Below are 72,089 nucleotides of genomic sequence, written 5' to 3' on the forward strand. Positions count from 1 at the left end.
CCCGCCCCATCCACCCCTGGGGCACGGCTTCGGCCCCGAGGTTCCCGCTCCCCGGACTGGCCCTCCCCCGCAGCAGCCCAACCCAGCGCGCACGGAGCCGCTCCCCGGCCGGCCCGCTGGGGGCAGGCGGGCTGCATGGTGGGAGCTGTAGTCCCCCCCCGCTCCCCAGCCCTTGCACCCCCCCAGCCGGCGGCACTACAACTCCCAGCCGCCGCCGGGCCGGGCCGGCCCCCGCCCGCCTTCCCCGGCTTCCCGCGCGCGCGCGCGCGTGGGGCAGCCCCGGCGGCCCAGGGGGCGGAGGAGGCGGGCGGGGTCGCTATGCGGCGCGGGAGGCGGCTGGCCGGGGCGCTGCTGGCTGCGCTGCCCCCAGGCGGAGCGAGGGCGAGCCGGGCCCGTCCGCACGTGCCGTTGCCCGCGCGCAGGCCGCTCGGCAGCCGCAGCGAGATGTCCGAGGAGGCGAAGAGGGTGGCCGCCTGGGCAGCTGTCGATAACCACGTGAAGGTGAGCGGGGGACCCTCGAAAGACACCCCCCCCCCAGTCTCTGCAAAGGGCGGCCCCCGGGGTTTGCAGCAGCTTCCATTCGTCTGGGCGGGCTGCATTAACCGCCACCCCCCGAGAGTTGTAAAAGTGGCCTCTGCCCCCCCCCCCGACCCCCAAGCAAAATGTTTTGCATCGTGCCTGTCCAAGTGAATATGCCAGTAATCATGCACTTTAACACGTGCCTGGGTGCAAAGAGGCTGGGGATTTTGCTGCCCTGGGGGTTCTGCCCTTGCAGCTTCCAAGCTTTTTTTTTTTTGTGGGGGGGAGATGGCATAGTTTGACCCAGCTCTGGCCACGTGCCTGTTGCACTTGTGCTTGCAGGGTTGCCGCCAAGCCTCACTGTCCGTGAAGGAGTCTTTTTTCCCCTTGCTTTTTAAGGGTATTAACAAAACCCTATCTAATATCTCGGGACCCACATGACTGCAGCTACACTGCATACAACAAAAACCCCTTTCAGTTTTGTGCCTTTTAGGAGGGACAGTTTTCCATTCCTTGCTTGGTACAGGTTGTCTGTTGCACAGGGCACAGCATATGCCTACTGCTCTCTATCAATGACGATTTTGGTTGATCTCTTTTTCAGTGAGCCATGCTAATATTTTTCATTTTCATAGCAGATTTCAAAATAAACTAAACTAACTGCCATACAAGTTGGGGCCAGATAACAAACTTCCAGTACTCTGATGGCCCTTGCTGAGCTGGATTGGCATTTCTAAGGTGGTCATTGCGCTACTATCTGAGCATGATACAGACTTTAATAACCAACAGTGCTGTGAATTAGTAAAGTATTATCCACATTCTACCGATAGGGAAATTGAGGCAGAGCAGTTAAGTGACCCATTGAAAATCACATAGGATCTCTAGATCTGTTTTTGGTACAAGCCTGTCTGGAACACACTGAGCCTCAATCAGTTTGAAAACAAAATCCTCTAGCTAATCAGAACTGCGGAGCGAAGGTCTATGCTGTCATAGAGTTGAGACTTCCGTGTACTAAGCATGCTTTTTATTCTGGTAAAATAGAACACTTAACTGTTGTCCTTTTAAAGTGAGAAAGGAATACAGTTAAGAATGTAAAAACAACTATTTGTTCTGTGTCCAGGAAAGCTCTCAAGGCTTTTGTGGCTTCCCTTGTAGCTGGTTAAAATACACGGTCTGACTTAGCTCGCAAAGTAAGACAGGTTGTGGCCTTGTTTAATTTTGTAGTAGTTGCTTCTTAAGTCTTTTGTAAACAGTAGTAAATAAACTGGTAGGATTCATTGCATGGGTGTTAGATGGTTTTGGCTATCGGGGAAAATCCCCTCTGTTCTTCCTTTCACTGATCTTTTCACATCCGCAGCAGAGAGCTCAGCATTTTAAGGGGTAGTTGTATTTTTGGACATTGCAGCTGCCAGTGTAGTTGTCACTGTTAATTAGTCTCCCAGCACTAAGCAACACACTTCCTCATTCCTATTATTATTTATTCATATTACAGTAGTGCCTAGAGGCCGGGCCCCCTGAGACAGGAGCCCAGTTGTGCTAAGCACTGAGTGTACACCTAGTGAAAGATGATCCTTGCCCTGCAGAACTTACAGTCATCATACGCCCTGATCCTACAGACACACACATGCTTAGCTTTGATTACTACTCATGCTAATAAAATCAAGCATGTGTATTTTGCAGGATCAGGGCCTTAGATTTGTCAGCTCTTTGTGGCAGAGATCTTATTTTTGTTTAGTGTTTGTACAGCACTCGCACAACAGAGTCCTGATCCGTAACTGGGACATGGTCTATGCTTAAAAATTAGATCAACATACCTGCCTCATTCAGGGCTGTGAAAAATGTCATGTCCTGAGTGCCATGGTTAGGCTGACCTAGTCCCTGGTGCAGACGTGGCCAGGCTGACAGAAGAATTCTTCCATCAACCTAGCTATTGCCTCTCAGAGAAGTAGATTAACTACATTGATGGAAAAACCCTTTCTGCCAATGTAGAAGTATCTACTCTATAGTGGCATAGCTGCAGCATAAAGGGCCATCTTCCTCCAAGACACTACCAGCTTCCTCCAGAACTCCACAACATTAACAATCTCTCCAGAACACCACACTTGACATCATGGATATCGCCTCCCTGTACACCAACATCCCTCACCGTGATGGCATCGCTGCCTGCTTTGATACCTACAAGATGAAGTGCAGCACTTGGAAAGCCACCCAAAACACTCTATACATGACACTAAATGTATCCATTTCATCCTTACCCTCCACAACTTCACATTTAAGAACAAAAGAAGGGCCATACTGGGTCAGGCTAATGGTCCATCTGTTGGATCATATTAAAGAAGTTCTGTATTAAAATCACAAATGAGTTTGATTCCCCATAGTTTAAATTCCAGGGTATTACTAATGAAGAGGTCTCTTGGTTTTTGGTACTGTTTCTCTCCCTCTATGTGTGAAACTTGCAAGCTGCTAATTGTGTTAGTACATTCTAAGACAGAGTCTGTTCTCAAAGCAATTCACAGAGAGAGAGACTCAAAGCAATACTCTAACAACAGAAACAGCAACCAGAGACTCCCCGCCCTTTTGTTGTATTAACAATTGTGATTAAAATAGAGATAGAGGATGTATGTGGATGGATGCTTGGTGTGGATAATAACTGAATGATCAGGGAGGTGCCAGCCTAAGAATCCAGTGTCCATCGGCTGAAGAAGGCGTCAAGTGGAAATAACCAGAGGACCCCCGGAGGGCAGACTGGAATCCACCCAACAGCCTCAAGAATGGGAGACCCAAAGAACAAGATAACATCTAGCAGCACGGAGCCGTCAGGAATGTGCTATCTGCTGATTGATTCAGCAACAGCATGATGAAGCAATTCCCATAGACTGGCATAGGAAGAAATTCCTATAAAAATGGACTCTAAAAAGTGAGAACTTTGGGGTCTGATTCTGCAAACCAACTTCCAGGAGCATCAGATGAGCGTCTGACATGGCCCTGCTCCCTCCTCATGTCCAGGCCACCTGGCCAGTGGCTTGGCATGAGCTGGTAACTATGATAACAACCTTGCAGAACCTGTGTGTGTGTGTTTGTATGAATGAATGTGGGAATAAATATGAGATTGAATGGAATGTTATAGCTATAACTAACTGCTTACTATGATTCTTTCTGTATTCACAATAAATGTGGTATTTTGCCTTTTTCCCTTTAATAAGATCCCGGGTTTTATTTTATTGGTATAACACATCTAGCCCATGGCTTTTGACAGTGGTGGGTGCCATTTGCTTCAGAAGGAATGAACTGAACAGGGCAATTATCAAGTGATCCATCCCCTGTTGTCCAGTCCCAGCTTCTGGCAGACAGAGATTTAGGGACACGCAGAGCATGAGTTGCATGTGTGACCATCTTGGCTAATAGCCACTGTTGAACCTGTCCTCCATGAACTTACCTAATTCACTTTGAACTCAGTTATACTTGTGGCTTCCACAACATCCTCTGACAACAAGTTCTACAGGTTGTGTGTTGTGTGAAGAAGTACATCCTTACGTTTTAAACCTGCTGTCTACTAATTTCACTGGGTGACCTCTCATTCTTGTGTTATGTGAAGGGTAAAATAACACTTCCCCATTCACTGTCTCCACCCCATTCACGATTTGATAGACCTATATTAATCAGTCTCCCCTTAGTAGTTCCAGTCTTTTTATCCTCTCCTTATATGGAAATAGTTCCATACCCCTCATCATTTCCATCCTCTGGATGGATGACCTAAACTTCTTTATAGATTTTCACCACAACTTCAACAACCACCACCCATCCATCCAACTCTCTCTAGAACACTCCCACACCAAGATCAACTCCAAGGACACCACGATTCGATTAAAAAGTGGAACCCTGCAATTTACTATATACAAAAACCCTACAATCACCACATTATCTGCACAGTTCCATCAACCACCCCAGACACATCAGAAAAAACGGTTATCTACAGTCAAGCACTCAGATACTGCAGTTTTTGCTCCGAAGAGGAAGTCCTGGATATACATTTAAACACACTTAAGGCTGCCTTCACTAAACAAGGAAACTCCACCAGAGAAGTACATTGCATCTTTGAAGTGGCCACCGAAATACCCCGGGAGAACCTGCTTCAGTACAGGAAAAAAAACCCTGCTGACCATGCTCTCTAGTTGGAATCCAGTGGTAGGTGACATAGGGGATCTCATCAAACATTTACAAACTGTGTTTGATGGGGACCACACTCTGAAAGAAATCATTCACAAACCCCCTCTTCTGGCCTTCAAACAACTCCTCAGTTTCACTAAGCACATCATCAGAAGCAAGTTCCCCACAGACCAAGACACAGCAACTCAAAGTAGCACCAGACCCTGCCAAAACACCCTACTGTCTGCTAACCCCCAGTTGCATTTGAAGTGGTCTAATTCAGCATATGTGAACCCTTATGCTTAATGATCTGCTCTATCTTATATTTAGCGGAGACATTCTGATTACCTTCTCCAGACCTGAAGAAGAGCTCTGTAAAGCTTGAAAGTTGTCCCTTCCACCAATAGAAGGGCAACAAAAATGATTAGGGGTCTAGAACACATGACTTATGAGGAGAGGCTGAGGGAGCTGGGATTGTTTAGCCTGCAGAAGAGAAGAATGAGGGAGGATTTGATAGCTGCTTTCAACTACCTGAAAGGGGGTTCCAAAGAGGATGGCTCTAGACTGTTCTCAATGGTAGCAGATGACAGAACGAGGAGTAATGGTCTCAAGTTGCAGTGGGGGAGGTTTAGATTGGATATTAGGAAAAACTTTTTCACTAAGAGGGTGGTGAAACACTGGAATACGTTACCTAGGGAGGTGGTAGAATCTCCTTCCTTAGAGGTTTTTAAGGTCAGGCTTGACAAAGCCCTGGCTGGGATGATTTAACTGGGAATTGGTCCTGCTTCGAGCAGGGGGTTGGACTAGATGACCTTCAGGGGTCCCTTCCAACCCTGATATTCTATGATTCTAAGTTGGTCCAGTAAAAGATGTTACTCTCTTTCGTCTCTCTCTCATGTCCTAGAACCAACAGGGCTACAACAACATTGCAAACAAACAGAGAAGACAGACAAAGGATGGAAGATAAAGTATTATCCCTGTTTTACAGTTGGGGAGTGAGACAAAAAAAGCTTTAATAAATCTCTTTGGGATTTGTACGCTTTATTTCCGCACATTCCCCCCCTTGTTTCAGACCTTTGTTGGAGAATGGGATCCTTTGTGATTTCCCAGTTTTTCCTTTCTTAGGTCTTGTCTAGACTAGGGGCTTGTCTACACTTGAAACACTACAGTGTAGACACTACCTACACCGACACAAGGGGTTCTCCGAGCAGTGTAGATAATCCACGTCCCCAAGAGGCAATCGGTAGGTCGATGGAAGAACACCAGGTGGTAGGTTGGTATAGCTGCGTCTCTCAGTGGTGTGGATTTTTCACACCCCTCAGAGACATAGCTACACCAGTGTAAGTTCCTAGTGTAGACCAGCCCTAGGATTTGGAAGATGTTAGTTAGCACATGCTAACAACCTCGTGTAGACAGAGCAGTGTGCCTTAACACCATGTTCAAATCCGACAGTTTAATGTTAAAGGCACACTGCCTTGTTTACACTAAGCAGTTAACATGTTAGTCTAGGACTTGGAAGGTGCTAGCTCTGTCTTCACTATTAACACTCTGCCCTACCCTTACTTGTTGTTTACCTTATCTGCCTACGTCATAGTAAAAACTACCAGTGCCTTGGCTCCACTGGGGTTTTACAGCAGTGCAGCTAATGCACATTAGTTATCCTGCTTTAAAAGCACACCTTCTGGGGGGGCAGTGAAGACGTATCCCTAGTCTAGACAAGAGCATGTATGTTTTTTCTTACCTAGATTGTTGTAGGCAGGCTGGAGCTCCCTGTCTGTCTCCTCCTTCTCCTGTTCTTGACCTTGATCTTCCCTGGGAGCAGTGAAGCTTCATTGTGTCTTGGCCTTACACGACCCACCCCCCAGCGGGAAGAACTTAGGAGAATGAGTCTCTTCCATTTTTATGGCGTCGCTGGCAACCCTGGGAACATAGAGATGTGATTCCTCTTCAGGAGGAGTCATGGCAGACAATCTCTGGTGGGTTTGTGGGGGTAGGCTGGGATAATGTGGGAGCTCCCAAACTTGGGCCAGATTTAAAGAGTTAAACTTTTTGTCAATGTCACTTAAGGGGCAAGTTAAGTCCTTAACCCTTCTGGGGGATTGATCTGCTTTACTCTTTTCCTTCTCAATCAAGCTTACACTGCAACAATGCTCCCACTCGCCAAAGCAAGCTAGCTCCATCCAGAGCTGTCCAACTCCAGTCAAAGCATCAGCCACAGGAGGCTGCTTGATGTGTAATTCAGTGATTTTGTCTACACTTGACAAAGTCTACACTTGTCTAAGGCTTGTCTACACTTGAAACGCTACAGCAGCACAGTTGCAGCTGCACTGCTGTAGTGATTCAGTGTAGATACTCGTTACAGTGATGGGAGGGGTTCTTCCATTTCTTGTTAATCCGCCTCCCGAGAGACGGTAGGTACGTTGACGGAAGAATTCTGCACTGAGGGTTAGGTCTTAGGTTGGCTTAGCTATGGCACTTATGGGTGTGGATTTTTCATACCTCTGAGCAACATAGCTGAGTTGATCTGACTTTTTAGTGTAGACCAGGCCTAAGAAACATTAAACTGCTCATTAGGTAATATGTAAGGGCCAAGTAGTGACACCTTGTGGATGAACTTATTTGGGGAGTGTGGCTAAATGCAGTAGAACCTCAGAGTTACAGATACCAGAGTTATGAAGTGATCAGTCATCCACACACTTCATTTGAAATTGGAAATACACAATCAGGCAGCAGCAGAAACCCCTCTCTCCCCCCCCAAAAAGCAAGTACAATACAGTACTGTGTTAAATGTAAACTACTAAAAAGTAAAGGGAAAGCAGCATTTTTCTTCTGCATAGTAAAGTTTCAAAGCTGTATTAAGTCAATGTTCAGTTGTAAGCTTTTGAAAGAACCACCATAACATTTTGTTCAGAGTTACGAACAGCCTCCATTCCCGAGGTGTTCGTAACTCTTAGCGTCTGTTATAGTAAAATCTTGAGCTAACGTTTTGTGATTCTTTTTCCGGTACTAGCACAGTTCCGCAAGTGAACTGAAGCTTTTTACTCTGGCTGAGGAAGTTGCTCCTATATGAACAGCACAGAAGTATGCATGGGATGCAGTTCGATCCCATCAACACTTAGATACCCAGGTGATAGGTAAATAGTGGATCCACAGTGCAGAGAATGCCATTGTAACATGCTAGTGCCTATCCACTCCACCTCCCCGTGTGTCTAAATGTATCCTACAGTAATGTGTAGATGAGACTGAATGGTCTTAAACATGCTCTGGAACCAGGCTACCATCCTGGAAAACCTGGGGCTATGCAGTTAAAACTCCTCTATGCTGAAAGACTAAAATCCTGTTTTAAATGCATCAGGGGGCTATTGTGGAGCAGGACTTGGACTCAGTTACACCATGTGTCTACAGAGCAGACAGGATCTGACTTCTGAGTGTGAGGGACGGGGTGGCCTGGTACTCTGCTTTAGGGTATATGCTCTTGCATTTCTTGCTTTGGGCAGCAGTACTGTTTACGAGCGATATTGTTCCCAGCAACAGTATTTCACTGTGTGGTTTCCTTGAAACACAACATCAAATGGTTTCAACTTCCTCCCCTGCTGTGGCAACCTCTGAAGGCTGCAACTGTTGTGCAGAGTAATAGGCAGGCAGAGAAGGTGCACTGTTAGTTGGTTTCTCTGGTGTGGGTGGGGGAGAAGAGGCACATCTGCTGGAGGCAAAGAACTGCTCTACACCAGAACCAGGGTTTGTAAACAGAGAGGCTAGTTTAAAGGAAGGGGCTGCATCAAAAATCCAGGGTTAAAAGGAAACACAGTAGGAGCGAGCCTTTAACCCAAGCCTCAGGAAGGTTTTCAATGCTGGTATTGTGGGAAGTGTTTCCCCGGCATTCTTAACCCCTCTGTAATCTACATTATTATATCCCTTCATCCAAAGGACTACCATGTTTTTGGAGCTGACCTTTCTCTACTCCTTTGAAGGATTAGTCAGGCTCCTGTATGCTCCAAATGGATCTGTCCTTCTAGTTTTTCCTAGACATTTGTCCCGTTTGCTCTTGCGAGTTTGTCGCCCGAGCCCTGCCACAAGAGCAAATGGGACAAATGCCCAGTTTTGGCAAAAAAGTCGGGACATCTGGGACAGAGTTTATAAAGGGGATTGTCTGAGCCAAAATGGGACATATGTTCACCCAGTATTGGAGCCCTCCATAGTGTGCTATGAAAACATGCTTCTCTCTTTTTCTGGTTTGCAGAATAACCAAGTCCTTGGAATTGGAAGCGGCTCTACAATTGTCCCTGCTGTCCATCGACTAGGTATGGTAATAACGTTGGTTCCATCCGAAGGAAAATCCTCTGTTCCAGCAGCCCCAGCTAATTGGAACGCTAGTGTGGAGAAGTGAAATGTAATTCCTGCCTGCCTGCCTGCTGGATAAACAGCTGACTTGCAGTTAAAAACCTTGGGTGTGTTGATTGGTCAGCACATTCGATCTGAGGCAGAAAGTAAAGCCTGTACTCGTGCCTCAGTTTCATTGTAAAGGTCGTCACCAAGAATTAATGAGTTTGTTGGTCTGCAGCTTTTATTAGAGTTGAGCTCTGCTCTGCTCTGCTCTTGCCAAACAGTCCAGTCTCCTGAATTGTGCTCAGGTTGGAGCTAAAGGTCTAATTCCAGCTCTGCCACTGATCCACAGTGTGGCTTAGGTTAAGGGACTGCCCCATTCTTCAGCAGTTGACTCATTTGTAAAATCGGGATAATGTTACTCACTCAGCTCTCAGATGTCGGGAAGGCTAATGTTTGAATGGTGCTTTGAAGATGTGGCATTAAATCCTGCTGTAATTCATATGTCCTGCAACTCTACTGGGTGAAAGTCAGGGCAGAGTTTGTTCCATAAAGTGCTGTGTGTAGGCGAACTATTATTGTAATGTGACCCTTTAGCAAGTGGGCACAAGACTAATTATATACCTGTGTCTTGCCAAGATGCAGTGTGTGGTACCAGCAGTGTTTTAGGGGTTAACAAAGGGCAGGAGGCCAGGGCTCATTTTCAGCCTTAGGTCAGATATGCTCATCAAGCGCCCTAGAATCTTTTTGAGTCAGTCAGCTCAGGTCTGCCCCTTGTTTTTGAAGGGAGGGACTTGCAACACGCTTAATTCTAGAATGCAGTTAGTCTTGGCAACAAAAAGTGGACAATCAGCTATCTCTTATTGGCCTCCCGTATAAAACAGAACAGCTCCCTTTGGGGAGCTGGGACTGGTGGACAAGCTCTGTTTGTGGGGTTTTTTTTTTGTTAGCTCAGCAGCATAAGGTCCCATCTGTTCCAAATGAGAGTTTGGGATGTTCCGCCCATCAGGACTCTGAATACTCCTTGGCGCTATCTATTGACTATAACTTCAGTGGATTATGCACCTGAGCAAGTGCTGTTTGCAGGATCGAGACCTAAGTGGAGACCTAACAGCACAACTGGTAATAGAAGATGGGAGAGAGCAAAAGTCACTGTTAAGATTGTGGAGATGCGCACTTGTGTACATTGTTTGCAACTTGTTGATTCCAGGGTGGAGTTTATGTTAGTTTTTAATACTTATGAGGTATTTTAGGACTTGGAAGCTCTGCTTCCTGGTATGGTGGCTCAGTGTCAGAGCTGCTCTGATTCTAACCAAATCTTTGAGCCATGAATACATTTATAAAGCACTATTGGCCTTCAAGACTGCTGAGCTTGGGCTTATGTCTGAGCAGTGGCGTGCCAAAAGCAGGGCTTTCTGAATGATCAGAACAGGTGAGGAGTTTGCCTGCATCACCTGTTGCCATTAGGTAGCACTTACCCATGTTTACGCAGTCAGGCTGTTGGATTTGCCTAAATTTGAAACGTAGCATTTTGTGAACAAAATTTATTAGGGAATTATCTTAATACGTCCATAATAACATCTATTATCTTAATAATAGATGTTCATCTTTTCAGGTTACACGGAGGGAGGAAACATTTAATTCTTTTAATGGAAATGCTGGATTTTGCTCCATTAGTCATTCCCCTACCATATATTTAAATGCTTTTTATTACACGTGATATGAGGCCCTGAGGCAGCACAATCTTTCAGACAGCTGCTATTATTCACCTAAAGCTCTCTTGTTTACAAGGAGTGCAGTAAAATGTGTGTAATATAGGATTTAATTCCCTAGGTGATGAATTATTCTTTACTGACTGGGCACAATTCTTGCTTGCTCTACTGCTCCGATATGAGATGGGTCATTAGCCTTTTCATCATAGGCTGACCCAGAGAAGTTGTTTAAACATGATTGTCACCAGAAGCTACAGTTTATCCAGCACAGGATGACACTTGTTTGTAGTTTGTGCCTGACTCTTCTTTGCAAATACAGGTAAGCCCAAGTAACTGGAATGTTTCAAAGAGGCTGTTTGAACTAAAGTTTCTTAAAGTGAAGCTTGTTGCACTTTCCTCCAGCTCTATTGTTTGTTGAGCAAACTAATGTTTCTGCTTCTTCCTACAGCTGAGAGAGTTAAACGGGAGAATCTGAATATTGTCTGCATCCCAACATCTTTTCAGGTAAAAAATATTGTCCCCGCCGGTGCCCTTTCTTATGGGTAAGACACTTGGGGTTACATTCTATCAGTCTATCGAAACTCTAGGGCAATTTCTGAATTACTGTAAATCTGCTCAAAACCCCAGTTAGTTAAAGGAGAACGTTGCGAGATTTCAGCACAGATTCATGGCCGTGACTTCAAGTGGGGTGATGGATAGTCATTGCACTGAGCTGAGATTCACAACAAACCCATGCAATTTTTGAGAAGCTTATGGTGTTGAGTTTCAGACAACATGCATGATATGTGAGTTACCATATGGCTCAGTCCATGGCTCCAACTCAGGGGCGAGCAAACTTTTTGGCCTGAGGGCCACATCGGGTTTCCAAAATTGTATGGAGGGCCGGTTATGGGAGGCTGTACCTCCCCAAACAGCCAGGCATGGCTATTCAACCCCCCCTGCTTCTTGCCCCCTGATGGCTCCCCTGGGACTCCTGCTCCATCCACCACCCCCTGCTCCCTGTCCCCTGACCACCCCCAGACCTCCCGCCCGACTGCTTCCTGCCGCCCCATCCAACTCCTCCTGTCATTCCTGACTGCCCCCATGGGACCCCTGCCCCATCCAACCACCCATTCTCCCTGTCCCCTGACTGCCCCCAGAACCCCTGCCCCTGGCGGCCCCATCCAATCCGCCCTCCTTTCTGACTGCCCCCCCAGGACCCCTGCCCCCACTCAACCCCCCTGTTTCCCGCCCCCTATCCACACCTCCGCCCCCTGACCAACCCCATGGAACTCCCCTGCCCTCTATCCAACCCCCTCCTCCATCTTACTGCACTGCCTGGAGCACCAGTGGCTGGCAGCGCTACGGCCGAGCCGCCCGGCTGGAGCCAGCCACACCACCACGCAGCACAAAGCACCGGGTCCAGCCGGGCTCTGCAGCTGTGCTGCACGGCAAGAGCTCACAGCCCCGCTGCCCAGAGCATTGTGCCAGCGGCACAGTGAGCTGAGGCTGCGGGGGGCGGCTAGCCTCCTGGGCCAGGAGCTCAGGGGCCGGGCAGCAGGGTCCCGTGGGCCGGATGTGGCCCGCGGGCCATAGTTTGCCCACCTCTGCTCCAGCTGTATAGAAAAACTATCAATTGTGTTGAATTAGGGGCTTGATCCAAAACCCATTGGAAAGACTCCCTCTGAATTTACTGGGCTTTGTATCAGGCTCTGGAAGCGGTAAAATTTGAGCGGCATGCTGCACTGGTGGGATCACATGCACAAGAGGATATGGAAGCACATGTAGCTGGCTTGCACATGGAACTCCTGAAAAGAAATCGGCTTAATCTGCCCCTTGCTGTGCAACCTTTTACAGGAACTAGCTTTATACCCGCTGAGCTGTAGAGCTGTGAGCTGTTTTTGGAGAGAGGAAGAAAGGTCTTGGGGAAGCACTGGGACTGGGTGTCAGGAGAACTAGGTTCTGTTCCTGACTCTGCCACGGAGTTTCTGTGTGACATTAGGCAAATCATGTTAGTTGCTCTGTGCCTCCCTTTCCTTAATAATGAAATGGCAATACACAGGCACATTCTCTTCCACGCTGTGCTTCCCCTTCCCCTTTAGAGCATGACACGAGAGCGATGTCATCAGGCAAGTTCGTGAGACAGGAAGGGCAACAGACCATTGGCAGAGGCAGTGTGGCCCAGTGGATAGGTCACTGGACTGGAAGTCAGGAGACTCAAGTTCTATTCCTGGTTCTGCCACTGACCTGCGCTGAGACCTTACGCAAGTCACTGCACCTCTGTTTCCCTTCCCACCCTCTGTCTGTCTTGTCTGTATCGCAAGCTTTTTCAGGCAGGGGCACTCTCTTGGTATGTGTGTGTTCAGTGTGACACAGAGACCCATTGGTGCCAACTAGCAAAGGGTTCAGTGTTTGTTATGAGAAACTCCTGTCTCAGATCTGATAAACTCATTATACGTAATACACTCTTTTCATGGTATTTATCCATAAAATGTAGCACGTGAGGTCTCTACTGAAAGCGTGGAATTTACCAATACTCATCATCGTTGCAAGATGTGTGCCCCGAGAAGTGTCACATTCAGCGCCTAGCAAGAGTGGGGACACAATCGTGCTACTGTAATATAGATAATTAATAATAATGTTAATTGAAAGAGTGAAATATAAACTCTATACACAAAATGCTGCCAAATACACAAAGTAATTACTTTTTTCTTTTTAAAAAAAAATCTTCTGTACTCTTTCGTTTGGAGTGATCTAGGGTGTTATATGCAACCATATATTTGAAAAAAAATTCAGACGGAAGTGACTTTATTTATTAATTGATATTGTCTCTTTAATTTCCCTAAAATGGTAACACTGACGCTTGTCCCATCTATATATGATCTAACTAGAAACATGGGTAAATTTCTTTTGACCTCAACCATATTAGTTCTTCACGCTGATAATTAATTGAAAATGAATGTGTTCAGCCTTCTTCAGTGCACCGGTGTGAAGTGTGGCTGTAAGAGGCTGCGCTGTGGTTTTAGGTGGAATATTACAGTTGGGAAAATTGGCCTTTCATTGGTAAGGAGCAAGATCTTTCTGAATTGTAGGAGAGACACGCTGTAATTCTCTGTGTTCATTCCAGTATTGGTGATTGAACTTTTCTTACTGCTTTCTGCTTACCGATGTGAACCGTGTTGCACAGTTGTAGCTGAATCGAATGCAGACCCTGCTCATGGGAGAAAGCATGCTGTGTCACACGACTGCCTGGGGGAAATGGGAAGGGGACAGTAAGGCATACAGTAGCTGGCCTTACCATGTGGGTTGCACTGAGACCAGATACTACTTTTCCTAGTCTTAGGTGAAAACTAGTTACACTAATGTAGTTCTACCACTTGGCACAATATTCTAAGTTCAACTCACTTGTCTTTTATCATAGGCTTTTCTTTTTCACTGTTACTCGGATGCTAATATGCATATGTTAAGGAGGTCTAGCCAATAGAGCCCTGGACTGGGAGCCAGGAGATGTGGGTTCTAGTCTCAGCTCTGATACTGACCTACTGTGTGACCTTGAGCAAGTCACTTCACCCCATTGTGCCTCAGTTTCCCCTCCCACACTTTGTCTCTTTCGACTACAAGCTCTTCAGGGCAGAGTGTGTCTCTTTCTGTGTGTATGTACAGTGCCTAATGTAACGGGGCCCCAAATTCAGTTGGGGGACTCTAGGCACTACTTTAAATGTTGTGCCATCATATTTTAATACAAAACTCTCCTTTCTGCTTCCTGGCTATGGATAGCTAAGGAGTTAGTACAGGAGTTATCTAGCATAGAGAAGTAGGGAGGGAGAAGCTGACTTCTGTTTCCCCTCCCGTGTACCTTCAAGATGAAGAGATTGCTTTGGGGAGTTATAAGGGTAAATGCCAGGAGAAAGTCCTGCAGGATGGGATTCATGCCTGGTGTGTATCCATTGACTCCAGGAGAGTTGTTATAGGAGCGAATTTGGCCCTATGTGTGTAGTTAAATTCAGATCTGTTATGAAATGATTATGACCATTCACCCCAATGGAGTTTGATTTACACAGTAGAATTAACAATAAAAAATGTTCGACAGGTTCCTGGACACTAGGTTTGTACCGAGGAGCCTGTTCAGGCCAGTGATCTGAGACCTTGAGACATGGGGACAGATTTTCCCTAGCTGCCTGGCACCTTATGCAAAGTTAGCACTAAACACCACCAGATCAGTGTGGCAGCATCTTACTTCCGCTTCCCCTGGGTGCACGTAACTGCATGAGGTGTAAGGGAGAGGAGAATCCGTGTCAGTGAGCCTTATTCAAACCCACCCCACCCCACCACTGGTGTAAATCCTTTGAAGTCAGTGGAGCCAAACCTGTGTGTATGAGATTGGAAACCGGCCCTGTGTATCTGTGTCCCTTTCCTCTTGAGTTGTGCATGTACTGATCATCTGGGTAGCCACCCGGGGGGTTATAACCTAGCAACAGGGCTGTTTCTTGGCAACAAACTGTAGGTTTCCATCTAATACTGAGAAGAGCTCTGGGTTCCGCCTAATTAAAGCAGTTGTAGAGCCAAAGCAGGCTGTGTGTCAGTGAGATTCCAAGTGCTGGGCAGTTCCATGTGTGTCTTGCTACACTTAGGGAACCTTCTTCATGTACCTATAGGGAACGTCTCATTCTAATCCTTGATGTATGTGCAGGAGCCATATCGTTACTGCTGCTTTATCTCTTGGTCATGAGAACTCTGCACTTGCTTATGACTCCGTGAACTCAGCCTCCCCGTCCCATCGGCGCGAGTAACCCCCAAATGCTGTCGTGTCCTGAGACCTGCCTGCATGGCAGATGCAGAGATCCGGGTCCTCAGCTGGTGTAGCTCCACTGACTGAAGTGGAACTCCACTGCCTCTTTCACTTCCCCAGGATCTGGCCTAGAATGTTTAAAGGGAAACCGCACTGTAATATTAGAGATTTTAGTAAACAGAGTAAAATCAAGGAGCTCTTTAAAGATGTGTCTTCGCCTCGGTACAAAAGAACAAAAATTAAATAGTAGGACGTGTCAGCAGTAGGGGGGCGGATACATCCCTGGTGTTGCCATTGTTTTATACAATACTCAAAAGTGTGCCAGGAGCTTTTGACTGGAGCGAAGTTATATTAGGGATGAATTTGGCTCAGGTAATGTAACTTGCTATAACACCTCCCTGGATGAGGGTTGAAACTGGCACCTTTGGATCTATAAGCAAGAACCTCTTCTGCTTGAATTAAAGGGATGCAGCAGACTCCTAAACATCTATACAGTTTAGCCAGCACAGGGGATAGAAATCCACTCTTCGTTGGGGGAGTTAGACTCATCATTGCAAAGCATGACAGAATCAGGAGACTTCCTCAGTCTTTGTCAGGGAAGTTGGTTCTCTCCCCGCCACCCCCCAATTTCTCTTTTAAAAGAAAAAATGATTTTTCATGCAGCAACAAAAAGCATTTTCCAACCGTTAACCCTCCCTGCACTTCTGTGGGGTGAATGGTGAATATTACTACCCCCATTGCACAGAGGGGGGTGAACTGAAGTACAGAGAGAGAAAGCAACTCGTCCAAGGTAACACAGTGGGTTAGTTTGTGGAAGAGACAAATGTAGAACCCAGGAGGCTAGTGTTTCCCCGATCTTGTAGGATTTAAGTAACTCCCACTGAAGTCAATGGGAACTGATTGTGCCCTGCAGGAGGAGGAACCAGGAACCCTAACATACAGCCCCGCCACTGCAATTCAAAGCAGCGGTAATACCCTTTGTTACAGAATGCCAGTCTCTAACTAGCAAAGGAGACTTCTCCTTGTTACTTGGTTCTCCTGCTGCAGGACAAGATGCCTTTGGAAGCTGAGACTGGAGAGCCCAAGACATCTCTTTGGTCAGACTTTGGAGTTGGGACACCGACAAAAGGAGTTTGAGCTGTTTGTGCAGCTTTTAGAGAATCTTTTAATTATCAACAAAATGTTTGTGTTGTTTTCATTGTGTAGGCACGTCAGTTGATCCTCCAGAATGGTCTAAGCCTAAGTGACCTGGACAGGCACCCGGAGGTAAGGGAACTGTAGAAATGAAATCGCTTCTGGCAGGTGTGTTGAGATAACGCCCTCACCTTTTGGCTCTCGGGACCCGGGTTTGGACTGTGAGCTAGGGCACAGGTGGAAATGAGCCTGCTGTGTTTTAGTCCTAGTTTGCTCACAGTGCAGAACCACAACCCAGCTGAGGGTCTGTGTTCAGGAGAGAGCCAGGGATGGACTAAAAGAAGGTGTGCAGGTTAGAGTGGAGATCTAGTACCTGAGCTGTAAGAAGCTTGTTCTGGCCGATTTGTTTGACCCCTCGATTTCATGAGCACTAAATCCACTCCCTAATCCTGAACAAACACAAAATGAAGTAAACTAGAAGGGCCAGACATTGCATGATGGAATTTGGCCAGGACTCAGGGCGCTAACAGCCACTCCCTGGGTAAAGGTTCAGTGGCACCGTTCGCAGCCCAGCCTCCCTGCTCCACGCTGCGTATCAGTTCAGCACTGATCTGGAGTGAACAGTGCTAGCTGCTGGAGTCACCCCCACACTATTTCCCTGTATTTTCCCTGGGAGTTTCCCATTCACACACTGTCCCTACTTGTCTAAGAAGACTAGACCAGATCAGCAGCTTGACGGGGTGTGTAGGTTATAGCTGGACTTGCTGGCTGCTTGCTGTTTATCTGTGGCTGTGTATCTCTGTGTAATTGTTTTCAAGAGACGATTATATTGAGTCATCTGGCCTTGAGTCTATCCAGAGCTAGTTTTCGATGTACTCATCAAGCCTTCTAGAAATCAGTGATTGTTTCCAACAGTATTTTGGGTTCAGGCTGGTGTTGACTAGACTCTCCATGTAGCATCGGACCTCCTGCTGGCATTAGGATACTTTTCTGTGCAGTAAAACGTGGACAGCTCTTAGCGGATGCATGAGTTGTGGGGCTGAGTGCAGCTGTGCAAACAGCAGGTGCCTGCTTCATGCCGCCTTTCATGACCAACACATTTGTTTCCCAAGGTTTCCAAGCCATGTTTTCTTTTCCCACAGCTTGATGTCGCCATTGACGGAGCTGACGAAGTGGATTCTGACCTCAGTCTTATCAAAGGTGGCGGGTAAGCAATGCCGCCTTGTGTCTGCTTACAGCTGCAGTGCTGCAGCCAGGCTTAAACAAATAGATTAATCTACTGGTGTTGTTAGAAATGTTTCTCTTATGGTAGTATAGCTCAACTGAAATCAGGGCCCCACTGTGTGTAGTTCTGTCTAAAAACTTAGTGAGAGACAATCCCTGACCCGAAGAGTTTATAATCCAATATCCAAAATGGAGTAGGGGGTGGGAGTAGGAGCAGCATCGGCATCTAGTGATAGAAGCAGTGATTGCTTTGGGTTGTGGCTTTGCTAAGGTTCTTAATCCTTTCACGCAGATCAGTCAGGAGCAGATTTGTGTTTTTGGGATTCCATGTGAATTCAGTGCTTCGAAGGGTGCCAGGCTGACAACCCTGGGTATCCACACAGTAGGTATAGTAATATTGGCCTGTCCACCACTGTGCCTCACGCTAGGCCTGATTGGACCACCTGTAGAGGTTGAAAGAGTGCAGTCTTCTATGTCATGGGTGTCTGTGCTAAGTCCCCCAGAGACTCTGTTTGTTAGTGTGCTTGGCTGATTGCCATCTCCCCAGTGGCCATGGCTATCAGTCTGGTACCTTTCACAAGCACTAACTTACATTAGGTTTATGGGAAGGGGGAGGGGGTGAAACAATCTCCAGAATGAGTGGGGAGAATGTGAGGGATGCTGTCATCCCGTGGGCCCACCCAGCATGACAAGGCCAGTTTAATATGTTTACTTCTTAATTTTCTTCACAGAGGGTGCTTGACACAGGAAAAGATAGTAGCAGGCTATGCAAAATGCTTCGTCGTCGTTGCTGACTACAGGTAAAATATGTACTGCACTTCATTCCCACAAGGTGGAGACAGAGGGCCAAATTCAGCCATAGCTAAATATGTGAGTTCATAATGAGCGAGCGCATTATTTTGCTTCCAACGCCGTCAGTGGGCGCTTGGCCCTTGATGTCAATGGGAGCAGAACCAGGTCTAAGTAAGCCCAGCTCTGCTGACACCTCATTAATTGAATTTGACTTTTGTTTTTTAATTTGCAAAATCCCAGAGTTCCCAAATTGCAGAAAGTGCTCGCTTCAGAATTTATCTGGACCTGTGCCTTTGGGAGTGGGTATGCCCAGCTGCCTTGCCAGCTTTCCAACTTGACTGGGCATCATCATCTGTTCTTGGGCTAACTTCCCCCTCTGCTTACATCTGTAGGATAATAGAAAATTAACCTGCAGTCTTTCTGCACAAGTGGCTGGGTGGTAACTGGATGAACTCCTGTGGCCTGTGCTACACAGGAGGTCAAGCTAGATGATCTAATGATCCCATCTGACTTTAAGACATATGAATCTGTCTCAAAAAAGGCTTAAGGAGGATTTGAATGGAGCACGAGGCTTTCTGCTGCTCCTCTGAATTTCCCCCTAAAGGACTTGGATGTTGTGCCCTTTGGGGCTTTATATGTGAGTGTATTAATAATAATAATTATAATTATTATTATTTATTATAATATTTTAGATGCTGTAATGTTAATATTAATCCTGTTTAAAACCAATTACCTGTAGAAAAAATTCTAAGAACCTTGGGGAGCAATGGAAGAAAGGAATCCCCATTGAAGTCATCCCAATGGCTTACGTCCCAGTCATCAGAGCTCTGACCAGGAAGTTTGGTGGCGCTGCTGAGCTGAGGATGGCTGTTCGTAAAGCGGTCAGTATGATCAAAGGTCTCTGAAGAAGGCCGCTCCCCCAGATGGGTGTACGTGGCGTGTGGCAAAACAGAAATGTGACAGATAATGTCTGTGCAAATATATGGTTTGTGCTTTTGAGTATATATAAAAGAACAAAAAACCTCTTGGCCTAAATTTTCAAAAGTGACTAGTGACTTTGTGCATCTACTTGCTGAGCATTCCCTTCTGAAACTCAGGCCCCTTTACAGTGTTTCAAATAGCACAGAAAAACACAATGAATGTTCCATACATTTCTGGAGACAACATTTTGTTTCAGAAAGTGGCGGAAGTGCCAAGGGGCACAGCCATTTCAGACTTGATTCTGACTAAGGGAGGAATGGGTTGTGAATCTGAAGGTTCCAGGCAATTTGGATGAAAGTGATCATGAAGTGATAGATTTCAGGATTCTAAGGAAAGAAAGGAATGAGAGCAGCAGAATAAGAACATTGGACTTCAAAAAAGCAGACTTGAACTAACGTAGAGAACAGGTAGGCGAGGTCCCATGGGAAGGAAATCTCAGAGGGAAAAGGAGCTCTAGAGGGCTTACAGTTTCTCAGAGACAGTATTAAAGACACAACAGCAAACTATCCTGCTATGAAGGAAAGGTAGGAAGACTAGTAAGAGGCCAATGGCTTCATTAGGAGCTCTTTAAAGACCTGAAAATCAGCAAAGAATCCTATAAAAAGCGAAAATATGGACAAATTGCTCAGAGGAGTACAAAAGAATAGCACAAGTATGTAGGGACAAAATCAGAAAGGTTAAGGTGCAAAATGAGTTACATCTAGCAAGAGACCTAAAAGACAATAAGAAGAGGTTCTTTAAATACATTAGGAGCAAGAGAAAGCTGAAGGAAAGTGTCCATCCTCTGTTTACTGAGGAAGGAGAGCTAATAACTGATGACATCAGGAAGACTGAGGTGTTTAATAACCATTTTGTTTCATTATTCACTAAAAAGGTTAATGGTGACCAGATACTTAACACAATTAATATAAAAAAAAAGGGAGAAGGAATAATAGGGAAGCCAAAATAGGGGGGAAAACAGGTTAAAGAATATTTAGAAAAGTTAGATGTACTCAAATAGGCAGCGCCTGATGAAATTCATCCTAGTATAATTAAGGAACCCTCTGAGACAATTTTGCAATCGTTAGCAATTATCTTCGAGACCGTATGGAGGACGGGTGAGGTCCCAGGGAATTACAGACCAGTCAACTTTATTTCGATACCTGGAAAGGTACTGGAACAAATTATTAATCAATCATTTTGTAAGCACTTAGCGGATAAAAGGGTAATAAGGAATAGCCAGCATGAATTTGTCAAGAACAAATCATACCAAACCAACCTAATGTCCTCCTTTGACAGCATTACTGGTCTAGTGGTTAAGAAGGAAGCAGTAGACTAGACGTATCTTGATTTTAGTGAGGCTTTTGACACAGTCCCACATGACATTCTCATAAGCAAACTAGGGAAATGAGGTCTAGATGAAATCTCTGTAAGGTGGGTGCACAACTAGTTGAAATACTATAATCAAATAGTTATTGATGTTTTGCTGTCAAATGGGGAGGCCGCATCTAGTGGGGTCCCGTACTACTCAATATTTTCATTAATGACTTGGCTAATGGAGTGGAGAATATGGTTATAAAATTTGCAGATAACATCAAGCTAGGAGCAGTTGCAAGCACTTTGGAGGACAGGATTAGAATTCGAAATGACCTTGACAAAGTGGAGAACTGATCTGAATTCAGCAAGATGATATTCAGTAAAGCCAAGTGCAGAGTACTTCACTTTGGAAGGAAAAATCGGCAGCACAACTACAAAATGGGGTTTAATTGGCTAGGCAGTAGTACTGTTCATAGAATCATAGAATATCGGGGTTGGAAGGGACCTCAGGAGGTCATCTATTCCAACCCCTTCTCAAAGCAGGACCAATCCCCAATTTTTGCCCCAGATCCATATATGGCCCCCTCAAGGATTGAACTCACAACCCTGGGTTTAGCAGGCCAATGCTCAAACCACTGAGCTATCCCTCCCTGTTGAAGAGGATCTGGGGGTTCTAATGGATCACAAACTGAATATGAATCAGCATGATGCAGTTGTGAAAAAAGCTAATATTCTGGGGTGTATTAACAGGCGTGTTGTATGTAATACGAGGTAACTATCTGGCTCTACTCAACACTGGTGAGGCCTCAACTGGAGTACTGTGTCCAGTCCTGGGCACCACACTTTAAAAAAGATGTGGACAAATTGGAGAGAGTCAAGAGGAGAGCAGTACAGATGGTAGAAGGTTTATAAAACCTCACCTCTGAGGAAAGGTTAAAGAAACTAGATATGTTTAATCTTGAGAAAAGAAGACTAAAGAGGGACCCTGATAAGTCTTCACATATATGAAAGGCTGTTATCAAGAGCTTGGTGGTCAGTTGTTCTCCATGCCCACTGAAGGTATCAAGAAGTAACGGGCTTAATCTGCAGCAAGGGAGATTTAGGTTCGATGGTATGAAAACTTCCTAATGATGAGGGTTGTTAAGAGCTGGAACAGGCTTCTAAGGGATGTTGTGGAGCTCCCATCATGGGAGGTTTTTAAGAACAGGTTGGGCAAACACCTGTCCGGAACAGTGTAGAGTTACATAGTCCTGCCTTCGTGCAAAGGTCTCGATGATCTTTGGAGGTGCATTCCAGCCTTACATTTTTACATTCTAAATTGGGCACCTGGAAAGGGAGGTACTTAAAAATCTTGAAGATGTAAGTCCCTATTTTTACCTTTGCAGAAATCTGTTTCTTTAAGTACTTTTATCCCCGTTGTACAGATGGGGAGTTGAGGCACAGAGAGGCCTGGCCCAGGATCACACAAGAAGTCTGTGATGGAGCAGGGCATTGAACATAGGTCTCCCAAGTCCCAGACTAATGCACTAACCCTTGTATTCTCCTTCTTCTCTACCTCTCTGCTGGGAGGACCGAGATTATATGTGGTTGTAGTTAAATTTTATTCTAGGTGTATTAAGAAGAAGGTTGCTGTTACCAAAATACAGTAAAAAAATCTTTCTCTGACAGCCATAGGTTAATAACATCATCCTGGCCACAATCCTGGGAAATCCTAAGTTTTGATCATGGGGCTAATGCATCCATGAGGAATGTTACTCATGGGTGTAGTATTGCTCTGAAGGGCCTAATCTAGTCTCAGATGAAGGCGATAGGAGTCCTTCCACTGGCTGAGTAGGCTATGGATTAGGCTCTCGGTTTTGTATCGTTCTGTGACTTTTGAGTTGTATCCATCTTCTTATGGTGTATATGAGTGACAAGATCCCAGAGAGCACTGATGAGGAATCGCTTAGCGGTTAGGGTTCAGGAAGGTCAGGTATGGCTGGTGTGTCTCTCTTCACCTTCAGGCCAAGCAGGGTCTCTCAGCCCCGGTGGGAACATGGTGATGAAGAGGTTTAATGTCCTCTGTCTGTATCCTTTCATAGACTGCAGATGTCCTCACAGCCACTCTCCAAAGCAGTAAACTAGAAAGGACCATTAGGCATGCAGTAACTCTCCACGGTTAGTCTATTGCTAAGAAATTAAGACTGTATTGGAATGTTTTGCTCTCCTTTGCTGGTCAGAACTCCTCATGCTGATCTTCTCCAAGAGTAAAGTAACGTCACAAGACTTGTATCCTCATCTGTTTGTTTGAAAAATCAACCCTTGAGACATAGCTATTATCTCTCTCTTTCAGACAACCAGCTGAGTTCTGTTGAAACCAGATTTTCTGACAGTGGATATGACAGTCAGCTCTGCCTGTTGCCATACAGACAAATCTTTACATATTGAGAAATAAATGTTTCCAAGTGGCGTGCTGAGAGTTTCCCCATGTGACTTTCCTTTGATGTTTGTGGTGCTAATTCCACATGTCTCTCTACAAAGCACTTTGAAAAATCCCCCTCTAGTTTTTAATACTTACCTTATGGGGAAACTCAGAATAATGACTTTGAATATTCAGTTCCATAGGATTCTTTGCATCAGGGATTGCACAGCTTTCCGCTCTAATATGCAGCTTCTTTGACTTTCTTAGCTGTGATGTATCTATAGAAATCCAGTGGACAGGAGCACCCTGGCAATGCTAGTACTATTTTCATAAGACTGCTAAGAGATGAATTTCCAAAGTACTTTGTTCATACGGCATTTTGGTTAATCTGTGCCAGGGCTTCCCGGAGGGTCCCCAGCCCCATTCAGGGCTCTGGGCTTCAGCTGCAGGTCGGGCTGTGTGTTGGGGTGGGCGGCGGCGGCGGCTTCAGTCCCACCGCAGGGTGCTTGAGGCTTCAGCCCCTCAGTGGGTGGCCCAGGGCTCTTGTGGGCTTGAAAATAATTTACTGGCTCTGCTCTGGATGGCTCCAGCTGGATTTAAGCCCTAATCTGTGCCAAACTCCTAGGGTCTGCCATTGACTCAACTGTGCCACTCTGGGAATATCACCTATCTTCTTTGGTCCTCTCTTTCTTCATCTGTAAAATACTTGCCTACTTAACAGGTGCTTTGTGAGAAGTAGTGAGTGAGGATTAAAAGAGCAATATAGTGCTTAATATCATGTATTGTTTCCTGTTTGGCCTGATCTGTTCTCCAGTATTTGGTGCCTTGCAGGCTTGTTTCCATTAGGATGAGAAATTGTGAGATGAGTCAGGTCTATTCTTGAAGTCATCTTGTTTGTGGACATTTCTTGTAAATAAAGTCCTGTTTCCCTGAACACAGCAGCAGGTGATGTCCTTTGGAATGCCCAAGTCAGCTGCTCCAAAGACCTCTGTGCCCAAGATCTGTCCATCTTCTTCCTCTCAGGATCACACTTCTCCTGCAAACCAAGATGTTAGCACCCATGTTTGCAAACAGGGCAACCCCTCCACAAAGGTTAGCACTGACATGTCATGGGGTCTAGTGCCACAGCCCCTCGCTGTTTTCACTACATGAAGGGACTTATTTGCTCTTTCTGTTGGGCCGGAGAAAGTAGTCGGCATGTCCGTTGGCCTGAATGAAGGGATTGTCCTTGGCTCCAAGACTCCTCTCATGGTCGCCGTTCGCACCTTTTGGTATCAGTATTAGAAGTAGTGGGGGTGTTTTGCAATGAAGCTCTTCTAACGGCCAAGGACAGACTCTTTTAGGGTACCAAAATGGGTTACTCTATGAAAAGCATCCCCTTATCATGCTTAAATTGGTTAATTAAGGGCTGTGTCTTCCAGCCTCTGTGTAGAATATGACTAAATGCCATGTGTGTAATAGCAGTTTATTCTTGCACTGCTGAAGCCAGTAGGAATTTTGCCATTGAATGCAGTGGGAGCAGGTTCATCTCACAAGTACATACATTTTTAGTCCCACATTCACCAAGGTGTCCAGGTGCTTTCCACAGTCCACAGACCCACATGCTTTGATATAAACTGGATAGCTCTGTGTGTGTGTTTTGTTGTTGTCGTCCTCCCCACCTGGTGCAAAACAATGAGTGGGGCAGTGACACAGTTGAATAACAGCAATTTTCTTTATTTTATATGTTCTGTTTGAGACATTTATTTCTAGTGGAGAGCTGTGTGGGCAGCCAATTTTGTGTCTGAGTTTAAAAAAAAAAAAAAATCCTTACAAGGTAGTTAACTCCTCATCTTTTTGCCTAGGGTCCCGTGGTGACAGACAATGGGAATTTCATATTGGACTGGAAGTTTGACAAGGTCCACAAGTGGAACGAAGTGAACACAGCTATAAAAATGATACCAGGTAATCTCTCAGATTAAAAAATCCCTGAGTTCCTGAGGTCTGGTCTACATTGGAAATAAGACATCAGTGGTTAACAGTGAAAGTAATGAACCATTGGAACAATTTACCAAGGGTCACAGTGGACTCTCCATCACTGACAATTTTGAAATCAAGATTGGGTGTTTATTTTTGTTTGTTCATTCATTTGTTTTTTTAAAGATCTGTTCTAGGAATTACTTTGGGGAAGTTCTTTGGCAAGTGTAATGCAGGAGGTCAGACGAGATGACCACAATGGTCCCTTCCAGCCTTAGAATCGGAGTCCATGAAGTTATACTGGTATAACTCTTTTGGTTAGGGATGGTATATTTTGCTTCCTGAACTGGAATAAGTTATCCTGGCATAAGCGTACGTATCCTGGTGTAAAATTGTGTATACCCTGGATGGGATTTTGTCACTTTAACTATCCCAATATAGTTAAAACAGCAAAACTTTCTAGTCCAGATGAGTCCTAAGATCCTAATTCAGTGAGATACATAAACTCTTGCCTAAATTTTAAGCATGGAAATACCATGGTGCTACTCGCATGCTTAAAGTTAGCAAATGCTTGAGTATCTTGAGTGGTCAGATGTCAATTACATTAGTGTCCATCGATGCCATTGACTTTACACCACTGTCACTTCATTAGGAGAACTAGATCCTAGTCTTTTTCAAATGCTCTTTGTGCTGCTTCAGGTAGGAGCTCTTCATCGCAGCGTTGATGGACTCTTGGGGTGGGATTTTTCAAAAGCATCGAAGCCCCATTGAGAGATGGGGTGACTTGTGCCCCTAAGTGGGCTTTTCTGCATGCATGCAGTAGGGCTCTAACTTCACCAGGGTTGTTCCAGTGGTCCAACCCCCTAGGGTAGAAGCAGTTCATACCAGTGTAAAGGTGCTTTTACCAGCGTAGCTATTCCCATGCAGAAGGGAATAAGCTGTGCCAGTATAATAGTATCCATGCTGGGGGCTGCACTGGTAAAACTATTGGTAAAAGAATCTCATCCCAACCGACACAGTTATACAGATACAAAATCTATGTAGACCCGGTCACTTTTAGGTGCTTTTAAAAAAAAATCTCACCCTTATTTTTATAAAGGTTTACAGTGGCCAAGAAGTCACAAGTGGGGCTGTCATGTGTAGGGTACGTCTGCATAGCAGCTGGGGAGTGTGATTGCCGGCTCTGGTAGACATACACACGCTAGTTTGGGAAACGTGGCCCTGGGGCCGGGGCGGTATGGGCTAGCTGCCAGGGTACGATCCCGTCTAAGATCATAGGTACACACTCCGGTGTCTCGTCTGAGTCGCCGCTGCTGGAGCCACAGTCCTTCTCTTAGCGTACGTCTATTCTACCCGCCGGATCGGCAGGCAGGGGGTCGATTTATCACATCTAGTCGAGACACGATAAATCGACCCCCAAGCGCTCTCCCGTCAACTCCTGTACTCCACCGCCACGAGAGGCCCGGGCGGAGTCAACTGGGGAGCGGCAGCAGTCGACTCACCGCAGTGAAGCTGCTGCGGTGAGTTGGTCTAAGTACGTCGACTTCAGCTACATTATTCACATAGCCAGAGTTGCGTAACTCAGATTGATTCCCCACCCCGGTGTAGGCCAGGCCTTAGTGCACTAGCTCGATCAAAGCTAGCCCCTGCACATCCGCGTGAGCTGGGAATTCCACTTCCCATCTGCAGTGCAGACATGGCCATAGGTCTTCGGGCAGTGATTTAATTTTGGGAAGAGAATTTTTTTTTTTTTTTTTTTAACCTTTGTATAGCTCAAAAAGGGGTTAGTCAGATGAGCTTTTGTTGGTCAAATAAAATAAAACAGAAAACTTGTATATTTCAACTCCCAGTAAGAAGGTCGACTGCTTTTACCTCTGACTTAAATTACACTTATTTAAAAAAAAAAAAAGTGATCTCTTTAGTTCTGAGATCATCCACCAGGTGGCAGCATTGTTTCATTCATCTTTTCAAAACAAACTTTGTCTGAGATGGTACACAAGTAAACTCGATTCTGCAGCCCTACTCGTTATGTGTGGCATACTTGTGAGGAAACGTGCTGTGCAGAGATGCTAGCCTTCCCTAATTTTCCATAATCTTCCCGGTTTTACATGTAATTACAAAATTCGTAATTCAGGCTTAAATCAACTAATTTTGCAAGTGCGCGTGTATTTCATAGAATAGACTATCAGGGTTGGAAGTGACCTCAAGAGATCATCTAGTCCAACCCCCTGCTCAAAGCAGGACCCATCCCCAATTTCGTGTGCGCGCGCGTGCATACAGGTCACTCACCACCACTGAGGTCCGAGGAGCACAGAGAACAGTGCCGCTGCGGCTGGGGGAGCTCTTCACCACCACCTTGTGGCACACACGCAAATTGCGCAGTGAGGCTCTGATAGGAGGCGAGCCATGTTGAAGGGGTTGGGGTGCTGCTGGGTTCACTGCCCAAGCCACAGGCTGCTCTTGCTCTTGCTGCCCCCTTGCTCTTGCTACCCCAGGTGGGCCCTGCTGGACAACGCTAATGCGCGCTGAGTAACAAGAATGCTCCAGCAGGGTCTGCCCGGGGCAGTTAGAGCTTAACACATAGCCTGTGTCTTGGGCGGTGAATCCAGCAGTGTCCCAAGCCCCACTGGCCATCACTGCGGCTTGTCTCTTGTCACACCATCACTGCGCAGTCTTGGGGAGAGGAGAATCCAGAGGGGCAGGAGGACACAACAGAGGAAGAGAGCAGGAGCGTGACAGAGGAGGGGAAGAGGAGGAAGATCATCTTGGGAAGAAGGTTCAGGCCCAGAACTGGCCAAGGTAACTAAGAGCCCTAAGCAGCATAGGAGGGCAGCTTTCCTTGGTCCAGACCTCCCCTTCTCCCTCTTCGGGGGTGGGATCAAGGGTGCAATGAGGGGTGGTGCAGGGCATCCAGGCCTCCCCCTTGGCCATAGACCATAGACATCTAAAGTGCAGCCCAAACGGTCAAGGTGCTATCCCCAAGCCCCTGTCTGTATTTGGCTTCACACCTTTGGCATTTGCTGATGATCCAAGCAACATCACTGATTTTTTCCATAAACATCCCTAAAAGTCTCAGAGCAAAGTTGGCAGCTCTGCACAGGAGTAAGGACAACTGAGCATCAGGTTGGCCAAAAAACCAGCCCTTACGGATTAAAACCTCTCAGCAGAGTTTATATTTTATTTAAAAGAAAATACTAAGTACGCTTGGGTGCAATTCTTCACCACATGGGTGTTTTTCTCCACGTTAAACAGTGTCCACAGTCTTGCAGTGTGTTGTGCATGGGCCAGTGTAACAACCTGCCTGCTGGCCCTGTATTGTAGCCTTGGGGCCTTACCCAGGAAGCGTGTGGTCCTGAAATGGTGTGTTCTGGAAGAGGTATGAGGTTACTCGGATCCTAATTGATGTTTGCTGTTGAAACCCTTAATGGCAACAAAATCATGGTGCCTTGCATTTCGTAACCCTTTTTCTTCCCAAAGCAAAATTAAAGTGGTGTACAAATTACGGCATCACTTCCACGGGCCACTGAATGGAGCCCGCTCGAGGGGAAGGTGTGTCAGCTGTTGTACATAGCATTGCTGGGTGCTGTTAAACAATGTAAGGGAGGAGATGAAAAGGGCGCTACAGGGGAATTTCTATTGTAGATTACTGGCATTTGGTCACGGTATCAGTGTTAACACTTCTCCAGCCATAAAGAATGCATCTGACTTTCAGTGCCGCAAGTGAACATGACTCTGTTCGGAGACCATTTAAATACATGCCGCTCATTTCGTTTCATGTCGGGATGAGCACAGCAGTGTCGTTCAGGAACAGGAGTCTGGAGGCCTGTTGTAACAAATACAGCTTTCGCTATTTCGCTGCATAATGCAACTGGTCGCCAGGTGACTTTGTTTCAGATACTTTTCCATATTTAACGCCAGAAGAGACCATTAAATCATCTAGTCTGATTTCTTGCATGCCACAGGCCAGGGAATTTCATCTAGCTCCTCCTGTATTGCGCCCAGTAACTTGCCTTTTAAATCAAGGAGGGGGAAATTAAATCTTGGTCATATAGTTTAAATCCTGTGTACCACTCTGCACAATTTTCTCTATTGTGATTTCCTCCCTAAAGCCCTGATTCAGCAGGGTACTTAGCATGGCTCTAATTTTAAGGGTACGAGCAGTCCTGTTGCCGTCAGTGATCTTACGCTAAAAGTGAGGCTTGTGCTTATGTACTTTGCTGACTCAGGAACTATGGACATATCTACATCAGAGGTGGTGGTGGTGAGAATCCTTGGTTGCTGCTGGTGGACTCAGTAGCGGTTCTGTTGAGGGAGGGGGTGATCTCTGTAAAGGGGCCACTTACCGGTTTATTTTTCGTGCTCTGAACCATTATAAATGATCTGATCTCACGCCTCCTAAGAGTCTCGCACCTTGTTGTGGCAGCCTTGTGGGGAAAACCCCAGACTCCCCTTCCCCCTGAAGTAATTGGCTCTGGAGCATAAGAACGGCAATACTGGGTCAGACCAAAGGTCCATCTAGCCCAGTATCCTGTCTTCTGACAGTGGCTAATGCCAGGTGCCCCAGAGGGAATGAACAGTGTGATCAATTCCCTGTCTCCCATTCCCAGCTTCTGGCAAACAGAGGCTAGGGACACCATCCCTGCCCATCCTGGCTAATAGCCATTGATGGACCTATCCTCCATGAATTTATCTAGTTCTTTTTTTAACCTTGTTATGGTCTTGGCCTTCACAACATCCTCTGGCAATCCACAGGTTGACTATGTGTTGTGTGAAGAAATACTTCCTTTTGTTTGTTTTAAATCTGCTGCCTATTAATTTCATTTGGTGGCCCCTAGTTCTTGTGTTTCTGAGAAGCAGTAAACACTTCCTTATTTACTTTCTCCACACGAGTCATGATTTTGTAGATCTCTATCATATCCCCTCTTTAGTTGTCTTTTTTCCAAGCTGAAAAGTGCCAATCTTATTAATCTCGCCGCATATGGAAGCTGTTCCATACCCCTAATCATTTTTGTTGCCCTTTTCTGAACCTTTTCCAATTCCAGTGTATTCCAGGTGAGTTTGGCCATTTGCTGCTCCATAGATGGTGTGAGACCCAGGCTAGCACTGGATTATGAAAGCATCAGGGGCCACCTGCTGGTGCAGAAACCTGCCTCTGCTGTGAGGCCTGGAGCAGAAAGCAATGATGAAACCTGGCCCCTTTTAGTGTTTGCAGGAATCACAGTCTGAGGGCCTAATCCTTCGTCTCCTAGTGATTACGCCTGTCGTACCAAAATGGCTTTTTGCTAATCTGGTTCCTAGCCCAGCTTTGCGTGGAGGAGCTTCACATTGTAACATCTGACCCACCCCTGCAGTCTGCCCAAACCCCTGCAGCTTAAATAGCCTCCCTCTACTGCTTGGACTTTGTGTGACGTCCTTCCTCCACCTCCCGGCCTCCAAGAATATCTCCATTGGCTTCTCCACTTCTGCCTTAAGCTTAAGACTGTTGTCCTTGCTTCAGTGCCCTGCACTACTCTGCCACCTTCTGAAGGCCACAGAGCTGGATTCCTGCACCAGTACGGAGACCCACTGGCTTTGTGGGGCTCTCCATGGGTGCAGATGTCCTCTTGCACTGAGCTGGTTGCAAAGTCAGGGTGTTAGCAAGCACTTCACTCTATGTTCTGTTCATACCCATAAGAACAATCATTCCAGATCAGCTCAGTGGTCTATATAGTCCAGCATCCCTCCTTAACAGTGGCCAGTACCGCTGCTCCAGCGGGTGGTGTAAGAAATCCTGTAGTGGGGAATTCTGGGAAATCTGCCTATAGAGAAACTTTTCTTAACCCTTTCTTCCCCCCATCAAATTCTAGGTTGGCTTATGTCCGGAAGCATAAATGTCATAAGCTTGTCAGGACAGAAGCTGATTTTGTAAAGCCATAGTGGACTTTGAGGCCCAGGTCCTCAAATGTATTTAGATGCCTAAGTCCCTTTGAAATCAATTGGAGTTAGATGCCTAAATACCTTCTGAGCGTCTGGCCTGAATGCCTGATCAGTAATACAGTCCCTAATTCTAGAGGATTAGAGCAGCCGGGGTAAGCCTGGCAGATAAGAGATGGTTCGAGCCCTAACCTGTGTGTGAATGTTCTCTTCCCAGGAGTGGTGGAGACAGGTCTCTTCATCAACATGGCCGACGTGGTTTACTTTGGCATGGAAGATGGTTCTGTCAGTGCCCGTGAGAAACTGGCCCTCTGACACAGTCCAGCCACATGATGCTCTCTGCCTTCCAAACAGCGGTCGTAATGGTGCCAACCTGACACATTGCCTTAACGAGCAGCTGGTCAGTCGCAGAGGTTGGGGCAGAAGGTCTTTCGGGATCCGCTGACGTGCTACTGAATGTCTTTTTTAAAAACTATATTCTCTATTTTTTATTGTTCAGGAACGCTTGTCATTTTTTTTTAAAAAAAAGAGTCACTTGAATAGAAGTTGCTTTTAACATTTTTATTTTGTTTTATAAGAAGCATTTACCAAAAAAGACACATCTTACAGAACTTGAACCCTCTGGTTGCTCTGACAGCGTCTTGTTGCGGGGAGAAAGGTGATCAAAATGTATTATTTTTATTTAGTTTTCTGGGAGGAAAAATTAAAGATGCAGCATGTAAAACCAGGGCATATCCAGTTGGGACCTGCTGATGCCTTATTGGAACCTTTTGGTTCTGTATTTTCTCCCCTTTGGTTTTTTTACATCATGGTTTTTAATAGTACAGAATGCCTAGTTATTCTGCATGGGTAAAATTTACCCACTGTGCAGAGGGTCATGACAGAAGTGTTGCATGGGCTTTTTCTGGCCCTTTGCATAGGAGTGAATTTCATCCTTTGGGCCAAATGCTGCTCTGTTAAACCAGTGTCAATCCACAGTAACTCCCATCAAGGTTAATTTCAATCAGTGAAGTTACTCCAGATTGACATCCTTGTAAACAAGAGCAGAATTGGGGCCTGGATCAAGTTTACAGAAGTGTATTGAAGAAGCTTTCAACAATGTCTAGTACCTTAGCGGCAAATCATTCGGTTAGGAATGAAGACAATTTATCACACCTCACAGCTGGGTTGATTCATGGGAGGATAGATCGGAAAGCAAAGGAATATTGAGTCTTCCTGCCTGGACTGGATACAAATGTAGCAAGAGAACAAGGCAATCATCTGATGTATCCTATTCCTCCTATAGGTGCTTTGCATGTTATAGTGTCAAAAACATGAGTCATCACTTTGTATGTTATGGGCACTGAAATAAAGAACTGTAATGCCAGGTTTTTGACTGTTCTGATTCTCTTTTACGATGAAATATTTAATACCTGATGAGACAGAACCTCAGTTGGTGTAAATCATCTTCGCTAGAGCTATGACTCTTTCCACTTGCCAAGGATCTGCCCCGATTTGGGTAGCTTAAGGCCTTATGTGGGATTTAAATGGGGCTTAGGCTTTGTGCTGGCTCTCTCTACAAGGGTGAATTTCACCCACACTGAATGCACCAGTTCACATTTGATTTCCTCTTTGATCTTATCAAAATATTTTGTTTTGCTGTCACCCAAGTGTCTGAACAACACCTGTTAAACTGCAGCACTTGCATGCAAATTCTATGAAACTGAGTGAGAATTTGCATCTGTGTCTAAAAACGGCACGTGTGAGTAAGATGTTATTCCCTTTTTGCAAAAAAGGTTATTTTGATTATCTGAAACCTCCTCCTCCCTGCAGACGTGTCCTGTCAGGTCTAAAACTGCCCCATAGTTTTATACCAAGATGGCCTGCGATAGAGCATTTCCAATAGAGTGATTATGATGGAACATTATGGTAAGAAACAGTTTGTAAGATACTATCACAGCAGCCTAGATTAGGAACATGGAGCCAGAGAGACGTTGTTTCAGATTGATCGAGTGAAATTTTCAGACTCTTCATCCCTTTATTTTCTATAACATCATAATAGAATGAACAATAAAGCAAAACTAATTTAATTCCCACACAGGATTCTGTCTTGTTGCACACTGTGCTTTCCAAAAAGAGGCGTTTTTTTGGGCAGGGAGGGACAATTCCTGTTTTCTGCATATTTTGATTTCCCTAAAACAAATGGCCATGTCACCAAAATAAATCATTGGGCCCTCGTATTTCACCGTGAGCTTGATCAATGAGTCCAATGGGAGGATGCAGTAGCAGGCATCATGTGCTTGTTCACCCTCACATTTATAATATTATCTGGATATTTTCTTTTTGTGTGGGGGGGTGGGGAGGGGAGCAGGTGGTGGAAGCAAGTGTAATAACACTTTATTATAATTATATAGCACATTACAACTGAGGATGTCCTCCGCCTGACCCTGTGTCCACGGTTACTGTCTGGGTGTGGAATAAGCCATGATACCGCATATCTCATTACCAGCAGGCCCTACTGGATTAAGGAGACAATGTTATAGACATAACTCTGACTCCCCTTGCTGTGGTAAGGTAACTGGCTGTATTCAGTGTTTCTTGTGTTTACCGTCTCTGTGCTGTAGTAATGGGGTTTGTTTTAGTTTACACACTTGGACACTTTCTATGGATGAAGCTCAAAATGCAGAGCCACCAATTCCCAGACTGTAAATGCATGAGACACTACTAGGGATTTGCCAGAGAAAGGCAGAGCAGTGGTCCACCACGTCCAGTAAATAACCCCTGACACTTCATAGATTTAAAACAGATCAGTGATACTTCAGACCTCAGCTGTTTCCTTCCCATGCATCTGGGCCTCTCACTTCCCAAGCACTAAGCACTGTCAGCTTTCATTGAAGTCCCCATTACTACACGATATTTAAACACATACCTAACTTTCATTACATGATTCCTCCCAGTGCCTTCCATGGGACTTGTCATGTGCTGGAATTCAGGAGCAGTCTCAAGTGTCCTGCTGAACTGGGGCTGGCATGAGTGGGTGTTGAGAGCTTGTAGGGTTGAAGTCCTTGGGTACTTGCACAGTGCTCTCCATGGGGGTGGAAAAATCTCCCTGGCTCCCACAGCAATCCTTTGACACCCTAAAATTTTGAGATTCAATTGTTCCTATCAGTGTACACATAGTGATATGAGCTCAGTGACCATGCAGCTGTTGTTAAAATTATCCAGCCCTTTTTAAAATTGGACTCTGACCTCTTGCAACAATGGAATCCACAGGGTCTGAAGGACTTCCTTTTTATGTACTAGCTTATAAATGTGCTGGCTGTTATCTTTTGAGTGAGCATTCCTTGTTCAAACAAGGGAACAGCAAGTGTGCAATTAACTAAGAAGAATTCTTCCTTAAAAAGTCCAACAGCATTAGTCAAAGCATTCCAGAACTCTTTAAACTATACACTGCTGAGTAGGGGATAGACTAAGGAAAACAGGGAGCTGCCTCCCTTGCCATTCTCATCAGGCTAGAAGGTCTATAGATCAGGCCATTGTAACAGAGGAAATTCAAGCTGTGATACTGAGTCTCTAGAAAGTTTTCTGGAGAGGGGGCTTTCTAGCCAAGTTCTAGAAGCCCTTTGAAGAAGGCCTGATATGATAGGTAGCTTGTGAGCCAGGGGAGTCTGCAGAACATATTGCTCTTCCTTGAGAAGAGTCCTAATATCCAAAATGTCTAACACATTCTTCTGTGTAGGAAGGTTCATGGGTCCTTTCTAGTTTTGTTCTGTCATTGGAGCTGCAAACAGGCTGTAGATCAATGCAATGGATCTGTGGCACCTTCCTGCAGAAGAAAGGAAATTTTGGGCTAAGCACAGATATCTTTCTCCCTCCCCCTATCTTTTTCTTTTTTTTGTGGGGGATAACTTGTCTGTCCCTCATAATGGGACCCGAGCAGTGCATGCTCGGGCTCTGCTCAGACAGATGGGAGATCTGGTCTGGCTCAGACGGCACACAGGTGAAAATGGATACGCTCTGCTTCTGGGTTTAACCTGCTTGGTCAGTACAGTTGTCAGAGAAAAGCATCACCACATGCCTGCTGCTGTTTGTATTTAACCACTCTGCATGGCCACGCTGACACTACTATCCAGAAAATATAAAGCACAGTCGCCTTAGTAGGAGTTAGATCTAACCCAGCTGCCCATGCCTTGATGTTCTGGGTTTGTGAGAAGCTTCAGCTGTTCGCAAGGAAGGATGGTCCAGGGTTAGGGTGCCAGCTTGGGATTCTGGTGGGCTGGGTTCAATTCCCAGTTCTGCTGCAGATGTTCCTGTGTGACCTTGGGCAAGTCATAACTTCTCTGCCTCAGTTCTCCACCCTAATATGGGGACAATAGCACCTCATAAGCATGTGGTGAGGATAGATTTGTTAAGGATTGGGAGGTGCTCAGATGCTAGGACCCTGGGGGCCATGTACGTACCACAGATCAAGTGATCTTTGTAGTTCAGTTCAGAATCTTCGCACAACTTGTCGGGGAAACCAGAGGGTCTCCCCACTCCCTTCCCTTTTGCTGGCTGTCACGCAGTCGCTAGTTTAACTGGGAGGCGAAGGCTGCCGGGGCCTTTGATGCTTCAACCAAGTGCCCCTCCTAAATGACATCTTGAAGAGTCACTGTTGCATGACTGAACTTCCCTCCCTCGGAAACTGAGCTCATTGCCCCCTGTCCCATCCCACTCACAGACGTTCTCCCCTTGTAGTTCTCCTGGCAGCTCTGGGCGGAGCTCGTACTCTCTTCCAGTGGGTGTGGGAAGGGGATGTGTGGTGTGGCTCCTCCAGGTGACCTTTTGCTTAGAATTGTGGATTACTATTGCTGCTCAGAACCTGGCTTCAAAAGTTGGACTATATAGAAAAGCTCCAATCAACACTGGGATGAAATCTGGGTAAACTGTCCAAGCAGGAGACTGTGCGAGCCTTGCTATAAATACTCACTGGAAGAGACAGAGCCATGTTCCAGAGTGTTTTACTGCTCTGTGTCCTAACCATCATTAATGTTTTTAGATGGTCTTCTCTCCTATCCCTTTTGATATTTCTGTGCAAGCATTCAGGGGCAGGTGCCGTGTCTACCTTCACCTCTGGTAAAGAGGAGGGATCAGATGGTGTATATTATGTTTATAGTGTTTTTTAAATTTTAATTTTATTAAACAGAGATGGGTTTGTTCCCACAGAGCCAGAAAGCAGCACCTTTGGCCCGGGGCCCAAAAGTCTAAGTATGCCAAATTCTGCTCTCATTAACCTTGGCGTAAATTCAGGGCAGATTTCAATGGAGTTACTCTGGTTTTGAACCCTTGTAACCATGATCAGAATTTGTTTCCATGCATCCATTAGCAGCTCCCTCTTAACTGCTGCCTGTTTTTGCAGAGGCCAGCAGGGGGTGCTCCAAAATAGCATAACTTGGTCACTAGAGTCTGCACATGCAGCCCCCACCCATGCAGCCCCCACCAGCTCATAGTCTGGGAGTTCATGGGTTGATTCTTCATGGCAGACCCCTTACTGCAGTGGTGTTGCTGGGCCACCCTGAAAGGGCTTCTCTTCCGTTACTGACCTCATCCTGCTTCTCAACTTCATACGTGTCTAAGGGGAAGGAGGGAAAAGCAGCTGAGAGTCCAACACGTGTATGTTGTTACTGAAAAGCAACGTGTGTGTGAAATCAAAACCAGCAGCTGGAAAGAATCTGTTCTTTATAGTTCCTTCTCCATAGTAGTGACGAAGTTGTTAACTCCAATGCAGAGTGACTCAGATTTTATTGCACCAGAAAGAATACAATTTTGCCATGTTTTAGAGAGAGGTGATTTAACTACATTGATCCAAATCCAACTACATTGATCTAGCAAAGAGTAACAGGCTCCAACTCTTTATATGAGTATTTATAACCCCTTGTAACGTCAGTCCCAATTTACTATGGCGAACACTCTGATTACAGGATATACCTTTCAGAGGCATTACTCTCTACAGCAAAGCACACCATAGCTACACTTCAAGTAGGAGCATATACTACAAATATTTCTATTTGCCATTATCTCAGGAGATTTTGTCCATAATTTACCATGTGCCATCCACCCCAATAGTCTTCTCTCAGTGGCTTTGGGACTTGATTTCACTTCTCTGGATTACTATCCTTGGTTCTTGGTGTTTCGTAACATCTTCTGATCATAACAGCCTGGCCAGCTTGGGTTACGTTGTCTTCCTCTAGAAGGGAACTCTTCAAAACACCTTCAGAAATGGTGCTTCTGTTTCTGTTCCACTGTCCCCCATTACAGCATGGAGGTAAGTCCCTGGACACACTGTTAGAAGGATGGTATTCTGAAGAACTGGAAGGAAAAGCCCAGCTAAATAGTGGAGTAGAGTATTGTGGGGTTTTTGTTTGTTTTTGTTAGTATGTAGGGTTTTCTAATATGGCGCACAGAGTGCAGCGTTCAGAATTTTCTAGTCCATTAGGTTCCTGTTACCGGACATTTACCACAGTGAGCAATGATCATCCGCCACCTGCACATAAACTCCTGGGTAGCTTTTTTTTTAAAAAAAAATCTTGCCCATAACATAGTGGGTAATTCAGGTGATTAACACTGAATTGCAGATTGACTTTATTTTGGCATAAATGTAAACATTTCAAGAAAGGTCAATAATTGCACTGAAATGAACAAGCAGGAACAATAAAATAAAATCCCTCTCTCTTAACCCAATAAAATAAAGTCAGGAAATTACTTTCAATAAAATAAATGAAAAATTCATTAATAAGCCAAATGTTCGCATTAATAAATTAAATTATTTAATTTAAATTAAATTAAGTAAAGTAAAATAAATAATTCCTTGAGCTCCTATTCTAAAGTGTGTGTGTGTATAACTATCTATTTTACCATAGCTTTCATATTCTTTTCATTATAGCACTCATTTTATGATCTGATAGCACTTCTGAGAAACTTGGCATAAAAAAGGATGAAAGTAACTAAACAGCAGAGCTGATCCATAACCTGTATATTAGGTAATTTAGAGTAATCAAAATAATGAGAAGAAAATCAGCACAATTTAATTACATAGTGAAAAAAACATCTTGACTAGAGAAATCAGCTGGAATGAGAATCATGTCTTGAAAACACAGGCTCTGATTCAACTTCTGTTCTCCTCAGTGAAAGCCTTTCCGTGGACTTTAATGGGAGTGGAATCAGGCCAATGTGGACGGTCAAATTGTGCTCTCAGTAACCACCTGTATAAATCTGGAGTATACAATGGACTCCAACGGGAGTCAAGGATGAAGTCACGGGACTTGCTTCAGATTTGCACCAGTTGAAACTGAGCATTTGACCCCAGCATTTTCTTTACAAGAGTTTGCGAAGGATCGTACATTGTAGAATTGTCAGTGATTCTGAGGAAAAACAAAGAAATCCTCCTTTTTCTAGGTGACTTTTCCCAAATGTTATTTAGCAAGCATCCTTCTAGGGCTTCTTGAGTCTTGTGTTTTACCCACTCTATCTGTACTAAAAGAATCTACATTTGAACTGTAGAATAAAAGAAGAATCTACACTTGCAGGCTGAATAGAGTGATTTGTCTTGCATAGCAGAATAGCTCAATTCTGGTGATCTAGTATTTCACTGAGACTCAGTGTATGGGGTAATCTGTTATAGCCCATGGACTCTTACAAATATTACCCTTAGTGTGGACTCTTGTATGCTTTTATATTTAAAACAAATCAGATTAAAAATGAATTTGTGCTGGTATTTAATTGTCACTATTGTGTGCATAAAACTACCAAATCTATTATACATCTTCTCATAGGGCCTGACCCAAAGCCCACAGAAGTTAATGAGAGTCTTTCCATTGACTTCAATGGGCTTTGGATCAGGCCTGTATCTCATTAACGTGTCAAGATCAAACAGTTAATAAGTGACCACTGCTTTATTATAAAACTTCACTGGTAACTTCTTACAGACATCTTGACTCCTATAATGGATTATCTCCCAACACAACATTTTAATTAAATTAATGTAAAACGCTGGAGATCTTTCTGTCAGACTGCCTTTATAATAATATCAGCTCTATAATGAATTAATTAGGAAATGTTTAATTTGCTTGCAATTCAAGCGACATTTTTCTTCATATCCGTGCAAGTACAAGCACAGGCATCTCTCAAACTTCCTCAATTTATACTTATAACCACGCTTAAACATTTTCAGAACATCAAAGTAAATGAAATGAACAAACTGTCGTACTGATCAGTGACTCACCGGGTCGTTTTTGTTGTAAGAAATCAGGTTAAATTACTATTTTTTATGTGTAAAACCCAACCCTTCACAAAAATGTTTTCTTTCTAGAGATGTTGCATGCTTTATGAAATACAGCTGAATCCCCATCTATTCATTTCACACCAAGCTCCTCACTTACAAAATTACAAGATGATGATTCATATAAATTATGGAATTCCGTATGTGACCTAAAGCAAAATGATTAGTAATTTTGGGTATGCACCCAAGACACTGTAAAGAGACTGGATTTACGGGGGGTGCTCAGCACTTTTGTGAAAATCTGGCCCTTTTAACGTGTTTCATGTTGGGCCCTCCACAATGAGACACCGTAACTCTGAAGTCACTTCTGACAATCTCAACGTGATAGCACATTAACTAGTACAGTATTTAATCAGGATCTGATCCTACCAGGTACTGAGCACCTTCAACTCCCATTGAAGTCAGTGGGCATGGAAGGCACTCAGCACCTTACAGAAATGAGCCTTTAATGACGATAGTATGAAGTAGCAGCTAATATCGTTGATTGACTTTAAAAGAGTAATTATCTAAGCACTCTTGCACTTTAATATCTGGACTAGTTTTTGGTATTGCACCAGGAATTCTGTTTAGTCACTAATATGAAGCTTACATAATTCCATATAATTCTGGGTTTAAACACTGCTAACAGTGTTAATATATATATGAATTAATTTGCTCAATATTGTGCAAAAATATCACTATAGCTAAACTGTGTTTATTAGTCAGAGATGCCCTTTTTAATGTAGCTGTGAACTTAAAACTTCGTATTGTGATGAAATCTTCCAGTGCTAAACTATGCTTTAAAAAAATCAAACCAAATCAAATATTTGCTAAGATCAAAACATCTTTATGCTTATGAACATATATTGCAAATATTTTCTAATAATCTCTAAAACAAGACCATAAGAGAGTCCTCAGAAAATATAGGTTTCAGAGTAGCAGCCATGTTAGTCTGTATTCGCAAAAAGAAAAGGAGTACTTGTGGCACCTTAGAGACTAACCAATTTGTTAGTCCGTAAGGTGCCACAAGTCCTCCTTTTCTTTTTAGAAAATATAAATCACGAATGAAACTTTAATTCTCCTCATTTTCAAAGCCTGACACTAAGTTCTAGCAGCATGTAACTGATTTACTTTTGACAGCATCACTCTGTAACCAGTTACTTGTAACCTGTACATTTCAATCCCATTTTAAAGCATTTGGCTGTGACAGATTCATTTTCAAAGCCTTTCTGTCTATTTAGGCAGCACAATTTTCAAACAGATTAGGTGCCAGTTACCTTTCTCACCATCTTAATTCCTTGGTGCAGATAGGCTGTGGTGCTCTTTCCCCTAATTCTTATGTAAGCTGCCTTTTTCTCAGATGCTTGGGACACAACATTTTGATTTTCTTTTTGTATTTTCCTGTGTAGTTTAATGAGAATTGTATCATCTCAACAAAGAGGCTAAAACACAATAGTTAACTTTTAATCATTCAAATTCTTTACAACACTGAATAATGTTGGGCTGTTTTAACTCTACAGACTAACATTCCTCTCCCAACCCTCCAGATCGATAATAGATGTTGATATCTACAGGGGATCTGCATCATCCACATTTCAGTGTTGGCAGCCACAGAGCAGATAAATAATATTACTTAAAATTTATTTTTTGTAGAAGCACAGAGCACCCCATTGCAACTCTCAGAGTTCCCTTCTCAGAAACTCTGCTTTGTTCTTCATTCTTTAATTCCTGGTTGTGCGGTAGCAAAAGCGTTGAGAGCTATAAAGCTGAATTTCCTTATTACAGTAAATGCCTCATTTTAATAACAGACACGTCCCATTACAAATAAAACACGTCTAAGAAGAGTAGGCTAAACTCTGATCTTGGCATGGAATCTTATGAAGAAATCTATGTAGAGAGATATACACTGATGAACATTCCAGGTTTATTGATCTAAAGAACAAGAATGTTGGTTCCAAATCTCAAAATGAACATAAAATTAAAATCAATTTCATAGCCAATGAAAAAAGACTGAAGGACAGCCAAACTAGTCTGGGCTCTCTTATACATACAGTATCTGAGTAGATTCAAGGTTAACTTTATGCAGGATAAGAGGCTATCCAAAATTGTCTTTATTTTTATGTTCATTTAAAAGACTCGCACTCATGAAATAGATTCATAGATACTAAGGTCAGAAGGGATCATTATGATCATCTAGTCTGACCTCCTGCACAACGCAGGCCACAGAATCTCACCCAGCCACTCCTGCGAAAAACCTCTCACCTGAAAGTCAGTCAATTAAAACTAGCTGATTCATGGCAGCGATCACATTGTTTCTTTTGATGCTATTCTGTTAACGTATGATCAGCTTTTAATCTAACACTCAGAGCTGAGCAGCTATTTGGCTTTCATTTTTGATTGGTTTTTTTTCTCCTTTCATATTATTATTCATTACTAAGACTGTGAAATACATCCCAATTAATGTCGGGGATTAAGAGACTGTCAGATTCTCATTGACTTTAATGGGCTTTGGCTCAGTCCCTAAATTCTTCGATATGCTGTACCTTTTGTTATGACGATGTACTATCAATGTACCAACATATTATTCAGCTGTATTATTGTAGCACTCAACAACCCCAGTCATGGACCAGGACCCCATTGTGGTAGGCTCTGTACAAAAAATGATCCAGGTAATAGAAGGCAAATCTTTGACAGATTCATAGATTTTAAGTCCAGAAGGATCTATTAGATCACGGGTTCTCTACCTTTTTCTTTCTGAGTCCCCCCCCCAACATGCTATATTGTGCCACCTGTGCCCCAATAACTGGTTTTCTGCATATAAAAGCGAGGGCCAGTGTTAGGGGTTAGCAAGCAGGGCAGTTGCCTAGGGCCCCACACCACAGGTCCCCCCCTGCGAATCTACATTGCTCAGGCTTCAGCTTCAGCCCCGAGTGATGGGGCTCAGGGCCCCGAGCTTCAGCCCCGTGCGGTGAGGCTTTGACTTTCTGCCCTGGGCCCCAGCGAGTCTAACACTGACCATGCTTGGAGGACCCCCTGAAACCTGCTCGCGGTCTCCCAGGGGTCCCCTGGACTCCTGGTTGAGAACCACTGTATTAGATCGTCTAGCCTGACCTTCTGTACATCACAGGCCATAGAATTCCACCCATTTACCCGTGTATGGAATTGTGCTATCCTATGCACAACTGAGATATTAAGCTGATACGATATACTAATAAATTGTCTTTCTCTCTGTGGCTGGTGGGAAGCTGCTTCTTCTAAACCTAAACAGCCTCTTTTGGGGTGAAGCTTGCTGGTACAGTGAGCAATGGGTTGACAGCTGCATGCATGACCTTTGTGGGGTGATGCAATTAAACTTTAAGCCTTGTGAAACTGCAGGGTCTCATCTATGTTTAGAATGCATCTTGTTCTTGCATCATGCTGTAGATCTTCGAGCAGCACTAAGAGTAAACCCCCTGCAATAAACAGACAACGTGTTCATTTTTAAAATTAAGTTCAAAGTTCCATGGCACACAATTTGTATTCCACATTGGTTGTTTAGCTTCCTGTCTCTTAATTCTGCCTATTTCCATAGCAGTGCCTTGGGAACCACATCTGATAAGGCCATAGGTCAATGGCAGCACATTGTAGCTAACTCCTCTTTACTCCATGTTGTGCAAAGGTCTTGATCTTGTTTTCGTTGCTGCAAGATCCACTTACATTTGACCATTGTCACTTGCAATCTTATCCTGTGGTGGCATGTGTGCATCGCAGTTACACTGTGGGGTCATGGGATTTCCTGAAAACTTCTCTCTCCTTGCTTGGGAGCTCAAGCAATACACACATTTATTATTGTCAGGGTTTTGCCATCTACACTGAATGTTTTTGCCAAGACTCTACATTTTCTTTGTGTTTATCGGTATGCAGAACTCTGGCTATGTGTTTCTAAAGCACCCAGTAGGCACATTTATTATTGTCGGGGTTTTGCTCTCTACGCTGAATGTTTTTGCCAAGATTTTCTACATTTTCTGTGTGTTTATCGGTATGCAGAACTCTGTCTATGTGCTTCTAAAGCACTCAATCTCTCTGGTATCTAAGCATTAACCTGGCTATTATGCTTACAGTACGGAGTCTGTGTATGGAGGCTGGCTGCCTGACAGTTTGATCTTGAACAAGTCATTTGGGCCAACTTTTTCATATGTATGTGGTGACAGTGAGGCACCTAAATCCATTTAAAAGCAACTGAATAAATGCTCTGGTTTCCAGGGGTGCTGAGGATGGACCCACTGAGAAGGGCTGAGGGCTCAGCACTTTTGAAAAGGAGGAGTTATGTGCCTACTTTTAGGCATCCATGTTTGAAATTTGAGCCTTGCCCTCTATATCTATCTGCCTGCTAGCAAAATGCATACAATTACACTTGTGAGGCTTCATTAACTGGTTGAACAGCACTTTGAGATCCTCAAATTAAGGGGACAATCAAAGAGGAAATTCTTGTTCTTTTGAAAAAAGAAAAGGAAGACTAGTGGCATCTTAGAGACTAACCAATTTATTTGAGCATAAGCTTCCGTGAGCTACAGCTCACTTCATCGGATGCATTCAGTGGAAAATACCATGAAGTGAGCTGTACCTCACGAAATCTTATGCTCAAATAAATTGGTTAGTCTCTGAGGCGCCACTAGTCCTCCTTTTCTTTTTGCGAATACAGACTAACATGGCTGCTACTCTGAAACTTGTTCTTTTGATTATTTCACAAACTGGATTTGATCAGCTAACGGCCATTGTGAACCATAAACAGGTGGGACTGGTTTGACTCTATAGTCCCATGTACTAAGGCTGAGCTCTTTGTACAGAGCTGCCTGTGTAGAATGTGGGAGTCAACAGCTTGCACCTTAGGCTGCAGTAATTTCCCACTCTCTGCTGTGTGCTTTACGGGGATGTCTGGGGTAGGAGGGTCTCTGGCAGTGCATTTCCTTAAGACCTGTGCCACTATCCTGCTGGAAGGTGGTGTAGGGGGCCACGGAGTCAGTTTAGGTGTTGCAAAGTCTTATTGCACATGGCCCTATGTCTTTTGTGGATTGCCCCCTCCCATTCTCCAATGTAATGACCTGGGGAGAACTCTGTGTAACGCTGTGTGTGGTTCTATGTGAGAAAACCTTGTTCTTTGAGGCAGGAGACACACCTGTTAGACTCCAGAGCTTAAAGTACTGTTGGTGGATGGAGGGGGTTGGCTAGACAATAAATATTACCATGATTAAATGTTCCTAATTTATTTTCATAAGGCTGGTTTCACATCACAGTGCAATGGGACCGTTCCCTGCATTTGTTTGCCTGCCTGCATGGAAATCCCTTTTACCTCTGTCTAAAACCTGTATCTACTGCTAATAGGAGCTGGGAATCTAACGTTATCCATTTTTCAACACCATGCCAGATTGTACTGCAGCAATTGCAAATGCTATGGTGAAACTGTGGGGATTTCAGTCTCTGTGGCCTATGCCTGGGACAGGCTGCTGATCACTTTTGCAGTGACTAGGCAGATTTTCCAGTTTGGTTCTTGAAAGAGTATAAACAATGGAGGACAGGGAATGCATGATTGCTGCTGGAATGGTAGGATCATAGAATCATAGAATATCAGGGTTGGAAGGGACCCCAGAAGGTCATCTAGTCCAACCCCCTGCTCAAAGCAGGACCAATTCCCAGTTAAATCATCCCAGCCAGGGCTTTGTCAAGCCTGACCTTAAAAACCTCTAAGGAAGGAGATTCTACCACCTCCCTAGGTAACGCATTCCAGTGTTTCACCACCCTCTTAGTGAAAAAGTTTTTCCTAATATCCAATCTAAACCTCCCCCACTGCAACTTGATGCTATGTGGCTGCATGGTTTTAAATCTTCCTCTTGTGGGATAGACACGACACCACGTGTCAAACTGTGGTTGTCTCGGGGACCGAATGGGGATCTAGTTGACGGAGTTGCGAGGCCTTTCGACTACACTTTTTTAACAGGCCTTTTTTATCAGCTGAAAAAAGTCAGAGACTGCAACACATTTCTGCAACAGTGAAGAATGGCCAGATAGAGCCTGGTGAAGTTTCTCCCCAGCAGGGGCTGGAGCATGCATTTCAGAGTCTAATCCATGAATGCAAACACTCATTGATCCCGGGTAGACATCAGGTCTTTGGAATAGTCTTAATCACCTGCTTTGAGCAGGGGCTTGGACTAGATGGCCTCCTGAGGTCCCTTCCAACCCTGTGGACATCAAGAAACCAGATTGTGATGATTGGGAGAATGGGTAGACAGCAATGGAGTGTGCCTTGCACCTGGAAAAGAATGTGAACCAGTCACTCCTTGATCTGCACAAGCTGGCAACTGACAAGAATGACCCTCATTTGTGTGACTCCTGTGATTCTCTGATTGGAAATAACATGAGTTAATGTCCACAACAGCTACTAGGATTGACTGTGAATGAATCGTGGATTTATGTACATAGCTCCAAACATTCCTTGCCTAGGAAGCCTACCTCTGCAATGCAGAGCAAAGACTAACTAATTTTATCCTTTAGCCCCACAATGGGTCCAGTGGGGAAACAAGAACATGATCAGATTCTGATCTCACATCCATGTACATCCAGCGTAACTCAACTGAAGCCAATGATGTATCTCTGTCAGTGTGAGAGGAGAATCTTATTCCCCTGTCTTTGAGACACGTGACAGAAGAAGCCAGAGTTTGGTCATGTTGTTTGCCAAGAATTAGGGTATTTCAGGAATCTCAGTATCTGTATCCTATGCTTGGAGCAGGATACTGATCACTTTAGTAGGGAGTAGGCAGATAATAGTGTTATTCTGGAATGACTCCAGTACAGCTGAGAGTGGAATTTAGCTCATATTACTTGTCTCATGTTAGACAGTCTATGTGAAAGCCAAGCAATAGTGTCAGTGTAAAAGATGTTTTAAAAATCTATCCTGGTTTTAAATGTCATTTGGCAAGGCTGGTGAATCTTTCCTTAGTTTAGCCATACTTCCTGAGTATCTGTATGAATCCTGGGGAGACGGTCTTTTCACATGGATGGATAGTTGGTTATTTACCAACTGAAGTTTAGATCAATTAATTAGCCTCTTACAGTTTGTATGGCAACTTCCACCTTCTCTGTATGCATGTGTATATATATATCTCTTCTTACTATATGTTCCATTCTATGCATCCAATGAAGTGGGCTGTAGACCACAAAAGCTTATGCTCTAATAAATTTGTTCATCTTTTAGGTGCCACAAGTACTCCTGTTCTTTCAACTAAAGTTTGTTTTTTAACTTGAATATAAATGGTGGCTTTGATTAAGTAGGTGCCTCAAATTCTTTCCCTCTCTTTCTGTTACCAATTGCTGTTTGATTCATTCTCCTCTCAGTTCTGTCTGGTATACAATCCCTCTGGAAGTGACCTGGGGTGAAATCCTGGCCCCATTGAAATCATTCACTCACGGAGTTTTGTCATTCACTTCAGTGTGGCCATAAGTTCACCATGTGAGTTTCTACTCAGTGGCCACTGGGCCTATTTCCTCTGTTTCCCCCCAGCCTCCCTTTTCCCTAGGGTATAAAATATTGCTATGAATATTTTAAAGACTAAGCTTTATCCTCCTCTGTTTATTGCATTCCAGGGACTGGTTTCCAGTGCTGATCTCCCCATCTTGATTTGACTAGCAATTCTGGGAAGTTGAATCTCAGTAGCTAAGCTGCAGTCTCTTTCTCTCCTAAGATGGAAACTATTCAGGGTACGAGGTTAGCAGACGTGTTTGATACTTAAGAGACCTGCAGGTGCAGGGCAGGTTTTGTTTTCAGTTCCTCAAAAATGCAGCCTGGCCTGATACTGTTGCCTTGGCAACACCTATATTGGTTGATGGGGCTCTCCCTTTACAGCTCTGGTTGCTTTTTATAGCTTTTAAAGCAAGTCACCATGAAACATTCAACAACAGAAAATGTTTTCAGTTTGAAAGTGCCGTTAAACAAAAAGAAAGGCTCCTTACTCTCAGTGTTGTCTACTTGCCGTGGCTCATCAGCACAGTGCAGCTGGGAGGCACCAGGAGCGTTTTGCCACGTATTTTAATTGAACTCATATCAAATACAGTCCTGGCGCCTTAATATTCCAGCTGTCCTGCAAGGGCAATTCAATGGAATTCACTTTGAGTTCCTAAAAACCCAACACCTCTTTCTCGCAGCTCAGGTGGACATTTTTTTGAAGGCCCCAGGGCTGTATCTGCTGTGTTACATGGGGAGACATATGTAGGTTTTAAACATGTATATTTCTGAAAATGCTTTTGTGTTTTAGCACAGCAGTTCTTGGGCTTGGCTTCTTAGGATTGCATTGCCCATGTTACTACCTTAGAGCCACATTCTGATGCCCTTACACTACATAGTATCTTCAGGAGTGCCCACATTAAATTAACCATGTAATATGACCAACAGTATCAGAATTGGGCCCATAGACATTAGAGAGGGAAAAGGATTATTAGATTATTTTGTCCATTCTTCTGTCGCTGTAAGATATTTGCCAGTGCTTTTATCCACTTTAGTTTTAACTGACTCAAACAATGGAGTTTCCATCATTTACTTTGGGGATTATTCTACAGTCTTAGAGAACGTACTCTAAGGTTGTTTCCTCTGAGGTTCTGCCCAGCTTAGATTTTTCCTAGAAAAGACTAAACTATTTAGGGCATAAACAGGATTCCTGAGACAAGACTTCTAGCTCGGCAGAAAAAATTCTCTTTAGTTTCCACCGTTAAGTTATTCCCATACCCATCATGATGTTGTCTCCTTGTGATTAAAAGGGTCTGCCATTTTGTTGCCCAGTCACCCAGTTTTGTGAGATCCCTTTGTAACTCTTCGCAGTCTGCTTTGAACTTTACAGTCTGGAGTACTTCGATATTTTTTGCAAATTTTGCCATCTCATTGTTTACTCTCTTTTCCATATCATTTATGAACATATGGAACAGCACGGGTCCTAATACAGATCCTTGTGGGACCCCGCTATTTATTTGGGACTCTCTCCATGTGTAAACCAACCATTTATTCTTACCCTTTGTTTCCAATCTTTAAACCGGTTACTGATCCATGAGAGGACCTTCCTTCTTATCCCATGACTGCTGACTTTGCTTAAGAGCTTTTGGTGAGGGACCTTGTCAAAAAATTTCTGAAAGTCCAAGTACACTCTGTCCACTGGATCACCCTTGTGTAAATGCTTGTTGACACCCTCAAATAATTCAAACAGATTGGTGAGGCATCATTTTCCTTTACAAAAGACTTGTTGAGGCTTCCTTAACATATCATGTTTATCAATGTGTCTGACACTTTTGCGCTTTACTATAGTTTCAACCAAATTGCCTGGTGCTGAAGTTAGGCTCCCCAGCCTGTGATTGCCAGGATGGCCTCTGGAACCTTTCTAAAATTATTAACTTTAATGGGATTTGTGGGTGCTCAGCTTCTCTGAAAATCAAACCCCTTCTATTTAGATGCTTAAATATAGATTTAGGAGCCTATCCTGAGGCATCTAGGTTTGAAGATTTTGGCTGTAAGGGATCAAAAAATCTCCAGCTAGTCCATGACTGCGGGTACTCTGGACATTTCTTCAACAGCTGCTGGAAAGCCAAAAGAGGGCTGGTTGGACTAATACCCAGTTTTCCTAGTTGTGTTTTTAGTCAACAAGAAAGCTGAGAATCCTAAACTCTTTTCAGCTTTCCATTTGACTGACCCCAGAGAAGTGATTCAGATGTAAGGTTTAGCTGATTGTGGGAGACAGACTGTGTTGTTCATCTGTTTGGTGGGAAAAGTCTGCTTTTCCTCAAGGAGAGGAGAATTCATATTTGTTCAGATTATCCAGAGCAACTCATGCTCCTATACTCACACATATTGCTTTGAGAAATAAATTCTGTGTTCCTAGTGGAGATATTTACTGTATTTATTTAACCTAGGAGGAAGAAAAATGCAATCTATCGATCCATTGATCTGTCTGTCTAGTTATGATGAAGCTGAAAAAGGAAAAGACAGAGAGAGAAATAAGTAGGCTGAGTATTGGTAATCCTCAAGATCATAACACCTGGCTTTTATAAGGCTGTGTCCAAAAGTCTACTGAAGTTAATGGAGAGACTCACTGACTTCAGTGGACTTTGGATCAGGTGCACGTAACACTCTTCCATCCTAGATAAAAAAATGCTTTGGCGAGGAAGTGCCCATTATCCTCACTTTACAGATGGGAAAACTGAGGCACAGAGCAGTGCTGTGACTTGCCTAAGGTGACACAGTAGGACAGAAACAGGGTCTCCTGATTCCCAGTCTAGTGCCCTACACACTGGGCCATGCTGTTTCTCAGAAAGATGACCTCTTTAAAAATCGTTATTATTCCTGACTTCTGAAAGGCTACCTGGAGAAATTCAGTTTTCAGGGCTGTCAGTTTAGCATCTCTCACTAGCACCAGATTCACTGTAAAGCTCTCTGCAACATGTCTTTTCAGCCTGGCAGAAATGGCATATGATGATTCGTCCATGGTAAATGCCAGCTATTTGATGACTTAGGGAACCAGGGAAAGCAAACACAGACATTGCTATCTTCTAAATCAGAGTACACATCGCATGCCATAGTAATTTTTTTGGAGCTACAGAGAGCAATTGTAAAAGTGCCAGTTTCATTCAAATTCTTCCAGGGCTCCAGGCCCTGGAGTCCTGCACAAAACCACAGAAGTCCTGAAAATTCATTTAATCTTGGGCTTGTAAAGGATTTCACAACAGAGTTTTTAATGGAGAGGAATCTTCAGGAGCATGCAGTTATTACACTGTTACATAGAATCACGGAAAGGTAGGTCTGGAAGGGCCCTCGAGAGATCATCTAGTCCAGCTCCGAGTGCTGAGGCAGAACCGAATAAATTTAGACCATCCCTGACAGGTGTTTGTCTCACCTGTTCTTAACTTCCAAGGATGGAGGTTCCACAGCCTTCTTTAGAAGCCTAGGCCAGTGCGTAACTATCCTCATAGTTCTAACGTTTCCCCTAATATCTAGCCTAAATCTCCCTTGCTGCTGATTAAGGCCATTACTTCATGTCCTAACATGTTAGTTTCAAACAAACCAATTCTGTGGCCATTGTCTAGGAAGAATAAACTAATGTGATATCTGTGTCCTGTCATTAACCCCACGGGATCATGAAAATGAAAGGGGTGAAATCCTGGCCCCACTGAAGTTAATGGTAAAACTCCCACTGTCTTCCACAGGCTGGGATTTCACCCAAACGTCTAAGTACAGATACCACTTGATAACAGGACTCAGAGCAGACAAATTAGTATAGCTGCTACCTTCAATAGGATAGCTGGCTCTTCTTCTGTTTCTAGTCCCTCGGGACCTTTCTGTGTGCTATTCTCATGGGTAAGGTTCACTCACCTATTGGGTGTCTGTGTAAGTCTCTTCACACTGTGGTAATGTTGCAGAGGGGAAAGTGTGGGTGGGATGGCCATGCAGAAGGGTCTCTGTATGTCATGAAGTTCAGGGGGTCTCTGTGCTGGCCCTGAATTTGGTGGGCCAGGGCAGGGGACATGGAATTCATGATTAAATGGCTCCAGTGTCCAAAAAGCCCAGCAGAGAGGAGATGGGTTTTCAGTAGATAGGCTGGGATAGCAGCTAGAAAGGGTGCTGCACCCTGCCTGTATTTTGGTGGCTAGGGGGTGGCTTTTCTTTCCAATTCCCTCCAACCACACAATGTTCGATCACTTGGACTTTGTGTAGGGAGGGATGAACTTCATCCTTGTTGTGCCATGTGATGGCTAGAAAGGATTGTTCTTTTTGTGATTGGGGAGCGACAGCCTGATCCTACCACGTAGCCTTCAATAGGAACAGGAACCAGCCCTGCATGAGTGGAAATTGTGGAAACAGGTATGTGGGAGTCAGAAGATTTGGGGTCTATAACCTGCTGTACCACTGATTCACTGCGTGAACTTGGGCAAGTCTCTTAACCCCACTGTGCCTTCATTTCCCCATATGTAAAAGGGAGATAAAAATAGTTAGTGTCTTTCTTCATGGGGTGTTGTGAAGTTTAATTCATGAAAGTTGCACAGAAGAGAGATCAAGGTTCTAGCGTCACTGTTTTCCACAAAGGGCGTGTTTTGGTTCTGTTTTGAGAATACTGATTTCCACGAACAAGCTTTACCGTAATGAGCATGCAGTTGGGACACTCACTGAGAGTTATTTTTACTCCTTTTTGCCAGTGTGATTCATGTTAACTCATTTCAAGTTCTCTCAAAGACATTAAGGTCAGTCATTTGGTTCTGTGCTCTTTAATGTCTAGCCGCTAGAGCTGGAGGAAAACTTTCATTCAAAAATGCTTCCCAGCAAAAAATGACCTTTTTTCTACATTAAAATGTTCATGGCAAATTGTAGTTTCTTTCAAAATTTTCTATTTTTGATGAAAAGAATGAAAAGAACCCTGGTTTTCGTTAAAAAAAACCCACAACATTTCTGTGAAACAAACTGAAATAAAATTTTAACTGCCTTTGAAAATTTTCACGAGAAATACCATGTCTGACACTGTCTACTGACTGCTATTTGGTAGACATGTAATAATGATATTATACTTACAGTAATCTAAATAATAACCTTTTGGTTTGGGCATGTATTATTATGATAAACTGTGACACAGGGAGGTTGAGTGACTTCTCAAGATCATACAGGGAATCAGTTGCCCAGGAGTCCTGACTGCCGTTCTCTTGCTCTTACCACTAGCTTGTGCATTTGAACATCACTGATTGCAGCCAAATATATGGCATTGCTCTTTTGGAGAGGAGCACCAATGAAGTGTGTTAAAGCTGTTGACCTTGACAGGGCAATGTCTTATAGTTAAGGGTGGTGGTTATCTGTCTAACCTAATCTGGCAAACCTGTAGAAGTGGTCCCAGCAACTTCTGCAGGTAACCTCTCCACACCTGCGGAGCCTGTGGGGGCGGGGTTCGCTGGACAGTGTTGCCATGGCGAGGAGCCCTGCTGCGAGGAGGACAGGAGCACTCTGAGTAGCGTGCAGGGTCAGGTTTAAGCACTAGGTTCACCAGGCCCATGCCTCTGTCTTGGCTGTGGGAATCACCTAATGATGGCACAATCCCAGCCCACCACTATGTTCACTATGTTCACAATCCCAGTTCACCACTATGTTCATTAGTGTGCGGGCCAGAGGAACATCCCTTCGTAACAATGGCAGCAACTCCTACGGATTTCCTTGGGTGCTCTGCACCTTGTCGGATTGAGCCCATGTAGCCTCAGCCAGGAAGGATCACAGAGCACTCTACCAATATGAAGGCCATGGTCCCCTTCTTCACAATGGAGGGCACTTTACTCCAGGAGTCAGCCCAATGATTTCAATGTCACTATCTGGAAAGTAAGGTACTACTCAAGGTGTGAGCAAAGGGAGAGTGGATCAGAATCTGGCCTTAACTGATTAAGCTTCACACTCCCCCTGCCAGACACAGAAATAGTATTACTCCTATTCTGCAGATGGGGAAACTGAGGCACAAAGGGATGAAGGCCAACATTTGCAAAAAGCCCATTCATGTTAGGTGCCTTAAAGATTGGCTCGCCCATGTGAGACATCTTGAGATCCCTTGGAGGTCAGAGTTTAACTGCTCAGCACCTTAGATAAATCAGACCCTGAGCATCTCAAGCCGGGCATCTGAAAATGGTGGAGACACCCAAATTTATTGCATACTTTTGGCCTTTGTAATTTGAGGAAGGCCACGCAGTGAGTCAGTCCCAGTGCTTGGCATAGAACCCAAGTGTCCTGCAGCTTAATGCTGCGCTTCGACAACCAGGGCTGGGCCTTTCAAGGAAGCCTATGGGAGTTCGGTGCCCATTGAATTTCAGTGGGATTTGGGCACCTAAGCTCCTTAAACTCCTTTGAAAATCCCAGCCTAGATCAGCCTGTCCTCTGAGAACATTGGTGACAGCTTGTTGGGGAAAGAGTCTCAAAAAGTCTGAGTTTAAAAGTAGGGTTTGGGTTATTGATTTTTTCAAATAGATGGGAAAGACGACACAGCATCAGTGAGCAGAGTGGACAATTGTATGGACTGCTGGACCCGTAGCAGTAGTTAGAAATGCTCTCCAAGGATGCAATTCACAGCTGTGCAGAATGCCAGCTAAAGGTCTATGGACTGCTTAAGCCCTTGGGTGGATTTGATTCAGCGTGAGTTGCTACAGAGGACATAGAGGCATGTGAGGCTTATGATTAATTAGTAGCTAAATGTGAGCAATAACATTAAGTGCCATTTTTCACCTAAAGGGGTTAATCATGTGGCACATTTCACAATAACAAAGCAACATTTTTTCATTGCACTTGTGTAAAATGGATTTTGTTGTAGAAATCAAGGACACAATGTTCAACTCTGGAGACTGAAACCTAGGCACTCAAATCCGTATTTCAGCCTTTGTGTAAAGAGACCTGATTTTCAGAGCTGTAGAGACATCCGCAACTCCCATTAACTTCAGTAGATTCACTCCTGATTTATATTGGTGTGAGCAGGGTCAGAACCAGGCCCTCTATATGTAGCACAGAGTATGTTGTCAGATCTGGTGGCACATGGACCTTGGTTGTGTGACCCATAGACAGCAAGGTGCTGTAATGCTGCTGAGTGCATAATATCATGTACTCCTTGTGTCCTGATGGATCCCAGATTAGTTCACCAGTCCTGCAGGCCTTACTCATGTGATTAGTTCCACTGAAGTCAATGGATAAAAGTTGCGGGAAGGACACACTAATTACCTATAGTACTTCTGGGGTGGTAAAGCAGTAGCACTCTGCACACTGCATGCTGGAAGGGGAGGGGATATATTGACCATGGATACCCTGATTCTTATTGGGTATATTCTTATGGGATATTAGTGTCCTCCCAGGGAAGATAGGACCTTCTTTTAAGGACTCATCCTCCCTCCCACTGCCCACAGTAAATTGCATAGTACTCCATTTATTTACTCCATCTGAGTTCACTTTATTTCAATTGTCACATTAAAAACACGTGAGAGAACAGATGCTGTTTCATTGATTTCCTTTATTTATTCATTTTTGAAGTTGAAACTTGATAAAAGCAGGAAGCCTCATTAGGCAGCAGGGTAAAATCAGGCAAGGCCTGGTTATCCAGGACTGTTAGCAAGGGGTAAGGCAGGAGGTGAGACCTGGAAGATCTCTGTCATAATAGTTTGGGAGGGGGAAAAAATGAATAAGACTGATAGTTACATAAACAAAGCATAAGAAAGGCTGCAAAGAGGAGGCAGGGATCTTTCCCTGGGAGCCTCCTATTGTGAACACTCCAATCTCTTGAAACTCTTGACAATAGAGCCCTGCACCGTTTCATGCGTCACCTCGCAGCTATAGAGGTTGTGCTTGTTGTACTCCTCTTTCGTGAGCGTCAGGGTGCTGCTCAGGCTGTACGTGCTGTCAGAAGTGTCTTGCTGCTTCTGGCTGGTGACAACACCAGTTGTGGTGGTGACATCATCCCTTTTCCAGACCACGTTCAAGGCACTCGGGTAGAAGCCACTCACCAGGCACACCACAGTGGCAGATCCCCCAGACAGCTGGTCGGCTGATGGATGAAAGATGAACACCGAAGGCTTGGCATTTTCTCTACCTGCAAAAAAGGAGAGCACAGAATATGGTGTTAATGACAACTGACCTAGGAGTGGATAGTTACACTGAGCACGGACGAAGCCATTCACAATTATCAGGCCAAATCACTCTTGCCTTATTTATGTGAGTAGTTCATCCATGAGCGACTGAGGCAAGCTGGATTTGGCCCATTAACTAATTCATCCTCCAGATACTCTTGGTAGGTAGGGAAGTATCATCATTATCCCCATTTTACGGATGGGGAAACCGAGGCACAGAGCGGTTAAGTGACACAGCAGGTCAGAATAAAGAGGGAGTCAGTGCACATAGACCATATAGGATATCAATTCAGGTTTAAGAAAACACATGGCCAGGTCCTCTGCGGGTGTAAATCAGCACAGCTCCATGGACTCGAATGGGCTATTTGGATTGACACCTGCTGAGAATCTGCCCCATCATACCCAGTTTCATTTTGCTTACGACCTTGGCACTGCTTGTGTGCGGAAGTGCTTCCCCTGGGAGGAAGGGCTGCACAACCTGGCCCTGAGTGACGCGAGAGCCTCTGATGTGAGTGTGAGAGACTAATTAGTGCAATGCCCTGGAAAATGGCCTCACCCAAGAGATACCAGGGCAAGGTGCCAGCATGACAGCTCTGGAGGTTAAAGTCCTGTTTATCGACAGACAAGATACCGCTCATGTAGCAGTAGCAGTGCGAGCTTCCCACCACCATGCCTATATCCCTCAATCCTGAGTTAGAGGAAGGCTCTCGGAGGGTGAGAAGGTACTTCCCCCTCAACCCTGAGTCTCTCTGCTGAGATTGCCAACAAGGATGCAAACTTACCGATGCCATGTACATGACAACATGAACCCCCCCCCTCCACTGGAAGCTGCAATAAGCCCCTGTGACCTAGAGGGGAAAAGCTCCCGGGGTGAAATCTGGGCTCCATTGAAGTCAATATTAGTTTTGCCATTGACTTTACTGGAGCCAGGATTTCCCTCCAGATCTCTCTCATTGCCAATCCCCTGAGCCATCTAATTCCTTAGGGCCTGTTTTTCAGAGGTGCTGAGCACACATTCTTCCACTTAAAGTCAATAGGAGTTACAGGTGCTCAGTACTTTTAAAATCAGAAACCTGATTCTCCTCTCACACCAGTCACCTGCAAGATTCCATTGCCTTCAGTAGAGTTGACCCATTATATGCAGGTGGAAATAAGAAGAGAATCAAGCTCCAGATCCACAGAGGATTATTAATATTTTTCCTACTGCAACTGTCATATACGACTAGAACTAAAAACTCAAGGATCTGTTATAAAAAATAGTCAGTGTGCAGCTAGAGAAAGACATGAAGTTAAGACTGTGGCAACCTTTAGCATAGCCACTCGGAGTGAGTGTTCGTGTACCTCACTTTGTGTCACATAATCACGAAATGGGCCAGATTCTGATCTTGGTGTCAGATGTAAATCTTAGGTAACTGAGTAAAATCTCTCCCCGTATGTCAATATTCAGACTCTTGAAAACTAAGACCCAATCTTGCAATCCTTCCCCAGATAATACTCTCCCTGATTTCAATGACAGTTTTGTCTGAGCAAAGACTGCGGGATCAAGCCCTAATCTTTGTAAAGATCTGAAGAAAACATAACACAGATCACATCTTGGAAAACCAAGTCAAAGTCATTCAGTTCAGTCAGTCTCCTGCTTTGCTGCTGTATAAGCTAAAATAATAATATCTAAGTACTGAACCTAACAAAATCGGAGCCCAGACTTTTAAAATGTCTTGGGATTCCAGAAAAACACTCACATATATTTTTACGCTTATCTTAGCAAATGTACAGTATAAGATAATAGACCTGATTCTCCTTTCATTTAAACCAGTGTTAAACTGGTATAACCTCATAGCTCCGCTAACTTCAGAGATGGAGTGAGAGCACTTCTGATTTCAGTGGAGTCACACCTATTTTACAGGAGTCTGAGAGGAGAATCATGCCATCTATATCTATATCTATCTATATCTATGGACAGATAGATACCATACATTTGATAGCCTCTGTAACACATTTGAAATAACACATTTTATATATTATACTACAAACAATATATAGCCCCAAACAATTTTTTAAAGTATTTTTGACTTGTTTGTGAAAAACAGTAATTGGAAAAGAAAAAAAAAGAAAAGAAAAAAAAATCATTTCATTGGCTTGTCCTCCACAATGGCCGTATCACTATATTTTTAAAAATTCAAAATATAAATGAGTAGAGCATTGTGTCAAAGCTACTGAAAAACATCTTTTGTAACATAATCAGTAAAACAAAAACTTAAAATATAGGAATCAATTATATCCATTTTTTCCTAGTGCAAAATAAAAATATAGCGTACACCACTGCTACACCTGCTTTCATAGATACGTTGTTATAATTGATATGACAAATGTCAAAATTTTTTTTGTAGATCTTAAAATAAAATTATTTAAAACAATTGGGAGATGCATTGGATAGATATACAGCTAACAATGACTAGAGGCAGATAACTTAAACCTTATCGAATACAGCTAGCAATTAATAATGGAGGATAATTTTGTCAGACTCTACCATACTCTAACGACAACATATTTTACATTTTCCTCCGCGTTTGTGCTGGTGGCTTCCAATTAACTTATTTTGTGCAGGTTAATTATTATTTTAACAGGAATGTTTGTCTGCTCTTTAGGTAGTTTTTTAGTATTTTCTCTACATTTCTTAAACTATTTTTTTCTAAAACTGGACTTTTCTTGTTAACGTCAGTCTAATCTATTTTATCAGTCTAGTCCCATCTAATCTGTTCAATCATTTGTCAGTGTGTTGATCACTGTGGCATCTGGGCACACCGCTTACATTATTTGAGAGACAATTTTCAGTTTCTCTTAATGGGATGTACTGCCAAAATGCTGAATTAAAACAAAAACACTTGTATATGGCTTGATCCAAGTCCTACTGAAGTCAATGGGAGTATTTCTAGTGACTTCAGTGGCTGCTGGATCATGACCTTCGTTATGAAACTTTGGGATTTTTCCACTTAAAATCTATAGACAAGAGGATGGCTGAATTTTTACTAATAGTGTCGATAGCCTCAGATGAAGACTGAAGACCAACACTGTCACTAGCCTAGAATTCAGCCATCATATTCTTATTTGTAAATAAAATTAGACTTTTCTTTAAACATTCCCCTTTGATTTTTAATTCTTACAATTAAATGTACGGATTTGACAACTAACGACTGGGAAAGGGGTGAGACAGCAAGGAAAGGGACAGAGAGAAAAAACAGCATTTTTCCACATTTGTGCATTAAATCAAGCAAAAACAATGGGGAGTAATCACAAATAAAATGTACTTACGTTTTATCTCCAACTTGGTCCCTTTGCCAAAAGTGAGCCACAGTGATTGTCTATAACCTTCCTCTTTTACAGAAACCTTTTTATTGCACAACTAAATGGGCTCTCAATTGTAAGTAGGTTAATTTACGTAAAATAGAGCAGTTTAACCCAAATTCCATCCAGGGAGGTGGAAGTATTTTCCACTCATGAGGACAGGGATATTTTATACAAATACTTCACATATCTACAGCCTCAGTAATTTTGTCAGTGATCCCATTTCACGAATTACAGACAAAAATTGTGAATATGGACAAATTGGACATAGAAAATCTGAAGAGAGTTCAAAAATGCACTTACGTTTTATCTCCAACTTGGTCCCCTTCCCGAAAGTGAACCACAGTGAATGCCTGTGAACTTCCCCCTCTACAAAAACCTTTTTACTGTGAAACTAAATAGGCTGTCAACTATATTTATGTAAAATATAACAATTTAGCCCAAATTTCATCTTTGGAGGTGACGGTATTTTCTGTCTCAAAGACAGGGTTATTTCATACACCTTACAAATCTATGATGACAGCAATTCTGTCGGCACTCATATTTCACAAATTGCAGATACCCCCCGCCAAAAAAATTGTGAAAATAGCAAACTGGACAAAGAGAATTGGAAGAGAGTAAAAAATGCACTTACGTTTTATCTCCAACTTGGTCCCTTTGCCAAAAGTGATCCACAGTGATTGCCTATCAACTTCCTCTCCTACAGAAACCTATTTACTGTGTAGCTAAATGGGCCCACTGTAGGCTGGCTAATTCATGCCATATGTAACAATTTAGCTCTAAAATTCCACCTAAGGAGGAAGAGGTGTTTTCTTTCCTCAAGGACATGTTCATTTTATACACTTTACCAGTCTCATCTCCTGGTAATTTTCTTAGCATTCTCATATCACCAATTACCCCAATGAAAAAAAACCCAAAAAACATGAAAATGGACAAATGTGGCAAAGAAAACTGAAGAGCACTAAGAAAAATGTACTTACGTTTGATCTCGACCCGGGTCCCTTTGCCGAAAGTGTACCACAGTGCTTCCTTGCTACCTGTTCCCTCTACAAAAACCTCAGTTCCTCCTAACCTAGGCCATTAGATGCATGAGTGGTACAGTATGTTTTAGAAATATGGGGCTAGAGCCTTTGTTAGTGTAACTCGGCATAACTCTGTTGGAGTCCCAATGTTGAAGAATGGGAAATACTGCACTGATTTACGTCAGCTGAGGGTCTGGCCAGCAACATTTTTGACCACTACCAGACATGTAACATTTACTGAATTTCCCTGGTCTGGAGTGAAAAGCAAAGTTCTACTTTCTTCAAATTAATCTCTTTTCTATTACAGTTGAACTGTATCTGCCCTGAAAACCATCCTTTACCTGCAATTTCCAACACCAACAGATATTCACTTTATAATTCGACAGTGTTAACAAAGACAAATTTAAAGACAGAATAGACAGCGAAAACAGAATCATTTCAAGGTACTTACGTTTTATTTCTACCTTGGTTCCTTTACCGAACGTCCACCACAGTGATCAGTTCCTATCGCCTCGCTGTACAAAAACCTGACAGCAGAAGGGGAAGGAGCATTTGGTTCACTTGTTAAAGCTCATTTCCCCTATAAAAATGTTTTTTTCCATTGTGCAAAACTGAGACTTCAGTGCTAGGTCGAGTGACCTTGGTTTCATCATCTATAAACAGTCAAGAAGTTAGATAGAAGTTATGATCAGATCAATACATCCTATCTTCTCTCCCGTCCCTCTGCTCCCACGTCCGTATTGACACATATTGTAACCCTCGTCACATGCTGTATTCCTTGAAAGCAAAAATGCCGAAACTATCAGACATGGGTCCAAGTGCAAAGTTTGGATTCAGATTCAAACTTTTCCAAAGTTCAGGATGTTCATATGCAGGATTTTGGTTCACGTCCAACTCCAGAAAATGTAGCTGTAGTATTGAGCACACCACCCAGATTTTGCATGAGCTGCAGAGCTTATTTCACATACAGCAAACCAAACATTAACAAAATACTTGCACAAACAAATGGGCAATGGACTTGATTCTGCTCTCCCTTATGTAGGTATAAATTAGGAGTTACTTCATTGAGATCAATGGAGTTATACCAGTGTTAGCATGGAACTTGCTGGATATTTTCTGTACCAGGCCAAGGAAGGATACGGGGCCTAGAAATTCTTGCATAGAAAAGGACATATGCAGTTTGTGTTGGAGCAAAGCACTGCAACTGGGAACTTTCTAAGGTATGACAGAAGGTTGCCATGGTGCACAGAATGCTGATCTAGCATGATTTAGCTGAGTGGTATTGAGACTGAACTCAACTGGGGCTCAAACACTACCAAATTAGGTGGCGTTTACCTACAGCTCAGAGAGATGTTGAGGTGAGATTGTGTTTGGGGGACCTGGCTGCATGCCAGTTATCAGTTCCTTCATCACATTCACAGCACCAGCTGTCACATCATTATCACTGGGGCCCTCTGTGGCAATGATCTCCTGCTATTGAGGTATCCAACAGCCAGGTCTGTTCTGCAGTCTGAATAAGACCTCTGGGATGATGGGGTTATTGGTGAAAATAACTCTTATTTCTTGAATGAGTCTGACGAGTTGTAGGGTTCTTTAGAAGCACTTCTAATCCCCAGGGGGACAAAATAAATAAAGGATAGCAACTTCCTCCAAAGATGCCAATTTCCCCCGTTTATAACCAGGGTACCTGAGACCATCCTATCTAGGCCGAAAACCAAAAGGCACTCCCTGTTCAAAGTTATGCAGTACCTTGAGAAAGGTTAGCCCTGACTGTACTAACCCAGGCCAGATGGTGAAGGACCTGAGCCCAACACGGAAACCATCCTAGGTGTCTCCAAAGTGGCTGAGCGTAACTCCTTTGTGCCTAGGGATAGCTCTGCTACATCTCCCACTCCCACCGTGAGAACCTGCTGCTCCAGGTGGTCTTAGCTTGTGGCTAAAGATGTCAAGACTCAGCTTGCCCTGCCCCAGCCTGCGTTTCTAGATGACAGGATGCAACAGGATGGAGAATACATTCATCCTGATACTTCACGTCTGCATCAGAAACTACCAGACCTCCTAGGCAAGAATGAGAGCTCGGGAAGAGAAGTGGTTGGCTTTTCAGAGTCTCCTGCAGGGGAAAGATGGGGCATTGACGATGCTGTTCACAGAAGTCATGAACATGGGCTGGCACCAGGTTCATGATGTGGCACAACCACAAGAGAGGGCCACAGTCAGCAGGGGTATCTCTGCCCTGCCGCTGGCAGGTGTGACCAGGTAGATGTCCCCACGCTCACCCTGCTTGAGCTAGCGTGCGAAACGTAACAGTGTGGCTGCAGTGGCCTGGGCTCGCCACCTGAGTACGAAGCTAGGATCTTTGAGCAGTCCTTTGAGATGCTTTGGGCAGGGGGTTGGACTAGATGACCTCCTAAGGTCCCTTCCAACCCGGAGATTCTCTGATATTCTGTGATCTTGGGCAGGGTTGTACTGAGGGGGCTAGCTCAAGCCACTGCCTGTGCTGCTGTGGCCACACTGCTATTTTTAGCACACTAGCTCCAGCAGAGCTAGCCCATGTAAGTCTGCCTGGGCTGGGCATTAAGCTCCCAGATGGGGTGGTGATGAAAACAGGGACCAGGTGAGCGAAGAAACAGACTCTAAACCTGAAAATGTAGAAGCTGAATCTGAAAATGCAAATGAGGAACTGGAGGAACAAGTGATGAGAGATCTTCTTCACTGGCCCGTTTGAGAGAAGGGCAGGTGCAATTAGGATGGGATTTTCAAAGGAGCCCAAGTGGGTTAGGTGCCCAAATCCTGTTGAATTTTGGCCTCTAACTCCCTTAGGCTCTTTTGAAACCCCTAACCTTAGAAGCTGTGAAAAGAGGGCAGGACCAGGAGAGAGAATTTTGATCAGTTTGAAAAAGACAATTAAAATGGTGAGGCTGAGGCAGGCTGGCCAGGGCTGACCACAGGGGAATTTCTCCCTCAACCCCGAGTATATGAAGGATTTGTGGCCTGAGCCAAAGCCCATTTAAGTCAAGGGGAGTTGTCCCATGCACTCCAACAGGCTTTGGATCAGGCCTTTGGCTATTGGAACACACTTAAGGTCCTGCACTTAGGACGGAAGAACCCAATGCACAGCTACAGACTAGGGACCGAATGGCTAGGCAGCAGTTCTGCAGAAAAGGACCTAGGGGTGACAGTGGACGAGAAGCTGGATATGAGTCAGCAGTGTGCCCTTGTTGCCAAGAAGGCCAATGGCATTTTGGGATGTATAAGTAGGGGCATAGCGAGGAGATTGAGGGATGTGATCGTTCCCCTCTATTCGACATTGGTGAGGCCTCATCTGGAGTACTGTGTCCAGTTTTGGGCCCCACACTTCAAGAAGGATGTGGATAAATTGGAGAGAGTCCAGCGAAGGGCAACAAAAATGATTAGGGGAGTGGGGGAGGTTTAGATTGGATATTAGGAAAAACTTTTTCACTAAGAGGGTGGTGAAACACTGGAATGCGTTACCTAGGGAGGTGGTAGAATCTCCTTCCTTAGAGGTTTTTAAGGTCAGGCTTGACAAAGCCCTGGCTGGGATTATTTAACTGGGAATTGGTCCTGCTTTGAGCAGGGGGTTGGACTAGATGACCTTCTGGGGTCCCTTCCAACCCTGATATTCTATGATTCTATGAACACGTTTTGTGTTGAACTCTCTGGGAGGGGCCTAGATGCTCCGGTGCTAGCTGTCAGTGTATGACTGTAAGATACATTTTCTGAACATTTCCTTCTTGCCTGTGTTTGAGTTTTCAGTTGTCTCTTTTCATTGCATGTTTCTGCTTCTTTCTTTTCACCTCAGTTGTCTTTGCCTCCACCTTCGTCAGAGTCTATATTCCGTCATTATTATTTTTATAGCTGGTGTAACCGTTCCCTCTTCCCTTGCCTCCTTCTCCTCTGCTCTCCCTGTGTTGTGTTCTTTTCCTCCTTCACCCACATTGTCAGCCTCTTGCTTCTTTTACTAATCCTGCCTTCTATTTTCTCACCCTCTGGCCATGTCTACACTAGCAAATGGAGTGCGACGTTGCCTCATTGCTTACACCAGCACAAGGGCAAGTGTAGACGGGTCTCAGACATTGTCAGCACTTTGTCCTAAAGCCCTCCTCTGAAATGCCTGAGCCTGGCCTCCACTAGTCCTTGCACCATTGGGCATCCCGGAGCGTCCGCCATGACACTGAAAAGTGGGCACCACATTTAATAGTGTAGGGGCAACCTCTGTGTACTCTTCCCAGCTCCACAGACTCTCCTGCCTCCCACCCACAAATCACACACACATAGGATCCTACATGGCATAGACAATACCACACAGACACACTCTCCTCCCTCCCCTGCAAAAAAAACCTTGCTCATGATCTCCTGACTCCCCACAAAAGTTACGTCCCCTCCCAGTCCCCTATAACTTACATGAGCTTACTTTCTGTACAAATCACTCTCTCTCTCTCTTCCCCACCCCGTTTCTCTCTCACACAGAGCTCTCTTCCAGATTCACACTCACACAAACATACAGTCAACCCCTTCACACACAAGCTGTCCCCCTGTACACACAAGATAGCTCAGTGGGGGGAGGGGTAGCTCAGTGGTTTGAGCATTGGCCTGCTAAACCCAGGGTTGTGAGTTCAATCCTGGAGGGGGCCATTTAGGGATCTGGCGCAAAAATTGGGGATTAGACTAGATGACCTCCTGAGGTCCCTTCCAACCCTGATATTCTATGATACAAGCAGTGCCACCTCACATGGAGTCAGCCCCTCACGTACAGGCAGTGTTCCCTCACATACAGTCAGCCCCTCTCACACAGGCAATCCTCCCCCAGATACAATCAGCTGCTTACACACAGGCAGTCCCCCCTCAGATACAATCAGCCCCTCACGCACACACACCCAGAGGCAGTACCATCTCTCCCACAGGCAGTCCCCCCCCCGAAACACAGGCTGTCTTCCTTGCATGCAGTCAGCCCCTCACACCAGGCAGCCCCCTCCTCCCTTAGCAGCCACACCCATATGTCCCCTCCTCTCCTCTCCACACACAGGGCTTTTCATACTAGAAAGGAAGCAACAGTTTAGGGGCCTGAGGGGCCCTGGCAGGAACAAGCCAGCCCTGCCCTGTTGCGGACTCTGGGCTATGGAACTCCTGCCAGCCATGTGTATGGTGCCTGTTCCCCACAGCGTGGGTGGATTGTGTGTACACACAGTCGCAGAACTGCGTGCAGGTAAGTCATCTCATTTCCCTACATCCCTAGGTTGCCAGAGCATTTTCAGCACATGGATCTTTCCCTCCACCCTGCCCCTGTGATGTGTTCCAACACGGGGGTACCAGTTGTCTCAAGATGATCAGCCATCAGCATGACCCTGCCTGTCGTCTCTTACTGAAGAAAGATCAGGGTGTCTTTACTCTGCCAGGGATAATTAATATCAATGCAGTGAGGGGTGATAACCTTAAGCTCTGGCTTTTCAATGGAGGGGTTCTGTCTGCAAGAGGCCCCCTTTGACTTCCAGAGAAGTTACGCACAAGGGGCATGGTTAATACTGTGGGCACTGGGTGTGTGCCACTGCGGCTGCAGGCAAGGGTGCCAGGACCTTTGTAGAACAGGGGTGGTTGGGGGGGGGGGGGGCAAGGCCAAAGTGCCCCCTCCCTCGGCCTGGCTGGCGGCTCTGGCAGTGAGCCAGCTGCCCTCTCTTCTGGAGCCACAGCAGCCCCTGGTGGGTGAAAGGTGTAGTTACAGTGCCTCCCTGGCAGAATCGATTGTTCTGTGAGGGGGAAAAAATTCTGCCGGGCACCCTGAATTCTGCACTTATGTTTCTTTTGTTAGAAAGTGGAGGGCCATGGCCTCTGGCCCCCCCTAGTTCCAGCACCGGTGGGGGCAGCTGAGTTCCCAGCGGCATTCACCCTGATGAAGGGCAGGTGGCAGTACTGTGTTCCGCTCCCTCCAAGGTTCTGCCAAGGGGAGTAGGGCTGTGGCAGGCATCTACTGGGTGGCCTGACCACTCCCCGTTCGCATGCATCCACCTACACTGGCTGAGTCTGAGCCTGCTGACAGAGAAGGGCTGCCGGTGACTTGTGCCAGTGAGCTCCTACCCCAGGCAGGCTCATCTTCTGCCTGGCTTCCCTTGGGGGAACCTAGGAATGCATCTGGCCCAGGGGACACAGCATGGGGACCTGAATGGTTGTGGTGTCCTCAAGTCTTTGCAAGGGGGTTTGCAGAGCCCTGATCTCAGCTCTTGACAGGTGCAGGAGCTGCTTTCCAAATCTTTTGTCTTTACGTGTATTTTAGGACCTTAAGCATCTTAAAATATTTAAGTGCAAAGGTTTTACCTTTCAGCAGTGGGTCCAACCCCCTCCCAGCAGGCTGCAAACATCAGCACATTAAAATCATGGGATGACAGAATAGCAGGGTAATAATTAACACCCACTACCAACCAAAAGCCCAAACAACCAATGTGTAACTCTAGTGATGGGGTTTTTGTGAACACCGTAGACAAGACCTGATCCAAAGGCAACTGAAAAGATTTCTATTGACTCCAGTGGGCTGCAGATCAGGCTTATTGAACCAAGCTACAGAGAGGCAATGAGAAAGAGATCACAACAGTGGCCTGTGAGAGGAATACAGTTTCTGTTTATTGAGCTGGAAATGATATGATAAAAGATGGAATCTCCTTGAGCAAACATCAATTGAACAGGTTTCAGAGTAACAGCCGTGTTAGTCTGTATTCGCAAAAAGAAAAGGAGTACTTGTGGCACCTTAGAAGACTAACCAATTTATTTGAACATGAGCTTGCGTGAGCTACAGCGTGAATCATGCTCAAATAAATTGGTTAGTCTCTAAGGTGCCACAAGTACTCCTTATCAATTGAACAGATCATCAAAATGATACATCAGGCTGCGTATTACCATTTGTAACAGTCACAATACATACAATACATTGTGTTATGCCTCCCTCTGGGGGCAATTAGGATGCTCTGCAGTAGTTCATTTGATACCATCTCAGAACATACTCAGTTGCAATTAATTTATCATCGTCTACAATATTCAGCATAAGGCTTGTTATGACTCCCTCTAGTGGTAATCCATTTACAGGACTGTCACAGTTGGAAACATATTAACAAGCAATATAGGAATATTTTATTTTGATTTGTAAAAATGTGTTGATCAGAAAATATTCTAAATGAATGTACAGCATTAAACCATGATTTCTTCACAAAAAAGCTTTACAAGACGATTCAATGAAAAGACCTCCCTTAGATGCCACTACTCCACAAAAAGAAACCTCAAGTATTCTCACCAGAAAAAGTCCTGTATTTTTTGTATTTACAAAGGCTTTTGCTTGAAGGGATATTTGAGGTTTCTGTTTTGAGAAATGGTGATAAATGGGGGAGCTTAGTTATTTTAATTGGCTTTGACTCAGTTTGTATATTTCATGGGTAATGAATGTCTGGTTTGAAGCTGTAAATTCATTAACATGTTTTCTTATCAGAACTTTTTTATTCATTGAAATAAATATATTTTTCTTTAGTAAGTTATTAATGTCCAATGTTTCAAGCCTTCCCCATATTTCAATGCCAGAAGCACTGAAGAGAATTCTGCTTGCCACTAGGGGGAGACCTAAGTCTCATTACCATATACTGTACAGGATTGCGACGATTGTAGATAGTAATAACATTGATGCCAATTCTGCATGTTCTGACAGTCAAATCTACTGAGTATTTTTAAACCATGTGTCCAAAACACACTATCTACTTTGCATCACTGTACCCAAGTGATGCATACTGGCTGTTCTGAACAGTTATAAATGTTCCAAATATTATCTTAAAAACAGAACAAAACAAAAATATCCACTCCATATATTTTAGTCCATTACATGAGCCAACGACTTCAACAATATTACAGGTTCCAGAGTAGCAGCCATGTTAGTTTGTATCCGCAAAAAGAACAGGAGTACCTGTGGCACCTGTCAAGGTTCCTCCCCCACTCTGAACTCTAGGGTACAGATGTGGGGACCTGCATGAAAAACCTCCTAAGCTTATCTTTACCAGCTTAGGTCAAAACTTCCCCAAGGTACAAAATATTACCCCCGTTATCCTTGGAATGGCCGCTACCACCACCAAACTAATACTGGTTACTGGGGAAGAGCTGTTTGGACGCGTCCTTCCCCCCAAAATACTTCCCAAAACCTTGCACCCCACTTCCTGGACAAGGTTTGGTAAAAAGCCTCACCAATTTGCCTAGGTGACTACAGACCCAGACCCTTGGATCTTAAGAACAATGAACAATCCTCCCAACACTTGCACCCCCCCTTTCCTGGGAAATGTTGGATAAAAAGCCTCACCAATTTGCATAGGTGACCACAGACCCAAACCCTTGGATCTGAGAACAATGAAAAAGCATTCAGTGTTTTACAAGAAGACTTTTAATAAAAAATAGAAGTAAATAGAAATAAAGAAATCCCCCCTGTAAAATCAGGATGGTATATATCTTACAGGGTAATTAGATTCAAAAACATAGAGAACCCCTCTAGGCAAAACCTTAAGTTACAAAAAAGATACACAGACAGAAATAGTTATTCTATTCAGCACAATTCTTTTCTCAGCCATTTAAAGAAATCATAATCTAACACATACCTAGCTAGATTACTTACTAAAAGTTCTAAGACTCCATTCCTGTTCTGTCCCTGGCCAAGACGACTACAGACAGACACAGACCCTTTGTTTCTCTCCCTCCTCCCAGCTTTTGAAAGTATCTTGTCTCCTCATTGGTCATTTTGGTCAGGTGCCAGCGAGGTTACCTTTAGCTTCTTAACCCTTTACAGGTGAGAGGAGCTTTCCCCTGGCCAGGAGGGATTTCAAAGGGGTTTACCCTTCCCTTTATATTTATGACACGCCCCCCAAATCTCAGCTAGGGTGAAACACTGGCTGGGATTTCTTCCTGGAGCTCTAGGAAAACAGAGTTAATAAGACACATGCATCTCTAAATACACTACCAAGTACATAAAGACTAACAATATTTTCCACATCTCAAGGACGATTTTAACCAGTTGATTCTGGGAAACTTTCACGGGAGAGTGCATCAGCCACTTTGTTAGAAGCTCCTGAGATGTGTTGGATGTCGAAATCAAAATCTTGGAGAGCTAAACTCCACCGAAGAAGTTTTCTGTTAGTTTCTTTGACGGTGTGAAGCCACTTTAGTGCAGCATGGTCGGTTTGCAGGTGGAAACGCCGTCCCCAAACATATGGGCGTAGCTTTTCCAGAGCGTAGACAATGGCATAACATTCTTTTTCAGTGACTGACCAGTTGCTTTCCCTCTCAGACAGTTTTTTGCTGAGAAACACTACAGGGTGGAATTCTTGATCAGGTCCTTTCTGCATTAAAACTGCTCCCACACCACGCTCGGATGCATCTGTGGTTACTAGGAACGGTTTGTCAAAGTCTGGGGCCCTTAGTACAGGGTCAGACATGAGTGTCGCTTTAAGCTTGTTAAAGGCCTTCTGACACTTTCCGGTCCACTGAACAGCATTTGGCTGTTTCTTTTTGGTTAGGTCTGTCAGTGGGGCAGCGATTTGGCTGTAGTGCGGTACAAATCGTCTGTAATAACCGGCCAAGCCTAAGAAGGATTGAACCTGTTTCTTTGACTTTGGGACAGGCCACTTTTGGATAGCATCCACTTTGGCCTGTAGGGGGCTGATAGTTCCTTGACCCACCTGGTGTCCAAGGTAAGTCACTCTGTTTAGGCCTATTTGACACTTCTTAGCCTTAACAGTTAGTCCTGCCTCCCTTATGCGCTCAAGGACTTTTTGTAGATGTTCCAGGTGGTCTGCCCAGGAATCCGAAAATATGGCCACATCGTCAAGGTAGGCGACTGCATATTCTCCTAATCCCGCTAGGAGACCATCTACAAGTCTTTGGAAAGTGGCGGGTGCATTTCGCAGCCCGAAAGGGAGTACATTAAATTCATACAGCCCGAGATGTGTGATGAAGGCTGACCTTTCCTTGGCAGATTCATCTAGCGGTACCTGCCAGTACCCCTTGGTTAAGTCCAAGGTAGAGATGAACTGGGCCCTTCCCAGTTTCTCTAATAGTTCATCTGTGCGTGGCATGGGATAGTTGTCTGGGCGAGTTACAGCATTTAGCTTACGGTAGTCCACGCAAAAACGTATTTCCCCATCTGGTTTGGGAACTAGAACCACTGGAGATGCCCATGCACTTTCAGAGGGGCGGATTACCCCCATCTGTAACATATCCTGGATCTCCCGTTCTATAGCAGTTTTAGCTTGAGGAGACACCCGGTAAGGTTGGACCCTAATTGGGTGAGCATTACCTGTGTCAATGGAGTGGTATGCCCGTTCAGTCAGTCCTGGGGTGGCTGAGAACGTTGGCGCGTAGCTAGTGCACAGCTCCTGGATCTGCTGTCGCTGCATACGCCCAAGGGTCATGGAGAGGTTCACCTCTTCCACACCACCAGCACATTTCCCTTCGTAGTAGACACCTTCAGGCCACTCAGCGTCGTCTCCTCCCTGGGCTGTAAACTGACAAACCTTTAATTCTCTGGAATAAAAGGGCTTTAGAGAATTAATATGATACACCTTAGGCTTTCGGTTGGAGGTGGGGAATGCTAGGAGATAATTAACAGCTCCCAGGCGCTCCTGGACCACGAATGGCCCTTCCCACGATGCTTCCATTTTATGGGCCTGGAGCGCCTTTAAGACCATGACCTGGTCTCCTACTTTGAAGGAACGCTCTCTGGCATGTTTATCATACCAGGCTTTTTGCTCTTTTTGAGCATCCTGTAAGTTTTCTCTAGCAAGGGCTAAAGAGGTTCGGAGGGTGTTTTGTAGGTTGGTTACAAAGTCCAGAATGTTAGTTCCTGGAGAAGGTGTAAATCCCTCCCATTGCTGCTTCACCAACTGCAATGGCCCCTTAACCTCACGGCCATATACAAGTTCAAATGGGGAAAACCCTAAACTGGGATGTGGTACAGCTCTGTAGGCAAAGAGCAACTGCTGCAATACTAGGTCCCAATCATTGGAGTGCTCATTTACGAATTTACGTATCATGGCCCCCAAAGTTCCATTAAACTTCTCCACCATGCCATTTGTTTGATGATGGTAAGGAGTGGCAACCAAGTGATTTACCCCATGAGCTTCCCAAAGGTTTTTCATAGTTCCTGCCAGGAAATTAGTCCCTGCATCTGTGAGGATGTCGGAGGGCCAACCTACCCTGGCAAAAATGTCTGCTAGTGCCTGGCACACACTTTTAGCCCTGGTGTTGCTTAGAGCTACTGCTTCCGGCCATCGGGTGGCAAAATCCATGAAAGTCAGTATGTACTGCTTTCCTCTGGGTGTCTTTTTCGGAAAAGGACCCAGAATATCCACAGCTACTCGCTGAAATGGAACTTTAATGATGGGGAGTGGCTGGAGAGGAGCTTTGACCTGGTCTTGGGGTTTTCCCACTCTTTGGCACACCTCACAAGACTGGACATAGGTAGAAACATCCTTGCCCATTCCCTCCCAGTGGAATGACCCCCCCAAACGGTCTTTGGTCCTGTTCACCCCAGCATGGCCACTAGGGTGATCATGGGCTAAGCTCAAGAGCTTGGCCCGGTATTTAGTTGGAACTACCAACTGTCTCTGAGAATGCCAGTCTTCCTGGTGTCCCCCAGAAAGAGTTTCCTTGTATAAAAGTCCTCTTTCTACAACAAACCTGGATCGATTAGAAGAGCTGAGAGGCGGTGGGTTGCTCCGTGCCGCCGTCCAAGCTCTCTGGAGGCTTTCATCTGCTTCCTGTTCGGTCTGGAACTGTTCCCTTGATGCTGGAGACATCAGTTCCTCATGGGATTGTGGACCTAGGCTTGGTCCCTCTGGAAGCGATATAGGGGATGGAGCTGTTTCTGTTGACGGTGAACCGCTCTCCGCTGGTGTACTATGTTGGGATTCAGGCTCCGGCTGAGCCTCTTGTGTAGGGTTATCGGCTGCTGCCAGTTCAGGTTCGGTGGGGCCCTCTGGTGTTGAGGTTGCAAGTACTGGATTCAGTGCTGACACGGGGTCTGGTGTTGGTTGTTCGGCTGGTTCCGGTTCTGGGACTGGTTCCGTCTGGGTCTCTGGGACTGGATCCACTACTGCTGTTGCAGACATTGGCCTGGGGTCCAGGTCCATCACCTCTGACTGGGTCCTGATAGAAGTTTCCTGAACAGAGCTAGGCCTCACGGCTTGTTTAGCCTGGTTGCGGGTGACCATTCCCACCCTCTTGGCCTGCTTCACATGATTGGCCAAGTCTTCCCCCAACAGCATGGGGATGGGATAATCATCATAGACTGCAAAAGTCCACATTCCTGACCAGCCCTTGTACTGGACAGGCAACTTGGCTGTAGGCAAATTGAAAGAGTTGGACTTGAAGGGTTGAATCGTCACTTGGATCTCTGGGTTGATTAAATTGGGGTCCACTAAGGAAGCATGGATAGCTGACACTTGTGCTCCGGTGTCCCTCCACGCGGTGACCTTCTTCCCACCCACACTCACAGTTTCCCTCCGCTCCAAGGGTATCTGGGAGGTATCTGGGCCTGTGGACCTCTGGTGTGATTCCGGTGCAATGAACTGTAATCTGTTGGGGTTCTTGGGGCAGTTGGCCTTTACATGCCCCAGCTCGTTAC

At 44.6% G+C, this 72,089-nt stretch overlaps 1 protein-coding gene across 1 annotated transcript; it reads left to right on the plus strand.

The window, feature by feature from the left end:
- The first annotated feature begins 275 nt into the window (after positions 1-275).
- Positions 276-32,528, plus strand: RPIA (ribose 5-phosphate isomerase A). The gene is made up of 9 exons (XM_084625862.1): positions 276-501; positions 8,903-8,963; positions 11,146-11,201; positions 16,672-16,731; positions 17,742-17,806; positions 18,555-18,623; positions 19,355-19,496; positions 25,138-25,237; positions 31,380-32,528. The coding sequence occupies exons 1-9, from the start codon at positions 319-321 to the stop codon at positions 31,475-31,477; spliced, it is 834 nt and encodes a 277-aa protein (XP_084481988.1). The 5' UTR covers positions 276-318; the 3' UTR covers positions 31,478-32,528.
- The last annotated feature ends 39,561 nt before the right edge of the window (positions 32,529-72,089 follow it).

This window comes from Lepidochelys olivacea, assembly GCF_965140295.1.
Source record: "Lepidochelys olivacea isolate rLepOli2 genome assembly, chromosome: 4".
NCBI lineage: Eukaryota > Metazoa > Chordata > Testudines > Cheloniidae > Lepidochelys > Lepidochelys olivacea.

Excerpts from the sequence above, each read along its gene's own strand:
- RPIA (XM_084625862.1), top strand. The coding sequence starts at position 319 with ATGCGGCGCGGGAGGCGGCTGGCCGGGGCGCTGCTGGCTGCGCTGCCC. Across the intron at positions 11,202-16,671 it reads GCATCCCAACATCTTTTCAG|GCACGTCAGTTGATCCTCCA; the intron begins GTAAAAAATATT and ends TTCATTGTGTAG. Across the intron at positions 16,732-17,741 it reads ACCTGGACAGGCACCCGGAG|CTTGATGTCGCCATTGACGG; the intron begins GTAAGGGAACTG and ends CTTTTCCCACAG.